The 65,636-nt window shown below is 35.5% G+C and overlaps 1 protein-coding gene across 1 annotated transcript; it reads left to right on the top strand.

Moving 5' to 3' along the window:
* The first annotated feature begins 8,513 nt into the window (after positions 1-8,513).
* On the top strand, positions 8,514-37,822 carry LOC100746105 (lachesin). The gene is made up of 7 exons (XM_024368499.2): positions 8,514-8,694; positions 19,857-19,940; positions 24,092-24,215; positions 27,256-27,393; positions 27,508-27,627; positions 31,277-31,444; positions 33,616-37,822. The coding sequence occupies exons 1-7, from the start codon at positions 8,659-8,661 to the stop codon at positions 33,909-33,911; spliced, it is 966 nt and encodes a 321-aa protein (XP_024224267.2). The 5' UTR covers positions 8,514-8,658; the 3' UTR covers positions 33,912-37,822.
* The last annotated feature ends 27,814 nt before the right edge of the window (positions 37,823-65,636 follow it).

Below are 65,636 nucleotides of genomic sequence, written 5' to 3' on the forward strand. Positions count from 1 at the left end.
AATATTAGTACTAGTATTCCACATATATATGTCGGAGATGAAAGAACATCGGGATTTCCCGTCTGGAATATTGGAAAAACCCCCAATACCCTAGTAGACTTTTACTATAGCTACACTTAAGTAATAAAAATAAGAAATAGTTTAATGTTCCAATCTGGCTTTATAACGATGGGTTCGGGCTCGAAATGACATAGCGGGTCATTGGACGTAGGTCACGGAAGGGACGTGTACCTGACAGAGGTATGGGATGATTATATGGCTCTCCTTAAAAACAAAGATTGACCCGAGAGGTGAGGAGAGGAATATATACGGGCAATTCCACTTCGATTTGTTTGGAGTTCATGCAGATAAGTTTTACTTGTACGTGGAGTTATACGCGTATCACATCGCATTCGTCATCCCGTGGACCGTGGATTCGTTATCGAATCTGAATTCATTGTCATCAACATATCGACCATCCGATCGCCGCTATTACTTATAGTCTCTTGTAGTGCCCACATTTGTATCAATAAATATCAGCTATATCCGCGATGGTAAATTTGAGTGAAGGTTCATCGAACGCCCAAAATCCCAACCTTAATCCGACATATATGTCGGAGATGAAAGGACGTTGGAGCCTTCCCTTTGGAACTTCCGGAAAATCCCTTAACATCGTAATCTAGATTCTACCATAAGCGTAATTAAACAGTTGATTGTATTTGTTCGAAACTCGTGATAATGAGCTTGGGCTCGAGGCGATGACCGGTCGTCGAACGTAGCGCGGTTACGGGATGAACGCTTTGTCTAACAAAGGCATGGCGCAATTCTATAGCCTAACAAAGGTATGGAGTAATTCTATAGCTCTCCTTAAAAGAAATATTTGTAGCGGTACGCGACAATAAACATTCCAACGGTTTCTGTCCCGTGACTCGCCACACGTAGACCCTATTCTTCGAGTATGATGGTTACCAGATGCCGACGCATCTCCACAGTACATGTTTAGCTTGCCGGAGAACCGTTATAAGCACTAAGATCAGCCTGAGGACCCGCTATAAATCTTAGGATTTTGTTAATTAAGATCCTTCAAACGGACAAGCAGTCTTTGTCCCAACTATGGGAAGATAGAAGAAATCTATTTTTCTGACGAACAACGCTTCCCGCTAGCAACTTTCTCTCAAGGGCTTTCCCTTTTCTAACCACTAATGTCAATTTTCCTCACTTTCCGAGCGAAGGCTATCCTCAACGAATCCGATGATCGCGTGTCCTTAGACACACCCCATTATAGTTTTCCTTTGCAGCATCATCGTGACGGGAAGTCATTCTCCCGTGAGGTCGTACTGGCGAATTACTTATCGTCTTTATGCTCGGTGGATATTCCACATTTCAACAAAGAGTTAGTTTAGTAATACTTGCACCGCGGCCAAGTAAGTCGAGCACGACTTGGGCTTTGGAAGAAAGCGCATTCTGTTATCCCGTTGACCCCGGATTCGTTATTGGACCTAGGTTCATTGTCATTAGCTTCTCGAGTATCTAATTACCACGGTTACTTGGCAAATTCTGTAATAATCGTATTTGCATTTGTTGGGATATGTATAATTTTCTGTGTTAAACTGGGTTAAATGCGTAGTAGAGATACTTGTATGTGGATATCAGTGTGTGGAGGTATGTGTGTGCGCGGCGTCTCGAAAAAGATGAATGTAAACTATTCAGTCGGTTAACAGTCGGGTATAGAAGAAAGTGCTGAGGCGCGTGCAAGTGTTTATCGATGAATATCATTGAAATCGTCCATAAAATAAATATATTACTATTCTAATATTAATTCCAAGTATAAATTTAGTGTTCCTATAACATTATTTCGGTTTCAAACATCCACAATTCTCAACAGCACTAGTCAATGTCTTCTCTATTGCATAACAACAATGTATAATTCAAATGAAGATTCGTTTCACGCCCCTAACCCTAATCATAATGCGAACTCGACACCAGAAGTGGGATCAGTGCCCGTTATAACAGTGCAAGAGCTTACGACCATTGTGCGCGAGTTAATTCGGGCAAAAATCGAGTGTGGAACCTAACAATTTTTCGCCACCGCGTTTTAACCCTGAACCCGCGGGCTCCGACTCTGCTGCGTGGTGCGCAGCTGTCAATCTGATTATGGAGGAAAATCCTTTATAAAGCAGTACCCTGAATATAATTTCAATAATGAGCGTCGAATCGACTTCTCGATTTTGGAGCCGAGTGCTCACTAATTAAAGAATCCGTAGTCTTGAGATTTTCTGTCAAAACAACGATTGAGAATAGTAGTAATGCATTGGAGTTTTACATTCGAGATAAATTTTTCATGTCCATGCTGATAGTTATTTAAAATACGATATCGCGATTGATCATTAAATTTTAAGCCAAGGTTTTGACGTAATATTACACAAAATAGCCCCGCTATGTTTAAAACAAAAATAATTAATGCCTGTAATAAAACCGCTGAAAACGAGATCGATGTTAATGAAGTTGACACTGATGTACGTGATAGTGATAAAAGTCGATTAATTTTTCTTTTCGAAAATTCAAAGATTCATTCGTCACGGGATTCCTACGTACTCGCGTAAATACAGGTCAGTTAGAAATACAATTAATTGATCCTAACATCACCGTACAAAGAAGTCCTTATAGACTTAGCGAGGAGGAGCGCAGAATAGTACGTGAGAGAATAAGCGAATTAATTAGAGCAAAAAATCACAAGGCCTAGTAATTCACAGTTCGCGAGCCCTATGTTACTCGTGAAGACGAACGATGATTCAGATAGATGATTTATAGATTTTCGAGAACTAAATAAAAATACGGTTGCGGATCGGTATCCTTTACCTCTTATTGCGGATCAAATCGCGAGATTGCAAAAGCGAGATACTTTATTAGTCTGGACGTGGCCAGCGGGTTTCACCAAATCCCTATTCACCCTAATTCTAGGAAGTATACAGCATTGGTTACCCTCGATGGACAATTTGGTCAATAAGTTGTTGTTTCCTTCAAATTCTTTTGTACCTTTGTTCGGTCCATTCGACGTCTTTTATTTGCATAACATGGTTTGCATGCGCGTCTAATGTTTCTTCCGGAATCATTTTTCTGAGCGGCGATGTTGTGTTGACTCCGTCGAAGACAAGGATTTTTGCATTTTTAGACAATCCTAATAATTTTGCAACTGGTAATTGTTTAAATATTGTAGTATCGTAAATATAATAATATTAATTTAATTAATAAGAAATGGATTAAACAGAAAACAATGGTTATTTAACATGAACTAATCGTGACAATGTATTATAATTAATTTACAACTCTCGTCAACACAGATTCAACTCTCCCTCAACAACGCTAACAACACTATCTCGACAACGCAATCCGCATTCTCTGGCTTCTCAACTCATACTTCTGTTAATTCGTTTATGTCTCTTAGCAACCCTTTGTATTTTGTCTGATATCTTTTGTTTAAGCCCCATCATGCACACGCTTAGTAACCGCTCGTTTACAATTCGCACGACACCCCCTAAGCCCCTCGACTACGATACTACAATATTCTAATATTTATGTTCCTTCCTGCAATTTTGTAAACCATCAAAGCGTTTACAACAGAAATCCCCAGAAGGAGTTGCATGCCGGGTCTTCCGTACCATTTAATCCCTTTTCTAATTGTGGTGCCATAAGAAACCATTTGGTCAGAATAATCTATACCATACTTTCCTTCATTATATTCAACAACAGCTAGTGGTTTTAATGTTGCGAATAAACGAAACGAGAGATCAGAGATTTCTATGAAAACACGCGTACCATTCGTACGTTGTTGTTTATTTGGATGATGTTCTAATTATTGTCGACTCCATAGATCAAGCTGTAGAAAGATTGTACACCGTATTAAATACCCTCGTAAATGCCGGATTTTTTTCTAATTTTTCTAAATGCTCTTTCCTAAAGACATCGGTACTCTATTTGGAATATGTAATTCATAACGGAGAAGTTCGCCATAACTCGAGTAAAATACAAACCTTGAGTTCTTTGCCTGAACCAACGACCGTCACACAGCATAGGCAGGTCATAGGTTTAGTTTCTTACTTTCGAAAATTCGTCCCTAAATCTTCAAGGGTAATGAAACCCTTGTATGCACTTACTTCCGGTAATAAAAACATAACTTGGACGGATAGGCATGAAAAAAAAAAAAAAAAAAGGCAAAAAAAAAAAAAAAGGCAAAAGGTAATTTCCGCCCTGACCGACGCGCCGGTGTTAACGATATTTGACCCTAATTATCCGATAGGATTACATACTGACGCTAGTTTGGATGGATATGGGGTTTCTTTAATGCATAAGGTTGAAGGTAAAAATAAAGTAGTAGAATACTACAGTAAAAGAACTAGCCCTGCGGAATGTAGGTATCATTCATATGAGCTAGAGACGTTAACAGTTGTATACACTGTTAAACATTTTCGCCACTATTTACATGAATGAGAATTTCTTGTTGTTACTGATTGTAATTCCTTGAAGACATCTAGTATTAAGGTGAATTTAAATGATAGAGTTTACAGGTGGTGGGCTTACTTACAAACTTTTAATTTTGACATTGTGTATCGAGAAGGTAAACGAATAGCTCACGTAGATTTGTTTTCGCGAAATCCCATAGACATTGATCATAGTATAATTAACAAAGTCAAAGAAAAGACATTAATCTGGCCGAAATCTCAGAAGATTGGCTGTTAGCAGAATAACGTCGGGATCCTCAAATTTCAGAAATCGTCACTAAATTGTAAAATGATGAGCTCGCGGAGGATGTCGCAAATGCGTATGAATTACGATCTGGTACCTCTTATCGTAAAATACAAAGAAAAGGCAGAACGCTCTTCTTGTCCATTGTCCCAAGAGGTTTTAGGTGGTCAGTTATTAACCATATGCACCAGTCAACTATGCACTTAGGTTGGGATAAAACGCTTGAGAAGCTGTACGAGTATTGCTGGTTCGAAGGAATGGCGAAACATGTTCGTAAATTCGTAGAGAACTATCATGCTTATCAAGTTTCGAAGGCAAATTCAGGTAAAATACAAGCTAAATTACATCCTATACCTAAGACCAACATACCTTGGTATACAGTTCACATGGACATAACGGGCAAACTAAGCGGTAAAAGTGATTCGAAAGAATATGTCATTGTTTTGGTCGACGTCTTCACTAAATTCGTATACCTGCATCATACTCGTAAAATAGATTCCCTTTATACCATTAAAGCGCTTAAGTCTGCTATATTTTTATTCGGCAGCCCCTCACGGATAATAGCAGATCAAGGAAGATGTTTTACGGGCAAAGAATTCCAAGATTTTTGTCGAGGTAAACATATTAAACTCCACTTAATAGCAACCGGTGCTAGTAGGTCCAATGGACAAGTAGAGCGTATTATGGGTACGTTGAAAATTATGTTCACAATCATAGAAACGACCGGGCGATCGTGGCTAGACGCGATTGGCAAAATACAGTTGGCTTTGAATTGCACCCCCAACCTGGATTTTGTATTGCGCAAAAACGAGGAAATAAAATCAAACTAAATTAGATCCAAAATTTAAGGGCCCGTTTGTAATAGCTGAAATTTTGGAAGGAGTTAGGTGTGTTTCGAAAACAGTACACGGCAAACGATCCTATAAATACAGTCACGACAGATTGAGAAAAATGCCAGATAGTTGTATTTCCGTTGAGTTGGATGTCTGTAGCGATGGCGAGAACAGTGACCATGGTGATATGAGTAAAGCGACCTCGGAGGATCATAAGCACAATGACCATAATATCTAGCAGAGTATGTTATGAAGCTCGGTAAGGTCGTGTGATGGCTTCACATGCACCATGAGTGATAATACTATGAAGCTTGTTAAGGTCGTGTGATGGGTTCACATGCACCATGAGTGATAATGCTATGAAGCTTGTTAAGGTCGTGTAATGGATTCACATGCACCATGAGTGATAATGTTATGAAGCTTGATGAGGTCGTGTGATAAGTTCACATGCACCCGGGGCGACAATGTAATCAAACTCTGTGTGGTCGTGCGATCCAGAAAAACGAGATTCATTTGGGTGCGAAATCGAGAATGATCCATCAGACCCACTGATAACCCGCAGGATGCAACCAGCATTTTGAATATGTTGTTACCAATGTTGTTACCAATTTGTTTTCTTTTATTCCTTTTGTTACCAAATCTCCGAACGAAATTTGCTGTTGAACTGGACCATTGGTTTATTTGGACACTTAGCTAACTTGTAAACAACGTTAATTCTATTGAGTCTAATGTGGGAAAACCCAATATTTTAGTTACACCCGAGGACGTGAGATAGTCAGGATGGCCGTGCCGGAGATGAAAGGACAAGGGGCCTTCCCTTTGGAACTTCGGGAAAATCCCTTGACACCGTAATCTAGATTCTAGCATAAGCGTAATTAAACAATTGTCATTCAATCTGATTGTATTTGTTCGAGATTCGTGATAATAACCTTGGGCTCGAGGCGACGACCAGTTGCCGAACGTAGCCGCAGTCACGGGATGAACGCTTTGTCTAACAAAGGTATGGAGTAATTGTATAGCTCTCCTTAAAAAAAATATTGGTAGCAGCACGCGACAGTAAACATTCCAACGGTTTCTGTCCCGTGGCTTGCCACACGCAGACCCTATTCTTCGGGTATGATGGTTACCAGATGCCGACGCACCTCCACAGTACATATTCAGCTAGCCTGAGGACCCGCTATAAATCTTAAGATTTTGTTAATTAAGGTCCTTCAAACGGACAAGCAGTCTTTGTCCCAACTATGGGAAGATAGGAGAAATCTATTTTTCTGACGAACAGCGCTTCCCGCTAGCAACTTTCCCTCAAGGGCGGCTAGCATCCTTCTCTAAACACCAACATGGAAATTGACCAATTAACAGTAACGTCAATTTCCCTCACTTCCCGAATGAAGGCATCTCTCCACGCATCCGATGATTTCGTGCCGTTAGACACACCCCATCATAGTTTTCCTCGACAGCATTACCGTAACGGAGAGTCACTCTCTCTCTCGCGTACGAGCTCTGGACGAGTTAACTAACGTCTTGCTATCTGTGATTACTCCACGCTTGGTATCAATTCCAACTTAGACTTTGATGAAGAAATAAACCTACTAACCCGTTGACCGCGGGTTCGTTATCGAGTCTTAGACCGGCGTCACAAGTGCCTAACCATCGTGATTCTTCGCTATCTTTGTAATATCTTTATTTGTGTCAATAAACGTCACTTCAACTGTGTAAGAAGATGGATAGTTCCAGTGAAGGTTCATTACATACCTCAAACTCTTACTATGATAGCGACCCGGACCCGTATTACGGCCACGATACGACATATATATAAAAAGGGAAAATTAGTAAAAAACTTAAGATTTGTTCACTGAGTAAATTTAGTTTTAGAGTAAATTTTGTAGTTGTGACATAGTAAGGAACTGAGAATTTTACGTATAAAAAGTAATTTTTGAATATCAATAAATTAAATTCTTAGTTCTTTATAATTTGCTTATGAAGTTACAGCTCTTATCTTCCTCTGCCATGCAAATATAATACAGTCTAACGTTTTTGAAAGTGTTAAAAAGTCGGAGCCGCAAAAAACTCCCACTTCTGTAGAATCACTAGTAAACCACAGGCATTGTAGGAATAAATTTTAATTACATCTTTCTAGCAGCGAGAGCTACTCTCCGAAAACAATATCGAACACCATTACGACATCCCTCAAGCACATTCGGTAACCCCTTTTCTGTTAATACAAGCGTTTCTCGAGATCCCCCATAGCATGCCTCTGCGACTTACCGAGATTTGGAATATTCTAAGGAAAATGCAAATATCGCTCCGAAGTTTGGCCAAGGAGATAGAAGACGCGTACGCGCCGCCTATACGTGTCTCTCCGGTCGTGGCGTAGGTATCTGGCTTGTTTGTATTCCGTATTCGACCTATCTATAGGGAAATTGCGGTGTTCTCGACCGTCGAAATCCATGAACACGTCTGTGCCCTCTGATCGTCCTCGTTTGCTCGGTGTGCCACCGTCTCATTAACCCTTTCGATCTGACCGGAGGGAGGACTTACACTTGACTAATAGGTTCAACCTGCGTGGTTCTAGTAAATTTCTCGCCAAACTGAATTGAAGCCAACTTCAAAAAGCCGTCGTTTCATTGCGTCTGAAACGTCGCTTTACGAATATTTTTTCCAATTAGAAGCTATATAACGATATAATAAATTGATTTTGTATGACGCAGCTTTTTCTTTAAGCTGTACGTTTGTTTGTGAACAAAGTTATGGTTAAAGAATAGGACAGTAAATCGAATTTAGAAGAATAATTGATTTTCTTCGTGATTTATACGAAGAATAACGCGAAACGATTTTTCCTAATTTTCATTGAATCCATATTATCGAAAGTTTAAAATACTGCAATACCGCATATTGAGGCTTTCAAATTAATTGGTTGCGCTGAATTTCTCGTAATAAATAAATATTTCCGCAGGTTGGGTGGCTGAAAGTGGATACTAAGGCGATCCAGGCGATCCACGATCACGTAATAACTCATAATAACAGGGTCTCGGTATCTCATAGCGATCATACCACATGGAATCTCCACATAAAGAACGTGCAAAAGGAAGACGAGGGGCTCTACATGTGTCAGATTAACACAGATCCGATGAAAAGTCAGGTAATTTCTTCGAAATTATTCTAATAGTGAAACTGTATAATAGAAATAGAAAACTAATTATACTCATTATACTAATTATACTCGAGTATAAAGTACTCGATTAGAGGATGAACTAAAAACAGATAAAAATGTAAGATTATAAAAATAGTTAATTAAGAACCTCGAATTTCAAAGATTTTCTTTAATATTTAATCTTTCCTCAAGACTGAAAACCGATGCAAGAAACGGGGTATTTATTTAAATGCAGATGACTGTTAAGCGCGTTTAGTTGGTTGCTATTTTGAGCGTTTCTAGTGATCAAACGGTCAGCGTCAGAGCTTTTTGCGCACAGTTTAACCGGTAGGACGTATCGTGGCAGAACGAGAAACTTGGTAAAATAACTAATTGGAAACGGTATCACCTACACTATTTAGATCAGTAAAGATCTAGGATGCACGTCAGTTGTGGGGCACATCAATCCCAATTAGGTGTTCGCCTCTGTACCCTTTCTCGATACGATGTTCTACACAGTTCTTTTCACGTAACTGATGGATTTTGCACATTTTAATTTGTCGATACACGATTCATGTATGAACAAGTTAAATAAATGGTCTTCGCGGAGTGGTTACTCGATCCATTGAACAAAGTAAATTGTTGAAAAAAGCTTATTCATATTTATAAAAATAACAAGGAAAAGACACGGGAAATCTTGTTTTTCGGAGAGAAATCTCTCATTTCCATAAATGTAGTATCGGGAAAAGGGCCTAAGAAACATCGAGTTAACCATGAACAATGTCGCGAGAGCCGAGGCGCCGTCGGGTCCATCAATGTGTCGTCGATCTTTTCAAGTGCATAGTTTTGTAGAAAAGGCCTACGTGACCCTGGCAACGAGCGTCTGCGGAATACGTGTGTGATGGGCCTAGGGAAAGACAAAGGGATGCTAGAACGGCCAGAATGTGAGTTGAGAATGGGCAGTGTGAGTTGAGAAGTCGGGCAATGTGAGTCGAGAAGTCAGAGAGTGTAAGTGGAGGAGCCGGAGAGTATGATAATAAGACGTACGACGATATTGTAATCGGTCCTTTGTATTGAGTATCGCTTATTGAACTAAACTAAACTCTAAATAAAACATCATTACTTGTCCTTACTCTAAGATCCACATAAGTTGCCACATAAATGTATAATATATCTGAGGTGTATATGTTGTCCGTGATACTTGTAGCTGCTGGCTATAGACGTCGCTGCTGGGGTACTGCTGTTTTTCTTCCATTTTTGATGCGTAGAAGAAAAATCGGACTCCGGGTCGCGAACGTTCGTAACCTAAGGCGCGAACCATTGCGCTGTCTTCGTCCGACAGAAGTTAGTGTCGAGTGGCGGTATTTGTTGTCGAGTGCCGCCACATATCGTACTGTTATATTATTTATTAATTGTCATTGCTCTTATTACTATTACTTTAGGAAATCTTTAAATGGCAGAAATGGGATATGATCGAATTTCTTTAACGGAATTCGCATCCGTGTAATTCTAATTACCTAGCATTACTGCATGGTAAAGTAATATTAGTTCAATATTTATCTAATCAGTCGTACAATAATACAAACTATCGAATTAAGCGAACAATGTCATATTTATGGCAGGTCCTAATGATTTTTATGATTGGTGTCGTGATAGACACAAATAGCAGTTGCTATACTACATAACTGAAATATGGAAATTTAGTGCGGATAGCGGGGGCGGCTGTATTAGTTACCTACGATGTTACAATCTCTGCAAGTATCGAAGGTATTTCTCTAGAAGCTGCAGGAGCATGGCATACCAGGAAACTTAACAAGCTGTCTCAGCTAGTTCAGGAATGTCAGCTCTCGCTTATGAACACCTTGGAAATAACACTTAGGCTTCGATCATTTTCTTCGTAACGAAGGATAAACTTTATTAGATACTACTTAATGACATGTATTTCTGTTACTATTAATGAAACATTTGCTATAAATCTCTTATCAGTATTTTTTATTTAGAAAGTAAAACATGTCGATTGATTTTTTCTCATACTTGATGTTGATACATTCTTTTTCTAATAATTTGAACAGGGCATGGGCTATTCTACAATTCGGAAAATCGTAAAACTTGTCTCGTAGTTAAACCTTATCGATGATCTGCGACACATAAGCTTGTGATCTAAATGCGCGCGTAAAATTTGTATTTTTATCTATTCCACAAACTTGGTCCCTTTTAGAAGCGTGCAAGACAAATAACCTTGCATAAAATTGACGAGCAGCGGGACGACCCATTTCCTTTCCGCGCAAAAAATTGCAATACAGCCGCGAACATAGAATTCACGGTGGAATAAAATTTGACTTCTAAAAAAAAGGGGTACAATGCATTCGTGATTCCAAAAAAGCTGTCAAAATAATGCTTTCCATGTAATTGGCAAATGACAGTCGTATTCTATTCAAGCAGTAATGATGTTTTTCGAAAGTATAATTAAAAAAAAATTTCTTCATAACTTTTAACGATCTTTCTTATATTTTCCAAATTCTATCATGCCCTAGATTAAACATTCTAGGAAGTTGACCAAGATTATTATTTATGATTATAATGCCAATGTACTTTGCAATTAACACTTTAAATATAGTATATCGATATTTTATAATGATGAAATTTCTATAAATATTAAGTCAAGTTTACTGTAAAATTAGATGTAACTTCCAATAGAATTGCTTCACTTTTAAATACGGTTGAGAAATATTTATTTCAAGGAACCCACCCTGTGTTTGTAAAGATTATAACGTATTTTTTTAACCAGCACTAGTTTCATGAATACAGATGTTTCCGTGATAAAATTTTCCAGTTTGTTTATAAATACATACTCCAAGTTCTCCAATTCCCCCTTAACCTCTTATCGTTACTACGAAACTTTCTTTTATAAGCTATTTTTCCTGTTGAAGGAGCTTGTAAAAATAAAATCTGCTGGATTATCCTTCTTCGATAGCGATGACCACTTCCGTGTTTACTAGACGTGATAAAACTAACTTTGCCATGAATATAATTAAACCATATATTAATCATGACTACGCATATCATTATTTATTGTTTTATTTCATAAACGTGTATTCATTTATTACGTCACTTTTTTTATATTTTAGTTATATTAGATTCAAGAAAAATGCAGTGCTTTCCAAACCGCAGGCACGAGAAAAGTAGAGTGTTTAAAGAACAAATTTTTCTCCAACGGACAAACGTCACTTTTCGTTCCATCGACTTCTCACTAGACAGCTATACCTTCTAGTATTAAAGCATGGCTGTACTAACATACACACTACTGTGCAAAGTACGACTTTTTTCTATTCCCTACCCTTTCAACCATCTGGCCTGGGCACAGTGTGATATTTCGCGAGATAGGGTCGAGTTTCTCTTTTGAGATCTAATTTTCCGACATTTCAGATTGAATCCAGGCTTCCATGCCTGTCCTTCCTTCCTTCCTTCCTTCCTTCCTTCCTTCCTTCCTTGAGAGAGAGAGAGAGAGAGAGAGAGAGAGAGAGAGAGAGAGAGAGAGAGAGAGAGAGAGAGAGAGAGAGAGAGAGAGAGAGAGAGAGAGAGAGAGAGAGAGAGAGAGAGAGAGAGAGAGAGAGAGAGAGAGAGAGAGAGAGAGAGAGAGAGAGAGAGAGAGAGAGAGAGAGAGAGAGAGAGAGAGAGAGAGAGAGAGAGAGAGAGAGAGAGAGAGAGAGAGAGAGAGAGAGAGAGAGAGAGAGAGAGAGAGAGAGAGAGAGAGAGAGAGAGAGAGAGAGAGAGAGAGAGAGAGAGAGAGAGAGAGAGAGAGAGAGAGAGAGAGAGAGAGAGAGAGAGAGAGAGAGAGAGAGAGAGAGAGAGAGAGAGAGAGAGAGAGAGAGAGAGAGAGAGAGAGAGAGAGAGAGAGAGAGAGAGAGAGAGAGAGAGAGAGAGAGAGAGAGAGAGAGAGAGAGAGAGAGAGAGAGAGAGAGAGAGAGAGAGAGAGAGAGAGAGAGAGAGAGAGAGAGAGAGAGAGAGAGAGAGTTTGAGTGTTACAAGATCTCTAAGTACTAAACGCAAGGAATACTGTCGAAAATGTCCGTTGGTGGGAAACAGCTTGAATACAAATTTCATCCATCCCTTTGGTTGCAATGATTTTAGACCAGTTTCAAATTCCTCTTTCTCTCTCTGTTTCTATTTCTATCTCTATCTTTTCCTCCATCCTTTCCTCCCATTCTATACACTTTGGTCGAGTGGGAAAATTCGATGTCACCTTTCCGTAGGAAATGGGCGAATTTCTATAAGCAGTTTAGTTTCGGCTAACCATATTTTCCTGCTTGTTTTCGTGCGATTTGAACAGTGGTTCCTTTCGGATATGCTTGTCGTGCCGATTGTGCGGCAAACACAATGCACCTCGGAATGAAATATGTTTATGGGAGAGGCGGTGAAAGGGAATTTCATCTGGTTGCTTTGCGTAGTACATTTAATGGAGGACAGTCTCTTTAATTATTAATATTCACGGAGTTGGCTCAAAATGAATGGTTTCAAGCAATTAACTGGCCTTTAACTATAGTACCATTTTACAATAACTGTCCCTAGGTAACAAAAAAAATTGGGGATGGGACCTCCCATCTTTCCCAGGCTTGTCAACACTTTTACTGTTTTTTACCTGTAGTACATCGAGATTTTCTCCAGGGTTTTTACCCGATACTACAATAATGTTAATTCCATCGTGTGTAAAAAATAATTTTTTATATGTTATCAGACCACACATGTGCGACTTTTTTATGATGTTTTTTGAAATAATATTCATTACTTTTTCCCCCGTTTCTTTCCTTTCTTCTTTGTACTACTATCGTCAAGACGAGCTCAACAAACTGAGCAATTTTATTGTTTCTGTGATCGACAAATAGTCGACTACGGAAGTTAGCTGTAGGTATTAGCCACATGTTCTAAAAGAAATTGTCATATTGAAACTTGGGCAATTGCGTTACTACTACTATAATTAGAGTAAAGTTACTACGCAATATTGTTCAAGTGTGCGCTTTATGCTTGCAACAGAATAAAAGGATAATTAAAACTTAAGAATGCGTGGTTATGCGAAGAGATATTTTTATTTTATAATATAACATAATGTTACGACCGTTTCCGGAGAGACGCGGTCGCTAGGAAAACGCGTCAGCGAGAGGCGTAAATTCTCGCTACGATTCTGTTAATCGACGCCGCGAAATAGTCGTTCCCCTGTTTCGGTTAAGATAACAGAGGTGGTTCAATGACTTTAACACTGTATTAACAGGTTAACATATAATAATATATTTGACAATAATATGATGAACACGCCACAAATTGTTTAACAATGAATAAAGTAATATGCTACAGAAAGTTGACTCGACTTTGCAATATCTCTCAATGAATTCGTTAGACCATGCGTCTTTAATTTTGCTCGTCAGCCCTCTCGATGTGTAACGTTTGGCTCGTCAGAAGGGACTGACTGCCCTGCGATCATTTCTTTGTCTTGTTTGGATGACGACCCCCACTATGCTCGGGTTACGTCACCGTTCGCGCCTATGATCACGTATGCCGCCTTCTTGTGTGGAAAACGTAACGGACAAAAATCGACGTTTCTAGAACTCGCTGCTTGGCGACAACTATGCGCTCGTCTATAAATTGTATATGATCCGTCGGGCAGACAAGACGATCTGCCTGCGACACTGTAGGACCGCGAGTGACGGTTAGAAAATACAGCCTGTGGTAAGCCTCGTGGCGTAACACATAATATTATATTATAAGAAAACGTGAATCTTTTCACAGTCGGAGCGGACGCCTGGATTTCATTACCCTCGATTCTAGGAAGAGATAGCGAAGACTTGAGGGTGCTGTAAATTACGTCCTTTGGCTTACTGCGTCATGGACTAGCGGGTCCCAATGGTTTTGCAATTATGGTGCCTATAGTCCGCCTAAGGAGACGAAAGAATAGAGAAAAACTAAATGCGATTGCTGCCGCTATCAGTAGTTAACATCGCTATCGATGACTGCAACTATTGACTGTCGACTAGTGGCATTCAATTGACAAAACTAGAAGAATATTTAAATGAATGGGAAGGGGTAATACAGAATATATCTCAGGGTATACAGTCAAGTTTCATGAAAAAACTAGTTAAATAGAACATCCACTCGTTAGGTTCAGCTAAACAAAACAAAAAGGAAAAAGTCTACTTATTCACATCATATATACATTCATAGAAATGAGGAATTATGCGATTTAGAATTCAATAAGATTGTACAAATGTTCGATAGACTGGAGTATGACCTATTTGCGACAATCATAAACGCAAAATGCAAGAAAATTTTATCTTTGTTACTAGAACCAGGCGCTAGTGCAGTTGACGTTTTCATAATAAAATGGACTGAGTTAAACTTCTGTGCATTTCCGTTATTCGCATTGATTCTGGAGATTCTAATAAAAATTAAGAACAACAAGGCTGAGGCTATCTTAGTTGTACTGGATTAGACTGGTTAACTATGATATCCCGTATTCAAACGACTACATGCGAGCGAACGTTGGATCCGAGCCCGAACCTTCTGTTGTCTCCACGTAGAGGACAAAGCAGCACCCGAGAAGGGATCACCTGCAGGTGATTGTAGGAAGAGTATCAGGAAGGCATTCCTACTGAAAGGGCTACCGCAGAAAACGCTAGCTATCTTATTAGAATCCCTGGCATCATCGACGATGAGAGAATATCATAAATAACTATAAGTCAATATAATATGGCGGACTTCTGCGAAAAGAATAACGTAAACACCATAAGCTCGATTCGAGAAACTGCTCAAATTTCTGATGGTACTCTTCGAAATTGACGTATCCTACGGAACCTTAAACGTATACAGATCGATGGTACCACTCACTCCTAGCGGCAAAGTAGAAGAAAATCGCATGGTGCTGATTCTTAAGAAGCGCCTACAGTCCATCAATTCTGAATATGCCCTGACATGGGGCGCAGCTCAGATATTAGAATATTTAAAGACGTTATATCCATTTGAAAAATCAATCAATAAAGGACTTCATGGGGAAATATGCTGCGATGCTGTTAACGCTGGCTACGGCATATATAGCGCATATACATTAATTAATATAAAAATCGAGAATATAAAGAAAACAGCGAAAAAAGTGTAAAAAGAGGTCCCTGATATAATAAACTCCTCGGATCCAAATCGGTATCAATCCTTATTGATACTCTCGAGGTTCGTACAGTCTATAGAATTATGCGTGTAACATCGGCAATCCTTGAATATCTAGAGAGAACAAGAAAAGTTAGAGGCGAGATCATAAATCTGTTTATTTCGATAAAAGAGATCTATTAAAAAAATAACAACCTTCAGTCGTAGACCAAAGAAACACTATACAGAAGCGGGATAAAAATATCAATATTTTCGAACAATTCCACAAGACACATGGTAACTTCAAAAGCGTTTGCCGAAGCTGCATGTGTTACAGGAATAAAAAAGTATATAATTTCTGTTCGAGATGTAAGTTCATTGTTAAATCTTCTTTTATTTTTGTCGTTTGTGGAGAATGAGCCAAACTGAACGATATATCAAATATTTTTGACAATAACATTTAAAATATAAAATCCAGATACTATGAAGTAAAAAACTGCCGTTTCTGAACAACTAAATGTGTAATTTCAAGAACGATGCGCGATACATAACTAAACGATCAAACGGACTTATCCGAAGTGAAGTTCGATTGTAATTATATAAAGAGCCTTGTTCGAAGAGATTAAATCCTATCCTAAAAAATTCTTTACTAAGAATTTTCTCTCTTCCTTTCAACCCCAAAAATAGCAATTTTAGGCTTATTCTGAAAGAATGACGAATGTGAGTGGGAGACGCGTGTAGGATAGCGATTTTTTCACTCTAAACGTTGCGATACGTTTATTATAATCGACAAGAAGATTACATATGTAATCTCTTCAAACGAAACTTCGACCGAACTTTACTTCAGATAAGTTCGTTTGATCGTTTAATTACAGTATCTCCCAGTTCGTTTATAATATTTAAGATGAATCCATAACGCGAATTACCTAGTACCTACTTTTCGATAGTATTCGAGAATAATGATTTATCAACGAATTAGCTTATGTAACTTTGTATCATAAATATCAACTGCTATCTATAGGCTATATCGTATTATGCGAAAGGGAGATTGATAATTAGAACCTGAAAGAAAAACAAGGCGAGTCGAATTGAATGAATAGCTGAAACAGAGTCCGAATTGAGATAAAATTATAACATCGAAAATAATTTTAATAGAACGGATGAGTTGCTCGAATGTATTCGAATAATTGAAATACAAATTGAACTTTGAATTCTCCAAATAGCTCAATTCTAAATTATACTTGTCAAATTTAATTGCTCTGATTAAATTTGCATATACTTGATGGGATCGAATTCTTAATTAATTGAATTCTTTAATGCGCACTTGGTAAAACCAATCTTATTGTTGAGATATAATCTCTGACGTATTTGATCGATATTCACAAGAGAAAGACACAAAATAACAACAACGAAGCATTTTCCAAGGGAATCGGTAATTCCTGATAGGAATTAATAGCCTCGTTGAACTGCAGATTATCATAAAGATGAACGGTCCTTTAAAGCCGATTATAAGGCTCGCTCGAATTTGAAGCCGCTAAACGAATTGATCGATTAGGCGTTATTTCGATTAACACGTATATCTATCAACATCCTTGATAGAGTCCTATCCGACTAGACGATAATTAATTCGTGGAATGAAGCCAAGTTTCATAATTCACTCGTGACACCGGCAAGTTTACGCGCTTGGGCACGCGTGTCTGCCTGTCACTGAACTGTCACGTGGCAGGGATAAAGGATAAGGGTACCACGGAGAAACAGAGAGGACGAGAAGGGCACACACCTCTGCCCGCCAGTCTCGCCTTAATGACGTATTCGTTGAGACTGTTTTAAGCAGTTCAGTGACTTGCGAGACAACTCGGTTATAACGATTGAAGTTTCATCGTAGCGTAGATTACATCCTCGTAATTCCGCACACACCTCGCGGTAGGACGTAAGAGCAGGTGCCTCCATCTTCTGTCGACTGTTGGATAGCTTCCTTAAATCGTGAGTGGAGTGGAAAGATATTAGAGTGAAACCAAGTCCTTCGACTATACCGACGGCGGGACGCGACACGACGCGACGCGACGACCTGTCGTTTGATGCACCATCATTTCGTAAAATCCAGACGCAGATTGAACTTGCACGTTCTATATCCCTTTCTCTACGAATCCCTGAAAGGAATTATAACAGTACGATAAATAATGTAGTAGCTTGCTCGTTGATAGATACTCGGCTAGTACGACTTCGCGCTTACCGCGATTTTCCGTGTATGGTGCTACTTCAATAATGTCGATTATTTGAAACGATGACTTGCGTCAATAACTAGCATCGTTCCGGACTAGAACCTGCACTGCTTGTAAAGGTACTTATATAGGTACTTATATAGGTACATATATAGGACGGTGTCCTACTTACCGAATGTTGTCAGTTTTTATATAGGATCGAAGAGAGTTTACCTTCAATTAAATAGCGTTGAAGGTTTTTAAATACTGAAGATTTCAAGAAAATGAGCATTCCAAAATCTATTTCAATAATCGGCATTTATCGTGAAGAAGTCCAGAGCCTACCTTCTTCCCACAGACCAGCTTAGGAATCATTCGCAAAAATTTTAGTAAAACATTCTCGAACGAATCTTTCCGCAATCAATCAGCGAGCGTCAGGTGTAATAAATCTTCTAATGCAAGAAAGTGACGAATACATAGTTGGAAGAAACCAGTAAAAGACGCTCGCCCCACGTAAAACACCTGCAAGAGAGAGCGGACAAATAAAAGTTGCTGAGTTTTCGAACCTGGCGTAGTCAGAAGCGAAATCATGCGGAAAATGAGTAACGAACGAGCAGTAGTTTCGCTGTGCAAATAGAAAAACTAGGTGAATCTATCCGGAACTTTGTATTCTCTTTTCGTCGCCGTCTCTTTGTCGCACCCATTTGCGTACGTACAGTTCACGTTTAACCAGCACGCGATCGGTGCGAGATATGTGAAAATTCAAGCGAGGATTGTTAACCAGCGCAACAATGTTGGGTAGCATCCGCGTCGACTTACGTATTATATCGGCCGGTGGTGTATCGTTAATTAACGAAAAATCATGACACTCATTGACAACATTGTCGTCGGCACTGGTGGGGTTCGTACGCCCCTTCTAGCTCCGCTTTACAACTCCATGATATGTTGCTCAAGCTTCTACTACAGCAGAGGTTAAGGGAAGCGAAATACAGCCAGGATTTAGGAGCTACGTTATTCAGTTCCGCTCGCGAATACAGTAATGCCCATAGATATAATTTAGAGATTCAGTAAGAAAGGACTTGATGCATCGTGCAACCGTTAAGCGTATCATTAACACTAAATTTCGGCTGGTTCCGGTGCGTGTCGGAAAATATATGTAGCGCGGAGCAAGTTTTGGCATGCTCGTTGAAATACCGTTACTCGGAGGAGTCAGAGGTAAGGCGCAGCAGCCCCCCGACAAAATTGTACGCTCGGTTTCCACCCTAATTCTATGTACTCACATCAGGAAATTTATCTGAGTGCGTTCAAATTCTTTTCTTCTAGAAGTTTACTATCTTGGGAGCTTGATCGGGATAACAGAGAAATTGCCAAATTCCTATAATTCCAACGAAAATTCTGTTCTAAATAAAGAATGTTTCGTTAGGAAGAAATTTTCGTTTGCGATTTTCCATTTTTTTTCAACGCGCATAAAATTTTTCTCCATCCACTCGTGGATTAATTAATCGACATATAAAATATGCGGCAATTATATTGACTAGACATGGTATTTATAACGAAAATTCATCGTTATATTTTCAGCTTTAGCGCTTTTACTCCGAGTAGCGTATTATTATCAATGAAACGTGTTTTCATTAGTTATAGCACGATGCTTGTTTATGGATTACTAACACGGCCGATATTGAATGAAATGAAATATTTCGAATGAAATTTTCACAATAAGTCAAAATTAATAATCGTTGTCTTTTTTAGAGAGAACGTTTCTTCGGGCTATTAATCCCCCTATTAGTAATATAAATAAACGAATGAAGTTAATTGATAAAAGATAATGTTATATTTTTTCAGACAGGCATGTTGTCGGTCGTCGTGCCACCGGACTTTATTCCGGAAGAGACATCGAGCGATGTCATGATACGCGAAGGAGGACAGGTAAATTGACACTTAATCAATCCTCTCATCATACTATTTATTGTTAGTCAAGAAATACGATGTGCCTACGTTTAACTCGCACTTTATCGTAACAGTTCGTAAAGATACCAATCTATTACAATTGAAGGGTATATGTATTCGGTTTAAAATTCGGTTAGGGTTAAGTTTCATCGACTTTTCATCATGGAAGTTACTTCTCGGTTACACCGTAGTATACTTGGATATTATCGTTTCTATAGATTAAGAAAGATTCACAATGATTTATCGCATTATGAAAGAAGGAAAGAGAAATCCTATTACTAGGAGATCTTATACTAACCTGTTGCGTGTTTACGTATCATAGGAGTGCGTAGTTTCGAAACATACATTTAGTAAACATAACGTGTACGGGTTTCTCTTTTTCCAGTTTTCTTATCAAAACTGATACTGTGATGCAGGAAATATGTATTACTTCTCTCTGAATATCATTGATAAAATGCTTTCCACAAGTTCCGTTCATTGTATTTCTTATATCGGTACATACATAGTGTTTCAACGTATACGTAAATTACAAAATTAAAATTCTGTACGCATAGTCCTAACGTATCATGTATATATCGCGTTAGTATCTAATTTCTGTGAAATTCGGCACTTAAAGTTCGCCTACTACATTTCACGAGAGCACAATTAAAAAATCACGATGAAATGACGTAATATATATCCTCTTTTACGAGAATTCATGTAACGAGAGCAAAGGAGAATTTGTATTTAGCTCTTACCTGTTTTGCGATAAAATCACTCGCCTAATTAGCGCAGAACGGATCGCTAAGATTTATCAAACTTTCCATATATTGTAACTTGTAACTTTGATAACCATCGTATACGCTAATGCATAGTGCATGAAATAGTTGAATTGAGATAACTGCTTTTTCCTTGTGGAAACGATGATTATTATTAGCGGATGTTCATGCAAACTTGTGTTTTTATAAATATGCCTAATCAAAGAAATGAAATCTGCATGAATTTTTGAATAATCATTGTTTAATATGTTACGAATAAGTTTCAGTGTTCGTTTAAAAAATAAATTAAAATTTACAAACCAAAGTCCATAAAAAAAATCACAAGTTGGGAAAATAACTTTGAATCTCGGGATAGAGATCGTGGTAAGAAAAAACGATAAGTGCATGAAAATAGACATCGACCTTGTATTTTGCTGTCGTAGGAAATATGTACATAGTTTCACGGCGAATTTAGGGTCAAGCTTATACAAAATGAAAACTTCAATTGGAATCCGTGGCAATATTTGTCGTTGAGAGTATGGGATCGAACATTGAACCGAATAGAAGATACTTTTTCATCCAAATGATAAGTATTGTTATTAATGGCACGTACCTAGCGCGGTTTCCACGGTTGTGATGGTCCTCGTGTTTATGAAATTCTCGTTGCGTGTCGAGATTCTCTGTTCCGCGACACGATACGTTTCCTACTTTATCTGAATTTCAATGCGACCTGGGGCTAAAACTTTGAAACTGGCTTCCTGTATCATCCCACATTTAGCATATCACAACGTACCTGTGTCCTTAATTTAAAACTGATAAAGACATTTGCGAAGACGATCCTACAAACACGATATCGAGGAAACGATCCGAGTCTGTTCGCAATACTTTCTCTACTGAAAAGGAAAAATTCCTCCCTAGCCTCGAACAACTCCAAATAACTACCGAAACGAGTTGTTGAACGAATGTATTTTAACGTTAACAGGGCAAGCTCATCCTGGAAATGAACAAAATACTAAGCTGATTCCATTTTCAGATACGCAACGTTCTTGAGATCAATTGAATTTCATTGATTTTCTAGCCGTGCACATGTTACATGATTTCGGTTTTGTTTTTCACTTTGAAACCTTGACTAAATCGAACGTTTGCTATTATTTAATGCTAAATTGATTACAATTTGATCAGCGGGACTCGATATTCTTTAAACCAATAGAGGAAACTTTACCTCGTTTCATTCGACGACAAAATTCTATTCGAAGAGAATCTCGATTATTCCAACTGTACCTCGTTTATTCGTTCACCGTAAAATCTCTTTCATCCTTGTTATTCCTCTATTTCTCCATTTAGTAATAAAAATAAATTAACGCTATTACATAATAACGATCTTATCTAATTAATTCAAATTCTCATCAAATTAATTCCTAAATATTTATGCGTGTCGCACGTTGAAATAACATGAAATGTCATTTTTCACAATGCGCAATCACTTACCGTAATGAGAAATGTTAATGAAAGATTGAAAAGAGACAATTTTCAACATCGAATTAAGCATCTGTTAAATTCTAATACTAAAGAAGAAATCTGATAAATTAAATCACCCAATCATATAAATATTTCTATATTAACAACTTGATTTATTCATGTTCTTCAACAATTGGCGTCCTGCTGTATTTTCAAGCGTCTTCCATCGCCTTACACGATTTGAAAACACGTGCAGGACGAATATATTCATACATAGAGCGTAAAATAGTACATTTGTTACTCTTCATACACTACGGCGGACAGTCCGAGTGCTCAGGTGGCATGTTCGCGCGTCTCTCGAGTCCTTTCTTCAACTGTGTTTTCTCACTGCATAACACGCACACAAATACACACACACGCACATACGCGCACGGTTCAATGCTACGAATTTGCTTCATCCAAGCACCTAGCGCTACCAATTGTCTTCGACTCCATACGTTCTTTAGCATAGATTTTTGCTGTGGGCCTTAAACATATAATAATATAAACTAACTCTTTGAATTCGAAAGTGATATTCGCAAATATGAAACAGCGGTTGTGAAATTGGTGCAAAAAGTTGAAAGTAGCGCGTGGATATCGATCAACTTTCATCGAATAAATGTTCATCGAGTACATGTATACCAAATTAAATTCCGATACTTATGTTACGAATGTAATATTTCAATTTAATATATCGAAGCTCAAAACATTGCCGACATTTCATTGGTAATTATTGGTAACAACACATAATATAATTTATGTTACGTGATTTAATTATCAGACAATTGTAAGATTGAGAAAATCACACAATTTTAAAAATTGGAGCACTTTTTTATGTTTAACAATTTTTAATTTATGTATAATGTCATAAAGAGATTTCTGTAACGATCGTACGTAATGGTTTTATATTTATTTTCAGCCATATAGATAATATATATGTATTTCCTCATTTGTGTTATATGTTTCACCATTGAAATATTTATTGACTTAGTGATTATTGAAAATGATAGATTGCGAGAAGTGGTATGTATATTCTTGTTAGTATTGTTCGCTACGTACAATAGGAAATATTGGTTCATAAGATGGTTGGACAATTTAATTTGCCCGCATGACATATTTTCACTACAAAATCTCATGACAGCGAACTGGCGAAACAATGTACATTATTAATTCAAGCCACTTATGGTTTTCTTTGACACTGCTTATCTCAAACAATTTAAAAATCTTTACGTCGATCCAATCGAATAAACAATCATTAAATTGTGAAATGTAACGATAAAATTTATCATTCGATAATGAACAATATTCGAGAATAAAGTATGAATTTCTATTAACTGTTGTCTCGAACTTAGAATGAATTTGTAAAAAAGCGAGAAGAAATCTCAACGGTCATTAACATTTATGCCATACAGTTTTACATAATATCGGATCATGAAAATTTCGAAGTCAACGGCCTCCGTTGTCACTGAAAATTTATTTTTTACAACTAGATTACCACCTCCTTTTTATTATAAATTTTACAATTTTCACTTTACAAATTACAAGATACGCTATGTATTTATCTATGTGAATTTTTGTACAGTAAAATTTTGAATGAAAATGAGAATCGAAGGAATCCGTGTAGGAAAAAAACTAATCTTCCGCGAATTTTATGAGAATAGTGATTGTAAAGCATATCGCAATTTTAACCATTTCTGATTATTGGATTCTTAGCTAATTTATCGAATGATTGATTTACTTTGCGCGAGCAATTTTTCGACAAGTGGTATAATTTTAAGCAAATAAAATGGTTCTTGCTCAGATAGCTAATTTTTCCAAACATATTTATACGTGACTCCGCAGCTGGCAATAACGAACTCGATTCTCTTTATAATTTTGGTTTCATAACACGTACAGGTGAAGTTAACGTGCCGTGCAAGAGGCGTGCCTACACCCAGCATATCGTGGCGTAGAGAAGACGGGAAGAACATTATAATTCGGAAGCCATTTGCAGGAAGCGCCTTGAACCAAAAGTCTCATGGTAAGATTTAATATAGATGACGCTCCAACCATTTTGCCGATATAACGCGGAATATACAATTATGTTTTCCTCGAACCCAGTCACTGGATTCACTTGGTATTTTAATTTCCTTATTTCACCGCGAACCGTTACGCCACGACGGATTCGCCCCAAACTGTCTGCAGGAGACGTAACTTTCTAGAAATTGTTAAGTAACAGTTTGTGCAACACCCTAAGGAATCAATAGAAGACTTGGTTTTAATGGGTCACGTTAACGGTTCACCTGCGGAATTGATTTATCTTGAAACATAAACACGTTCGCGAATAATTTTGAGATATGCGTATCGTCAATTTACTACAAGCGTGATACTGATAGAATAAGTTAATTTTTTAGGAAATCATAACACTCTCATGATAGTGTCACTGTATAGATTGAAACACATTAATTAACAACTAAATATCTATTTTTCTGAAATGTTCTTGACTTTGCTTCTTTTTTTCTACTTTATATTCCTATGTATAATCCATGACGCATTCAACTGCCGTAGTTACTAATTGTAAGGGCAATCAGGGTCATGACTACATTAATATTCGGATACCAGGGTATTTCGGATATCATTGTTGTGTATGTAACTATGAAATATCTGCGTCAAAACTAAATATCAAACGAGGAAGAAAGAAAAATGATTTCTTTCTAATACTTAGTTCGTTTTTTAACAATATCATCGGCTATTCGTACAACTGTATAATGCTCTTGAAATATTGCGTAATGATACGATTGGATCGTCGTGGCGATCGATAAAATGGAACCGTTGGACACCCCGTGGCGTTACTTCACGTCGCGTCACGTCGACGAAAAGGATCGGCCGATAACGTTCATAAAATCGCAGGATACTTGATGGTGTATAGAGATGTCGCATCGCATCGCATCGCATCGCATCGCATCGGTCGGAGTTACTCCTCCTTATCTCTCTACGCTCTGCGTTGATGCTTCGACCTAAACGACGTATTTAGTATTCACTTCAGCATGGTGTTACTAATAGCAGGCGAATTACAGCGCCCTGTCGAGGATGCCATGGCAATGTATGCGAATGAAACCCTTGCGACGCGACATGTGCTAAGTGCAGTAGCCCTAGCTGCGCGCAAACGGGAAAGCTTATTGTTGGCCTACAATGCCGATAATTATTGGATATCGTGGGGGAAACGTTGTCAATCTAACTACGAGGTCTGTAACTTCATCCATTGTAAGACGTTACTTCGATTTCGTGTATATGTCTATCAATAAACAGTAAAATAACGAGATATGATTCCAAACAAATTGATTACTAAACTGTGGATGTTAATACATTTATAGGAAATTTAAACGTCCAAAAGTCAACGGTTTGCATATAATATGAAAACATTTCGTTTCTTGATTTTAATTTGAATATGGAATTTCATTTTATCGTGACTGTGGGATATGCACTTTTGTGTAAAGATGTGTAAAGATGAACTTTAACATTTTAGCAATCTTTCGCGATCTATAACACATTTTATAACCTTCGCCATATTGTAGGTACAATTCTGTACTAGAAGTTGGCAGCTGTTGACGAGAAATATACAACGATTCTGAGAAACGTAAAATCTCGGTTATTTGAACATTGAAATGTGATATATGCTATGAAATCTGAATTATAAAACATCGTGCAACATTTATGCATAAAATAAGATTTATCAAAATATCTAATACTGTCGTCCTTAAAGTTGCAGTAATAGCAATATCTTTCAGTGTATCTTAGCTTTACCTTTTTACCTTATTATCTAAGAGAATTAATTATTTGTTATGACGATCCTCCTTGCATTTCTGATTTTTGGGTTATAATATACATTAAAGGTTATCTATATTTTCTATGACAGTAATTATTATTAAAAACTCCAAGTTTCTTAAGTTGTCTACCTTGTATTTCCATCTTTAACTAATCATTCAATTTTAGTTTTTAATTTGATCAACAAACGGTGTTTTCCTGATAAATCGCGGATCTTATATTTTTGTAATTACTGATGTTATACCACGTAACATAACCTCGCTGGGAGTTTAAGCGAAACTCGATGATTTATGATTTACTAACTCATTAATTAGCAATTTCCGTTGGGACGGCTAGCAAGCAGTTCGACGGTTTTACGGAAGATACCCTTTCAGTTACAGTTTTCTCTGTGAGAATTATATGTAACTTATTTAGCGAGTTGCTTATCCACATCTTTGTTAAAGAAGATAAAAAGATAGTATTTGGTTTGGATGTAAATTTGTATGTGAAATACGTATGTATTAATCATCTTAATGTGCCATAGAATTATAATTATGTGATGTTATTTAGGACTTGTAGAGAAATTTCCTATTTGTTACAAGTTATAAAAGAACATGTAAAATGGTGAATTCGAATTCTCGCTACAAAAAACACTTTTATTGACGCGAAAAAATTTAATTGTCATGGCTAAATAGGGGCACCATCTTAATCGATAAGGTGTAACATAATTTCCTTAATTAATCCTTACGGACAACAACTTGAACAAAGAGCAAAAACGACAGCCTCGAGCACATTCGTAGATTTTAGTAATGAAAATTTCCGTTTAACGACTGTAGATCTTAATAACATTGTTAACAGAGATTTTTATTCATCTCTAGATAGAATCTTATGATCATTAATGAAACTACAGAAACGCACGATGTATGTTTGTTCGTAGCAAACGACTCTATTATTTTCTGCTCCTATACATTATAGTTAAATGAGATGATTTTTGTGAAGTAACACACTCTTACATCTCAAAATTATAAGAAAGTCGATATTTCCACGTGTTTAAGACACGGCAATACATATTAAGAATAGCATATAAGGATAGTGCGTTTCAGGGCAATATTCTCACCGCCACAGAAAAAGAACAGGTGTAACCTTTTTATTACTGCAATACAATGTACAAGTACATGTATATTTAATTGTGTTATTTAATTGTATCGAAAATTTAATTCTAGAAAATTTCGCAATATTGGATTAACAAAATGTTTATCGCTTTTTATTTGGTTTAGTGACTTCAGTAAACGAGTACCACGGCGAAGAGCTAAAACTGACAAAGATCTCGAGAAACGAAATGGGAGTTTATCTTTGTATCGCCATCAACGGTGTGCCACCGGCGGTCAGCAAACGTATTTCTATCAACGTTCATTGTGAGTAATAGTGATTATCCTGGCCGATAATTTACCAATTTCTTTTGAAACGGTCGAAGAGAAATACACTAGCGTTCTACGTCTATAAATCCTATTTGAGATTCTGTTTCACAGTTTCGCCGGTAATTCATGTACCTAATCAACTGGTAGGTGCACCTCTGGGTACGGATGTTGTCCTGGAATGTTTTGTCGAGGCTTCCCCCAAGTCGATTAATTATTGGGTCAAGGATAACGGTAATATTTCTCTGTTGGCTATTTAGCTTTGTAATTTGATGTGACTTTGCAAAAGCCTCGCCACGCAGGATAGTTTCATTTTCCGAGTTGCGTATAGATTTCGTCGTCTTTTTTCTTCGCCTTTTCTATCGCTTTCATCGCTTTTCGAAGGTATCCTTCTCGCTTATGTTCTGCAACAATACTAACGCATACGCTGTTACGGACGAACAATTATAAGCGAAATTCACTGTAGTGGCACCAGTAGTTCTTTGCGAATATTTGGGAAACTAGGGTCCAGCGGCGCAGCGGTGACATGCAAGGTGAAACTTGATTTCTACAATATATCAAAAAATTATCCATATCAGTGCGGTTATGACCTTTGATATAAATAATCACCTACAATAATTTTAAGCAAGGAAATATAACTTGGAACTTTGATTTGTTCCGACTATATTTCATTACATACAAGCTAATGAATCGTCACAAAAAGGGTGTCTCTCATTGGAATATCAATAGAGAAGTATCATATTAGTAATTTTGTGCTTTAAAGGTCACCATTTCGGTGAACTTTTCGAAAAGCTAATTGTTTCGATTGCGATGATTCTAAAGTACGTTGCAAAGTTCAACATTGTGAACAACCTTTTTATGCGGAAAAATATTCCACTGCTTGGCATTAGTTTTCAAGCTGTATTGATTTGGCAATCCGGATGCCGTGCCGTAAGGTGGCTGGCCAGCATTGTTTATATCAATATCAATAAGGAGATTCGCAGAGTCAACCAGTCGCTTCACAGCACGGTCGTCCGGATTAATATTAATATCAATACTAACCCAACCCATTTTGAAAACTAAGGCCGAGCAGCGGGATATTTTTCCGTGTATCTCGGAAACTAAGGCCGATCGCTGGTTTTATGTACAGGGAAATATTGTCCAGAATGTTAAGCTTTACAACTTATTTTAATGTCATCGAAATCAGACTTTTCGATAAGTTCACAAAACTAGAAATTTGTTTAAATTTTCTACGGTCTCTACACAACATCACTACTGTTATTTCTTTAGTAATACTCTAACAAATGAGGATCTTTTAATGAGAGTCCATCACCGTGCATATAATGAAATGTAGTAAATAAAACAATATAGGAATGCGTGACGGCGAGTGATAAAGAGCAGTACTGTGTCGCGGTGCGAGACTTCTTTCTAGTAATGATAATAGGTACATATTCTTTTTCTGTATATTTATTATTTTTAAAATCCAATCGATTTATTCACCTTGTATTTTGGTATTTGCATCAAATTTAATTATAATCATTTAGCATAATACCAAAATATTTTATCGCGCAATGGTAATATCTATGCAATAAATCCTAATATTCTTTATACTTGTTGAATTTTGTAAAATTATCTATCTGCCACCGTAAAGTAATTACTGTGAAACGATGAAACTGTAGAAAAGAAGATATGTTATAGAAATCAATTATACGTCCGTAACAGCGTCGTATTAATATTACTTGCCGCAAGCCTTGCGGCGAACGGGTATATGGTAAGTATCCAATTGAAATCTAGCACTTATCTTTTATTGTAACATATATGCAGTACATAAACATGAGAGTTGAGTAAGCTTGGGAAAGCTTCGTGCACATTTGCATGTGCGAGATCAAGAAATGTCTGTTTCGATCAAAAATAGATATCATCAATGTATCGGGTTTAGGTTTGCATATATAGACAAATAAGTATAAGTGTTACGTTTCGACTAGATCATTCTATTCGGCCGCTAATAACTAATATACAGACATATACACTGTCACGGACGCACAATAATAGGCAGAATTCACTGTACTGGTATTGATAATTTTTTGCGATTATCCCGGAAACTATAAACGACTGACAGTTACATAAACAGGAAAAAGTTGTTCAAAATGTTGAGTTGTACAACATATTCAAAAATCGTCCGAATTAGGCGAAGCTCTTCTACAGTTTCATTTCGTGGAGCAAAACAGAATTAATATTTAACAAAGCCTCGTAATGTGCAGTTGGATTCATTATTTGTTGATGAATGTAAACGCTACATAGTTTTCATCTATGTATTTTACATCGATATATTTTATATAACATAGAACTCGGTATTCCATACCGATTGGTTTACATACCCTGGCGACGCATTTCTAATAGATACGCGACTTCTAAGAAAGTAAAAGGTACTTTATGTTAAAAACGAGAGACGGAATTAGAAATATGTTCGCAGTTGAAAATTACTTTTCTACAGGAGAGTATCTTCCTTAGTTAAAATTAAGAGTATTAACTCGCACGATTCAAATAAAGCGGTCAGTAACATTTTATGATCTTCTTCTAGAACGTAGAAAGAAACTCCCACGTAGGAAGAAACAGAGAACGAAGCGTTTTCTCTTTCCTTAAAAGTTCTAATATTTTCATGCAGAGTTGACAAAAAGTTACAGACAAACGTGAGAGTGAATTACACTCGATCGTTCGCAAATATATTCTCCAAGCATTTGTAGCTCTGGCAGCAAATATGCTTTCGGTTCAGCGCAACTCCTACGGAGCAGTTCGTTCTAATTCGTATTCGTATGTAATTTTTACCCAACACAGAAAATCCAACGTACCGTTTTTCCCTATCCTATTTATGCATATATATATACACATAGATTTGATCACAGAAGTGATTTTCGCATATTTTTATACGTCGTTACGTATTCTTTCCGCTTGTTTGTAATATTCTCAGGCTGCACTATATACTACGCCATATGTATCTAAACAGATATACATACTACCTAAGTACGCATCTTATAGCCATGGATAGAATACGTGGTACTTACTTAATTTATTAGTACTAATAGTACCAACGATTTCTTTCCATTTCTCGGATTCGTATTAATCCAGTAATTATTATTGTTTTTCAATTCCAAATTTGTAGAGTTCTGTTCGCACGTTCGCAGTGATTTTTCAAGTGAAAATATTTCTTATAGTACCTTTGTTATCATTTCTTATATGGAGTCCAATTGTGATGTCATTGTAAAAGTAGAAAAAGTGGTTTTAGTAAGTTCGGTATAGCTTTTATCATGAATTAGAACAGACCGTTAAAAATTCATATGGATTATCACTGGTATTCTTGCAGTCTTTTCTGATAATGATCTATATAGCAAACCAAATTAATCGTCAGAATCGATTTCGGTGTAGATGACGTAGAACGATAAAGAACCAACAATAATTCGGGGAATGCATAAGTAGACAAACTATAGTGCATGATATCGCTTTGGTTGTGTGTGACAACAATCTCTGTTACGAAGGATTGCAAGAATTATCCTATTCTTATTGTCGTATTTATATTTTATTGTTAAATATAATAATATAATATAATTAATTACCTTATTGTATATAAGCATATATATATATATATATAATGGTGGTTGATAACTGATGGTACAAGCGGAAAGGGGGTGATTCTACGCGAAAAAAGAAGTCGAAAATATAGAATAAAAATTTTTCGTTTGAGGCTTTGTTTTTCAGAAAATATATTCACTCATTATATATATATATATATAACGAGTGAAAATCTGCAGATTTCTGTCAATATTCATACAATATGATCACGATACGTTTGTTATGAGTAAATATATGTATATTCTGAATAAAAATAATATAAAATTTGTTTGCATAGCGATGATAATATCGAGTCAACAACATGACGTGCAGATGATCGAAAAATCAAAATTTGAGGTCCGGATGGTGTTAACAATTCGCAATTTACAAAAAGACAACGTGGGTACTTACAAGTGTGTAGCCAAAAATTCTCTTGGTGACGTCGAGAGCAGTATTCGATTGTATGGTAAGTATAACCTGGAATTACATATCTACTTCCTATCAATTTTATAAATAGCTATAGTCACATTAAAATTGTTTATTCCTGGTTTTCTTAAGATTAACATTCTGTTTTCATCAGAAAAAAGATTTTTAACAAAATATTCATATTCTATTTATATGTATCGTGTTATTCTCTTATCGTTTTCTTTTTAGTCGTTGTTTCTTTGCTTCTTTTACATTTGCTTTTATTTACTTGTATTTCTTTGAACTATTGGTCCCAAATTTTTAACCTAACAAAATAAATTAATAAAAATGCGCTAATGTGCAGAAATGCCTTTTTTTAAATTATAGCACTTGTCGTGACTCGATCCTTTTTTGCATGATTTTCGTATTCTCTTTGGTGATAGTTCTATCTCTGATAGATCATGAAATGTAGCTACTGTATTACACACATATATAAAAGTAAATGTATTTTCATTATTGTCATTAGGCTTCACTTTACACTGCAAGAAAAATTTAAAAGATACGCCGAATCGAAAATTAACGACACGACGACGGTAATTGTGGTCGTCGGACTGATACTAAGTAACGAGAAAAGATGAATGATTAGCTGCATTCAAATAGCGTCGCACTTAACAAAACCAGCTGAAAGAATCGTTAAGTATCAAGCAAAGTAGGGTTTAACTGGTTGATAGTTGTTGCGCTGAATATCGGAAATTTGTCTCCGTTCTGATGTTATTTCACGGCTGATAACAGCAGCCTAAGCGAGGGGTTAACGAATCTTTGCGGAATATCCGAGTGGAAATTATTCTTGCTGGGTTGCATATTAGATAAAAGACTGATCGCGGTGTGATGGAAATAAGAAAGTGTTTCGCACGTTTCAAACACGCTCGCGTTTACAGGCATCCTCACTTTGTCACGGAATCCTCCAGAGGATTTACCCCCTGGCAGCATTCGGCTTCTTTCGGTCAATCCTTATCTTCTCGCATACGATCCTGAGGATTTCCCAATCGGGTCAGAGTCAGACTCAGGGGAATCACGAGCAGCCCGTGCACTTTGATTCACTTCGGTCACACGCTCGTGTCCTCCGTAAATCGTCACGAGAGCCTCTCGCGTTTTAGAAATCAATGTTGTTCCCTGACGCAGGGATTTACCTACTACTTTACTTATCACACAGCGTACTGCAGTGTGCACATTCTTCTTTCTCGTGAGAGCATCGTCGATTATTCACTGCCACCATTCTTAATGCGTCGAAAATATTTTCTCTCCTCTCTCTTCCTATTCTAAGGGAAAGTATCACTTTTGACAACTGTCAAAATCGTTACCAACTTTTTGTACATAAGAAGATAATTTTGGGAGAAATCTTTCATGTAAACTAATTCCTTACCTTGTGAAAGATGCTAGCGATTTTACCATACAGGCTGCAAAAGGGAAGGTAAACGAGAAAACTATGATGTATGTCACGAAAAGTATGACTAGAACTTTGATTAGTCAAAGTTTGTTAAGAATTTCATCTAGTCGAAATGTTTTCTTCTTCTTGCCAGCCCTTCCCAAAATTTTGGTTTTCTCTGTAATTAATCAACTACAAAAATATTTTGTTTATCCACGATCACACTTTACATCGACCTTGTTCTTAATTTCCCCATGAAAATTATTGATTTCTTATTAAAGTTATTTTTGTCGATGAAATAGGTATCTCTAAATAACGACAATTCGATGTATTTTTATCATCACGTACAAAATCTCCGATGGAAAGATAAGAACCAAGTTCAATACCTAATTCTTCAGTTATTGATCACGTCAAAGGAAAAATTTGCTGTAATCTTTCTACGTACATCAAGTATTAGAAATATTAATAATAAAAATATCAAAGCCCTGTTATTGACTGTCGTAAATAACAATAATATTTGAATGATTTTTTTGTATGAGTTTAAATGTGGAAGAAAAGGCATGGTAAAAGTTGAAAGCATAAATTTATCATTCGAGGAAAGTTAAATCTTATTCCATTTATTCCTTCTAGACAATTTTTCAGTGTATACATTATTTTTAAAAATGTACCAGAATTTTTCATTCTAAGAATTGTAAGCTCTTACAATTTGATAAAATTTAAAGGAGATTAGAACAATTTTTTCCTTTCAATATTATCTTCTAAAAAATGTAACTAAAATTAAATGCCTTTTCTGGTATTTATTTCAGAAATTTCAGGGCCTACAAAAACTCAAACAGTTGCTCGGCCATCTTTTTACGATGAAGAGGATGAGACTGTCTATGGTTCGGCAGAAATCGAGAAAATGGAGAACAAACCTCTATCCGTAGACAATACGATCAGTGGACACGTAGGATATCCATCGGTTGCAACTCCAGTGCCGACCGTAAGAATCGGTAAGAAGAGGCCAACAATCAGCGCCAATTCTAACGCAAATCATCGTCGACGAGCCTCTGATCTCCTCATCATTCTAATGCTGATCATTGCTTGTGAGAGATGTCAGTGAATAGACAGGCAGATAAAGGTTTGGAAAATCTGCTGTTATTAGATATAGATATATTGATATATTAATAATGTAAGAAAGGATTGATGTACGATGCGCTTTATTTTACATTAATTTTGTGCAGACCAAGCACGTATTCACTTTCCTCAGTGACTTATTCTTACATTGTAATTTTAATGATAAAAGAGCAAAAATGAATTGATTTTGGCGAATCGGTGAAGCGAGGGAAGGATTTGGATTAAAATGAGATTGTACGCATTGCAACGTATAGGAACAGGATTTTGAAATTGGGAGATTTGAATGAAAAACCTTTCAAGACATTAAACGAATTTATATTAAGTATCTTCGAAAGAAATGTCCTATAAAGAAAAGGAGATATCAGTAGTAGCGTAAGTTTTATTCATCGAACAATTAATAATTTTGAATTTAATGCTCAAATTATAAAAAAAATGTGGGTGAACTTGTAGAATCGTTTTGTCCTCTCCGATTTTATCGATTTTTTAATATGTTGTAAAGTTCAATATTTTGAAAATTTTTCCCTATAATGTAACCATCGGTCTCGTTTAGTTTCTGAGATATTTATATTTATAGTTTCCTAGCAAAAATCTGTAGATACTACTACGATGTATTTCTGCCTATAGTTATGCATCCGTGGCAGCATTGGTTGCCGGTCGTGTATCTTCTGTTTATATACGGAAGTCGGGCGAGCTTAAAGGCCTTGTGCACAACTGCATATGTGAGGCTGCAAGAAGTGTCTATAATATTTCACTTAAAAATGAATATTATCAATTTATTGGATTTAGGTTTTGATCTGGTTTAGTTTTTTTTAATCTGGTCATTGGGAGATGGCCGGACAACGCTTGCGTGAAATAATAACAAATTAATTATAATAGTAATAGGCAAGTGAATAATTGATACTATTTTATGAAATAAAACAATCGTTACTAATTCACGCGAACCTATACGTAATACATTGACGATATTCACTTTTAATTGAGTTATAAGTTATAACAAAACATTTCTTGCAGCGTTGCATATGCATGTTGTACACAAGGCCTTTAACCTTGCTATTCCTCGTTCATAAACAGAAGATAAGCGGACGGTGGCCGGCAACTTATGCATCGTTGCGATAGACACACTATTATAGGTAGAAATTGTAGTGGTACCTGCAGTTGTTTGCGAATGTCTCGTAAACTATGTCAGATCGACGGTTATATGTATAGGAAAAAAATGTTTAAAATGTTGATTCCTCTAAAATATTAAAAAATCATAAAAATCGGGTGTGACGGAACACCTATAAATTCATCAAAATGTGCATATACATATATAATGTGCTTTATGTCCCATGACATTTCTGTCATGAGATTCATACTGTATAGTATCTCCTTTTACAATAGACGTGTTTTGTGGGAGTAGCAGATAATTCTAGTAGCCACCTATTTGTTTGAAAACATCTTTTGTAATTAATTATAAGAGCAATTTAATAGTTTTATGATGGTATTAGAAAATCCTAAAGACTTTGGGATATGAAACCACCATTAAACGTTTTATTTTAATTGATAACTGATAAATTATTTCTTAAATATGTCCATAATTGGACTATGCTCTAATATTTCTGTAATCAATAGTCACTTCTATGTAAGTAAACTTTAATATGAAATGATATGTTTCGTATCCTAAGATTGAAAGGGGTAGTTTCCTTTAGTTTATTCTTTTTTTGCAATTAAATATTTTATTCATACAAATTCAAATAAATAAGTCTAAGTATCCCAAAGTGCTGCGAAATGAAGACTGTTATTCAAAAAATGACGCTTTAATACGTGCAGATGAAATCCGTGAAATCCGTGATTTACATTTTAGAGAAAAACCTAAAATTTTCTTGTTTTTGGTACTTGAAAATTTCTGAAGATATATCTCCTATAAAGAAAGATTCGTGAAATTGAGAAAAGATATTTCCTATTATAAAATATCGCTTAACTTTTACGTGACTAGAAGTCTACGAACGGACCACGGAACTTGTATTTTTACGTGAGTGGTATAATGTGTTCTGTACTATAAACATGGCTTGCATTCTGCTTTTTAAGATCGTCGTCGTTCTTAAAGAATGAAATTAAAGTAGCTACACCCTAAATTGTAGACAGTCCGAGATAAATGCAAATGTGGACAATCTAACTTGAGCATATAAGTATGTTTCACATATGTATGTATGTATTACATAGGTAAGTAACAGAGAAAAGGAGACACGTGATTTGGAAGCGTATAATGAAACGAGATGTTATAGCTTTACTTTGAGTGAAAACAAACTGGATAAAATATTTATATTAACAAGATCATACATACAGATATATGCGAATATGTTGTTTGCATCGATTTGATTATTCGTATCGATATGTATTCTGTTTCGTTTACTCGTTGAGAAAAAAGTAAGACTTTAAGTCTTTTATAAGGTCTGCCATAGGGAATGCTACACATAAATACACGATACGATTGCATCGCGAATGTTCAATAAAACTATTGGATATATAAAAGTTCTATCCTCGTTTCATACCTACACGAAAAATTTCATAAAAATTTATTTTTCTGGAATATTTTTAGTTCGTAGAATTTGATATTTTTAATAGGTAAAAATTTCTTTCCTACAAATCCCTGTTCCCTTATCAAATTAATACACAAAAGTCGTGTAAAAGTTTAGTTTTCTAACTAATTAGTTTTCTAGAAATTCATCTGATTTAAATTCGATACACTTTGTGAAAATCTTGATACTTTAACAACTTTAATCGTGAGTAATTTAAAGATTCATCGTGACCACCATTATCAATCCTTGTCATTCTACGCTCTGATTAAATTTATACGATAATAATGACTGATCTAAAAGCTATGAAAAGACATGATTCTGTTAATTTTGAAGATGATAATAAGCTAGCAAAGTAGAAAAGGTTTGAAACGACGATGTAAGAATAAGAAATTTAAGAGGAAACAAAGCAAGGAAGGGTAGAAGAAGATAAAATCTACAATCCTGGCAACATATAGACACGCATACACATATGATACACATACGTTATATTCGCAAAACAAACTGCCAGGTGTGTGCTTCTTATGTCAGTTTCAACGGCAATAAATTTGCGTTATATGCATGTATATATGCTTGTACACGTATCTATGTATCATACACACGCAAGCTTGCACGTGTACATGTGTGTGCATATTGACACGTCAGGGTAACTAAGTTATCTGTATATGTAAGTAGACCTCGTAAGCAGCAAGTATTAATAGGGTATATCCCGTTTTTAATCACTGTCGGCGGTAGCTTCTTATGCGTTGAGTATCAAACATCTTGGCCAAGCCGGATGCTTTAATTAACGGACGGATTCCTTCGGTCGGACCAAGTGATTTTAGGCATCGCGTATATACGTGTATCTATATGTACACACACTCGCTCACGAACGACAGGTCGAACCTTGATTAGATACGTGCAATCTGTTGATTTACCTACGTCAATTTAACGTTATTATATCTTCGTTTAGAAATAAACGTATACGTCTTTTCGGAATATGATACACTGGATAATGACATTATTTTAGGTAGTGCAGTATTTATGTGAATAGTTACGATTAGGTAGTGTTGTTGTACATTTGTCTTCCCACGTAATCGTCTTTGGTAAAAACCAAAACATTTACTTTTTCGTAACTAATTGATTTTTCCATCAATACTTACAATAATCTTTTATTTTCTTTTTTTTTTATCTTTCGAATTAAAGTCGAGCTCTTCCATCTGCCATAAACTTTGTAAATAGATTAATCACGAGTCAATAGAACCGGTTCGGAACCAATTCACTGTTTAATCGTATCGCAAACTTTCATATCAAAAAGATGAATGGAAAGGTATGAGTATGTGCAAGTTAAAATGAAAATTTTCATTTGGAAAGGTTTTCTGAACTTTGTTATCGTATATAACGTAGATCCATTTACAAAATAATCCTTTGGAACAATAATTTCTCTCCTTCTAACAATGCATATATGCTTTCGCATATTTCTAATAAAAAAGTTTACAGACGACAACAATCCTTTTCTATATTCATACAGATCGCACGATCCCTCATCGAGGATCCCGTTTGTTTGTTCATTCCTTCTAAACTCTAGATGAAGAGACATAGCGAGTGTGTTGTGTTTTCTGTAAATGTGCGAATCCTGCTTTTTCTGAAGGATTTTGGTTGAATGGAAACAGGCGGCAACGGTAAATGAGCGTGAAAAAGAATGATATTCGTGATATTTTTGTATATATTTTCGACCGTTGATAGCGTTTTCTTTTGTGTTTCCTCTCGTTAATTGTTATTTATCGACGGGGAAAGTTCGGTTTAATCCCTTCGTATCAGCAGGAAGAAGAATGAGAGTAGGAAGGAAGAGAACTTGTACAGCTAGCTGAAAATCGTGTAATCGGGGATTAAAGCGTGACGAGTTTAACGTCTGATTATGACTTCGCGTCATCGGACGCTTCTGACACGACAGTTACTAAATAGATGAATGTCCTCCAGATTTTTTGGTTGTCGAACCTCGAGAACTATTAAATTAGCGACTGCTGCTAGCATTTCTTCGTTGAGAGGTTGCGTAGGTATTTCTCTACTGTGCTATTTCTATCGCTAGAGTGATTTATTTTTTTAGAACGTTTAAGCGTTTTTTTCTTTTAAAGGCAACGTCTTGAAGATTTAAAGAAGTTCCCAAGCCCTCAAATCAAATGGTTCATGGCTAACATCGAAACGTTACCAGGGGTTACAAGTAGGCTAAGAACACTTTTACACAACAATTTGAGCATGATTGAAAAGATGCAATGATACACGCTTTGCTTCCTAATACTATAATATGCATATGTACTTGCATGATATCGCGCTAAAAAAATTTTCCTTTTTTACCATTTAACAGCTAGGATGATAACTATAGGGTGAGACTGAGAAATTTAGAAATTATTGGTACGTTAATTGACTTTTGTTCCATGTTACAAGTATTATATGTCATACATTGTTTGATTTTTTTGTGTTATTTTATAAAAAGTGATAATTTATCGTTTGTTTATTTGTTGTTGTTGTTGTAGTTATAAATGTCATTTCTAAGAAGAATGTTATATTAAATTATAAATAAATATATTACTAAACTGTTACTTCTTGAAGTTGAAGATAGATAAAATGAATTGCCGTGTAAAGGAGAAAATGATAGTACTCAAAAAGGATTTCACAATCAGTATCATAATATCGTTAGAGACGACTTTCAACTTACTGAGCTACCAAATGAGACTAAAAATTTACATGATAATCCCTTTTGATTCTTTAAACGCTATTTTTTCGTAATTTACTTATTATTCTGTTTTGTTGACTTCTTTTGTTTATAAATCATTTAATAATTGATTTGTTTTATAATTTATATCATTGCAATATCGCGTTTTGGAAAAGTAATGACACGATTCGTAAAAGTGGATTGTTCTCGTTAACACGCACCATATTTATTGGATTTATGACTGATACAACTCGAAAGTAGGCTAAATATTTTAACAATTGCTTTGTTTTCAATGTTAATCAAACATATTTTTTATTACTCATTGTTCATTGTTCTTCCGTAATAATGGTATAATATCACGCATGTAAATTTTACAATTGAATGATTCAAAACAAAATGATTCAAAATTGTTAACCGGTACTGTATTTCCGAAAAATCCACCTAGGTATATCTTCTAAATATTATCATTTCTAAACTATTCTATGTTAACGTAACATCAATGGGAAGTTCCTTATCCTATGTTCTTCTGCACGATACATTTCCCTGCAGGCTGCCCAAGAATTCCCCAAGTTTATGAGTTCAGCCATCAAGAAAGCTAACGTGGCGCGGCGTGTCGACTAAAAGGAAGAGAAAGAATTCGGTCATCGCAGGGAATTATATAGGCGGAATCCGGCTTTAAGGACTACGCGAGGAAGATCTTAGTTCCTTCATAAATAAACACAACTGTCCGAACAGCTGGTGCGGACGTAATTCATCGCGAATTAATTTAAGGGCCGGCCCCTTCTTCTTTACCCCGGTTTTCGCGCCGCTATTCCTTATGCCTTCTCCTCCGCCACTGGTACTTTCATTAAAGGTCTGCCGGCACCATTTGGTGGCTCACTTTATGCTGATTTTATTTCCTTTCTTTCGAGAACTCGAGATCCACGGTAATTGTGCGGTATTATTACCCCGAGCCGGCATAATGGCCTTGTGAAATATGGCCCATCGAACGAGCCTGTACACCATTGCACGTCGTCAACAGGATATCACAGCCCGCTGAAAATCATCGACGTTGATCCCAGTAGTCCTAGAGGATTCTCGATTACTTTCGTTCGATTAACAATTTATTTTCTTTCGCCTGTGTCCAAGGATGTTCATGGTTATCCTAGTGCAAACCTTTTCTTTCCAAAGGGGGTTTCGTAGATTTTCAGACAGGTTGGTCGATGATCTTTAAAGTTCTATAAAATTCGCCTCAAGTCGTTGTCTACTCACTTAGCAAATACTGAAGACGGTGCCCTGCTTTGTCATTTAGAAATTTGTTTTGGACTTTAACTTGTGTTAAGTATATGAAATAGTTGAGGTTTGTTTTTGCGAATTTCCGGTTACTTTCGTTAAAAAATAATAGTCAATCGAGTGAAATGAAGTTTGGTTTCTATTCGATAGATTTACTGTATCGAATGTAATAGCGTAAAAAAGAAATTCATGAAATTCATGAAACAATTGGGAATAATAATTTCTTAGTAAATGTATTTCGTGAAAAAAATTTCTTTTCATTCGAAACTCGAAATTAACATGAAGCTCGTAATATTTTAAAGCTGGACGTTATGTTCACGTATTTTTAGACGATTTTTTGTTATCGAGGACAATATTTCTAGGTAGAGCTCCTAAATACAGTCTCTGTGCTCGCCCAGAGTGAATGATTTGTTTGCCACTCGATTTAAGAAAACTTACATTTTGCACGTTCCTTTCAAATATTGTCTATCTTCGTTTTTATTACAATTAGTAAAAGTCGAATAAATTGAAACGTGGAATTATGTACAAAATAAGGTACAAACCTTTTATACCTAATAGATGTTATAATTAAAAAGTACGCCAAAGAGCAACAGTTTAATCATTTCTTGAGATTTCTGCACAGAGTTTCAATGATTTATTTACTTAAACCAATTTCTCAACATTTACTTAATAGTGTGTTTTTAAGAGTGTGTTTCTCAATGTTGTCAAATTCAATCTCTACCTCTCCAATATTTCCTAATTGTAAATAACTTCAAAATAGTTTACGGAAGTTCAATACGATGTTAACCAAGATAAATGCCTATTATCGATCAGGGAGACAATTACAATACATTCTTCACCCTTACCGTCCTAGGACAATAATCTTGAATGGAATTTTCGTAGCTTGCCACTTTGGTTGGCATGTCGCTGGCGCCTGTCAACCAATGATTTGAATAAGGCAAAAAAATCAAATCAACACTACTGCTATTTAGGTATTGAAATTAGGACTGTCACTTTCAACGTTCATCTATACTTTCCTATGTTTATATACACACACATAGTTAAAGTGAAAGATGCATAGTGGACGTATGCACTAATCAAATCATCAACGAATATACACAATATATTACATTTTCTGACAACATGTTACAATTAATTAAAATAAAATGATACTTGGATCATATTACCAAGAAAATTATTGAAAAGTTATTTAATCTTAAAACCTGTATTTATCGTATGTATCTGTAAAAAATATTCGCTTTTATCATGGTGTTGCATTTTTTATCATGACACAGTGCGCTAAAAGCGAGTATAACCATCCTATCTATATGTAAAACATGTGTTTTCTCATGTGTTTCTCCGCTACATGCAAATAATAAATGCATACGTTTACCAATGAGCGTACACTTTAACTACACTCACGCTTAAACTCCAACATATCTTCCTAAACATATCTTTCCTTCGACAATTACAAACGTAGAAGACTTATTTTTCTGTAATTATAAGCGTCTACAAAGAAAGATCGAACGTATGTAAGTATTTATTTTTAAGAATGTCTCGTAGCATATCGAAGCAACACTTGTATGTATCTCTAGGTGATTATCGAGTGATTCTCATGTCTGACCATTCACGCTCTGTCTCTACTTTTGGATTCTCTTGTAAAAGAAGACAATATACACGCGTAAGTGAATTTTGCATGATTAAACTAAAAGTAAAACGATAACAAGGAATTTTGTAAAGAAACAGAAGAGGGCAAAGAATAAGTTTATGTTGCACATGTGAGGAATAATTTGCATTAAATAAAATTCTATTTAGATGAATGTACATATAATTTATAGAAGTCGTTGTAGTTCTGCAGTTTGCATGCGAACAAACAAACGAGCAACAGAATGTATGTTATAGGAAAAAATAATACGAACAATCAGAGGATCCAGTATCCGAATTTCTTCATCGATAAAGACTAACCGACATCGATTACCCAGTAGCCTCTGTTCAATCGAGTTTTATTCCTTAATCGAATTTCACTTTTATTCAAACTATTAGTTTTACTGTTTGTAAGTCTAAAAAGTCTAAGAAGTTTGAGAGTCTAAGGGTCTAAAAAGAGTTCAAGAAGTTTAAGTGATTCAAGTATTCATCAAGAAACACAAAAAATGTTTAATCAACATGGGTTCTAGAATCGATACTTTTAATACAAAATATAATTTGTATGTACCTTCGCGCGAAGGTTCTTAATCAGCTTTGATTTATTTATATATGCAAAATAACGTAAATTACAACAATAAAAAAAAATAATAATAATAATTTGAATTCATAATACATACATCGAATCAATGAAATTTTTTACTATTAGCGCCTTCAAAGACTTACGAACCTAAAAGAATGTAAGGAAATTTGTTTTCCAAAGACATCGACAAGTATTATAAGTTAAACAAACGTTGATAACCATGGTGATAAATCTTGCGAAATTTGGCATAAAGTGGGCTTATCTGACTCTCCGACTACATATCGGGAGAAAGCCTTTTTGTATGATACATACTGGAATAATCTTTGCCTGTAACATATACATATGCACAAGTACACGAGCCGGATCTTTGAATCGTCCTTGGCATCTGTAATGTCTAACCCGTGTCAAGGGGGATTATTTATACATCATAGTCAACTCTGGATGATCTCTGAAAGCTGACGCTTTAAAACGTTTTCTCCGATTATAACACTAGACAAGAATCTGTCGTATGTACATTATCGCAGTCAATTGATTATTTTTTATATTGATTATTATTTTCTCCATTCCTTCGAAATATTTAATTGGTCAGTTGTTGGATTATCTATAGGCACGACAGCGAATTCGTACTTACGCATATTAGAGAGGACTATAAATTTAATTGCAATAGGCCCCGTTGCCTGCCGCGGGATTTGTCCTTAGTTTTCCCACAAAAGGAAAAATCTTTACGAAGAAGAAAGAAAGAAAGAGAGAGAGAAAGAGAGAAGTTATTTTATGACTACGAAGTCTGAAGCGAATTTTTGCGCGACTAGAATTGTACAAGTATCTCGTTGGTTAATACCAACCTTACCAGGCCCAGTCAAATGACCAACTTCAAAATTTAATTAAAAATTGCACATTCATGGTTACTTCTTTTGTTCGTCTAACTTCATGTAAATTCCTATATTAGCTGATTAATCAATTTTTCAATTTTTGTTGATATAAGTATTTACATAAGAAAGAAATAACAATGAATGTGCAATTTTAATTTAAATTTTGAAACTGGTCATTTGACCGGCCCTGGTAAGGTTAGTGTTAACACATAGGTTTCTGTCTCTTCTCTCTGTTTAATTTTTCTTATTTTTCTTTAGTTGTTGTTTCGAAACTTATTGCTAAAAGAAAAGAGAATACTTGATGCGACGCGACGAACGTTGCAAATCCATGGCTTCCATGTATTAACATTTTTCTATATAACGAATATGACGATAAATGCAGCGAACGAATGTATTTAAGGAAGAAAATAAAGTTAATGTAAATCATCGATGGCAAAAACATTTTCAGTGTTCAAACATTCGTGATATTGAAGAGTTTTCTTCCCGACGAATATAGTTATGTACACTTCCCAGTGAAAGAGGTATTTAAATATTGTCCGAGTTCTTTCCCCCAGTTTGTTCCAGTTTCTTTTCCAACAAAATGCATAATTTTATATACGTATGTAAGTACACGCGAAGCAAATGAGGGTATGTATTTACTTTTCTTTGTTTCGTGTTTCGCTTGTGAAATGGGATGCAATGAAATTACGTATGTAATGATTAAGTTGCACGGATGGCGAACGTTGCAGAGATCGTAAACAAAATTTTTATTGGTAAAGAAAAAGAAATTGATAGGATTTTGATAATCCGGGCAGTAGAGTAATTAAATTACTGTATGAGATGAAGCAATTGATAATTTGTTGGGACCGTTGAAATTACAGGTATTTTGCTATCCGTTGACTGAGAATGAACGTAATATTCGGATATGTATCTATCTGTACTCGATATCTGTTTATCGAACGTAACAATTAAGTCAATCGCAATTTTCATAGGGTATGATAATGAAGATTCGATTACTTTATACCGTAACATTTATTCCGTGAATAATGCCCGATTAATGACATTTGTTAGGTATAATGGCCGTATAATTATAACTGATCCTTTAATTTGTCAGCGAAAAAAGGAAACAAGAGATACATAATTGATTGTATAAATGAAACAAGCAAGCGTACGGTTTCTTATTAGTTTGATAGTGCAATGTATGTATATTAGGTGTGTGCGATAATTTTATATATCCACTCGTGTCGTAATGGCCGATTTCTCTCCAGGAAATTGGCAAAAATTATCGACGAATGCAGAACTCTGTATAAAAGATGTAGAATGATGCAAGGGAATCCTGTAAATATTTGTGAATACATATATTGTAGTCAGTATCAGGAAGAAATAAAGATAGAGACATACTTCGTATGTCCCATATGAAGCTGTACGATATAGATTATTTCGTTACCTCTTTCCTTTTGTCTTCTTGCTGTATTCACCTAATTAGGTTACAATTACGTTACGACTGCTAGTCGAATGTAAGGGAAAGAAGGATAATAGAAGGTGATCAATTTTTGTGCAGCTCAGGCACCAAAAATATTTATAGGACATCATTCTAGGATTCCAAGGAATTATAAAAACACAATTTTTTTACCTGCAATATGATGGGAAAATTGTAAAAAAGCAGTTGAAGTATGAAGGTAACGGAGCGAAAAATTGGTAATTGTTAATTTCGATTATAATTTTGTAACAAATGGATGAAATTAAAAAAATTTAATGCTATTTTGTAAATAAAAAGTTGATCTTTATATCATACGTTGAAAATAACTGGCAATAATATCTTTCAACATTAAATTTATTTGGAGGAATATGTTCGTAATTGTACTATGATTTACCTAGTAAAGGAAACTGTATTGTATTAACTCCTTCCGGTCGTAATTGCGTAAGATATAGGCCTCTCGTAACACTAAACAATATTTTGTCAAAATAGATAATATAGAATATTAGTAATAGAAGAGAATAGTAGCAAAATAGTAAGTAGGATAGTTATAAAACTAAGAATGACAGAAATTCACTAAACAAAACTGAAACATGGAGAAAAACCAATTTTTCCACTTCGAGATACTATCTCTTCCTGCTAATGGTTTGTTTCTTGTCTAATTCACAAGATAAATATGTGTGCCTTTTGCATTGTGACAATATTTAATGTCAATTAAATTGTTTATTTTGTTTATCTATTTATTTTATGTTACACATCTGATTAGGGTATCTGTAATTATAAAAAATTGCGTAATTGTAGAAAAGTTACTTCCTTCCCGATTTAGACTTTTCAATATGTTGTAAACTTAACATTTTGAACAATTTTTTCATTTTGGTACATGTAACTGATATGAATCGGTCGGCCATAGCATTCGAGATATTTGCAACAAACTATGGATACCACTACAGTGAATTCTGTCTATAATTATGCACCCGTGGCAGCGTTTGTAACAGCTTCTGTTTACTTATACAAACGAAGGTAGGGTGAGGTTGGATAAAGCTCCGTATGCAACTACAAATGCGAGATTGTAATAAATACTTGTTATAATTCAATTAAAAATGAATATCATCAATGACAGTATTGGGAATTAGGTCTTTTCAATCCAGCGGAGGCGACCAACAATGCTTGTATGAAACAATAACAATTCTTCTATTTCATGAAATAGCATTAATTATTCAGCTGCCTGGCATTTTTCTAATTAATTTGTCAATATCTTACGAGAGCGCTGACAGCCGTCCCGCGGATTAAAAAATCCAATTGAAACCCAAACCCAATACATTGATGATATTCATTTTTAATTGAGTTATAATGGACATTCTTATAGCCTCGCATATGCAGTTGTGTACGGAGCTTTAAGTACGCACAACCTTCATTGTTGTCGTACATATCATAAACAAAAAATAGGTAATCGGTAACCAATACTAACGTGTGTGCTGTCAAAAACACACAACTACAGGTAAAATTCACTGTAGTGAATTGTAGAAACGACCGACCAAGTGTTACATGTATAGGAAACAGTTGTTCAAAATGTTGATTTCCACAAAATATCCAAAAATCATTGAAACCAGAGAAGAAGTAACTTCTCAATAGTTTCATCTAAAAAACTGATGTGTAATTTAAATCTATTCCTTAGAAACAGAAAGGAATTTTTGTGCTATATTTTATCAATCTATTGATACCAGTATTAAAATAATGAGATATAACCGAACACCGAGAGAATGCCCGATGCCTGATGGTGAGTAACGAACAACTGAGAATGTATTTGGAACTTTCAGATGCGTAATAGTAATTTTATTCTTTTAGCTTTCGCTTACATATATATATGTAATATCGTGGTATAATATGTTTACAAAGGAATGGATGATACAGATGTTAATTGGACAGAAAAGACGATTGTTGTTCAACCTGAACTATTCACGCCAAACGTACAGAAAGCAGCACCACTAAATGATTAGAATACGACTCGACTTTCACAAACATTCAATCAACACTCTCTCGGTAACGCCACTCGCAAGCTCTGCTTCTCTCCTCGCACGCTGCTTCTCCACTCGCACGCTGCTTCTCGACTCCCGCGCTGCTTCTCCGCTCACTCTCTGTTGCAGCATTCTTTTGTCTTCTGCTAGGCCCACTGCACACGTGTTCTGCAGACGCTCGTGGCCAGGGTCACGTAGGTCTTTTCTACGAAACTATGCACTTGAAAAGGCCGATGACACATTGATGGGCCCGACGGCGCCTCGGCTCTCGCGACATTGTTCATGGTTCGCCCGATATCTCTTAGGCTTTTCGTCCACGATACTACATATATGTAAACATTAAGCGTATATCAATGCGGTGTGAGATTGGTGAACAGCAGAGAATAAAACAAGTGAAAATAAAACGGAAAAATAAAATCGTAGTAGCTAATCAGGTTTATTCATATGTATCAGAAATGAAGCGAAACGAAATCAAATGGAAGAAAATATGCGTAAGGTACGTATCAATTTTATATTCCATATTACATTTATTCCACAGAGATATTTATCGAGAAAAGGAACGTACTTCTTGAAGTAACAGAGAAAAATGATAGATATCGTTTTCATTTGAATTTAATGAAATATTTTTATACGCGCTTTCTGGGTTTTACATTCTGTTTGGTATGCGTCTGTCGATAGATCGATACAGTCCAGCAATTTGATATCGGATACACATGTGAAATACGTGCTCGTAAAGCAAAGCAAGACAAGCAACACGAATCTTTGGAGGTGAAGAAAATTCCGTGGACGTTCACAGAAAGCGGAAACTAAACTTTGCGGATACAAATACTACTACGGAAGTGACACTTTTAAATAAAACGAAACGAAATTAATTCTCTGCCAATGTTATTCTCCTTTATAACACGAAGCGATTTAAATTGAAGCAATCTATTGATCGAGAAGAAATTTCAACATGAAACATCTTGCATATTTCCACGAATGTTTTACATTGATATAATACATTGTATTCGAAACCAAAATGAAATTTTTAATGTGAAAGAGTTATTTGTTTCTTAGACTAATGGAAAATTTCTTAAGTGTTTTTCTTTTTTTTTTGTTAATCTACTAATAAATTAAACCACTGAATAAATTAAATATGGCAAAACTGCAGAAAAGTTAGCTCCACTCCGACTTCAATAATTTTCAAATACGTTGTAAAGCTTAATATTTTGATCGACTTTTTCCTATGCATATAACTGGCGATCGGACTTAGTTTCCGAGATATTTGCAAAAAAATTGTCAGTGCCACTATAATGAATTCTGCTTACAACTGTGCGTCCGTGGCAGCGTATGCGTCAGTTTGGTAGCCGGCGGTATTACAGTGGCAACATACGCTACCACGGACGTACAATTATGGGCAGAATTCACTATAGTAATACCGACAGTATTTTGTGACTATCTCGGAAACTAAAACCGATCGTCGGTCACATGTCTAAGGAGAAGAAGTTGTTGAATAATGTTGATTTTTATAACGTAATTCAAAATCGGCGAAATTTGAGAAAAGGTAGCTTTTCTGCAATTTCATCTTAAACATTTTACTTATTTACTTCTTATAAACTTGGAAATTATTGGGTCTACGCATTTCCTCCGTGTTCTTCGTACAAATAAAACAGTTCTTTACCAAGAAATTTTCCTAGAAATCAAGAGAGCTACACATCCCAGAAAGCCCTGTCAGCAATTCCATTGGCTTTTAAAGATGTTTGTAGGGATAGATGTTTGTAGATTAATTTCAAGAAATAAAGGAACCACAGGTTTAAACTAGAAATTAATTAATATAAAATTATAAACAGAAATGCACTGTATTTGACATCCACACTTTTACAATCATACGACCTATTATCACGTGGCTAGAGGAGTGACACAGCTATTTATATGAGAAAAGTAAATTTTTTAGAAAATCGGTTTGAGGTAGAATGTTTCGGGTACTAGAAGAAAGGAAAAGCAAATAGAAGGAAAATCAAAGTTCGGATGTAAAATCAAAATACAACAGTGAAGCCAGGAAACTGTGATTGTGCAGTTGAAACGATATGTTCCGATGTGCATGAAATTGATTCCAGAGAAGAGGTTCAAACAAAAATATCTGCGGTTCGATACGCATAGATACTGTAAGATTCGGAAATTGAATGTTATTTAATAGGCCTGAGAAATTTTATCTGGAGAAGGGGAAGAACATCCGGTTACGCATTATGCATGAAATGGAAAGGCGTAAGGAGGTTCCACGAGGTGGAAGGAAAAATTCGTTCAATATTATTTTAAACTTCTCTGAAACACGGTCGAAGGATATGCTGGGTCTTTCACGCACGTGCAACGTGGCGTAACAGTCAAACACTTGGCACCAGCCGGCACCGGATATGTGACATGAATATTTGTTTCTAATAAAATATGCCGAGTCGGCGGGCGCGTCCATTTGACGTACTTTTCGTCGTGCTTACATTAAAATTATTAGGCAAGTAAAGAAGGGGGAGAAGGAGAAGAGAGAGAACATGGAAAAAAAAGAAATTTTATCTCACTATGGATTTTTTTCGTCACTTATTTTACAATTTATATGGTGAAATTTGAAAATTCTGTTGCTTCCTATTAGCGTGTTCATGGAGTAGGATGTGTGTGATACTGATTCATATATTTTCTTGAAAAGTAAAATTCTGTTCATCGGCAGTGTTGGATACTTTTGGAAGTAACGAACTTCGAAATCTGTTCATTCAGAAGGAGGAAAAACATGAACATGTGAATCTTTATTAATAAAGCTTATAACAGAAATGACGAGGAAAGGAATTTTTCAGTTAGAATATTTAAATTCAAAGGGGAATAAACAGCATAGGTAGTTTTTCAAATTTTTAGTTTGTTTCATATTCACAATTGATGAAAACGTGATATGTGTGTGGCGGATCGGTACCAACAGGACGCCGACAGGTCAAGGCATCAACGCGGTCGTAACACCTCCCGGGCGATCCGCGGGTACCAACCGCCAACACCAGAGGGTTACTACGACGACAACGAGTCTGTCCGTCTCGCTAGCAGTCGAATATACGGTGTCAGGATACAAATACCGCACCTAGCGAGACTCCCTCTACGTCTAAGGCAGGGACTACTGGGCATAGCCTTACTGACGAGTCCACCGGTAGTCCCGGGACGAAACGCACGTTCTCTTTTCACCTGGCAGCAACAACACTTCCTACACAAATTTGGTATTTCCAAAAAGTAATTTAATAAGATGTCATGTAACGGTACTGGCGGGAAAACCCGCTTTCTTTTCTGAAAAATACACAACGCTTCGCGTCAGTTTAGATATGTGGCGACTATCAACACGTGCAATAATGTGCAATAACGTGCATATTATTACACATGCAAATACCAGGGAGCTAGTCAAAAAACACTAATTGGCTATTACTCTGTTACCTACGTTCAAAGCACTTCAGGCGAATTCTGGAGACACAAGTTGGAATTTAATTAGTGATCGAATTAAATTATATTAGTTAACGGAACGGTTTAACATTATTCATAGACTAATTGTTCTAGGCGAAATAGTTTACTTTGTCTTAATAGAGATTTAATCTCCATAAGAATTTATGAACTCCAATTTTTTCATTTTTCACTATTTAAATACATGCATCTAAAAATATGGAAATAGGAAATAATAATTTTATCTGAGCAAATGAGACCAAGAGCTATTGAAAATTGTTACTATCGTGCTTATTTGAATAATCAGCGTCCAATTATACATTTACGAGAAATCAATATTTGATAATCAGAGCATAATTATTAGTTTATAGTCGTTATTTTATCTCTGATCCTTCCATAATATTTGTAACGTCAAGAGTCAAACGAGTTGTTCATCAGAGAAATGAAATTCTTCGGCAAACAGCTATTTTTCTAAAAATTACATTAATTGTATTATTGAAACTAATACCGACATTATAACCTATTAAAAGAATTTGCTAGCATTGGGATTGATTTATTAATAATACGAAAGAGCATTCAAAATAAAAGTTCGTTATTTTGGTATTTATCGCTATTACAATTTTACTATTATATATTTCTTTAACTGTTTCATGTCAATCTTTTAAACATTCTACTTACCTGCAATGAAATTTCAAAATTTAAATTATTACTTGAAAAAAAATTGTTTAAATACATTTTGTTACATATTATGTATTAGTTAATCCATTTCATAAGCAATACAAATTCATCGTGAATGAAACGTGTAGATTTTTGGTAGACGTAGAAAATTATCATTTTCGACGTATAATTTGGGATAAATACCAGAAGAATTCCCATTTGGAAATTCAATCTCATTTACTCTGAATTCCATCTCCGATGTAAAATCAGTTTGTTCGTGTGTTGGTCGAACAGTAGATACGCAAATGCCTTGCTCTTGTTCCAACTTTGATTAATCTGTCAAAAAGTCACATCTATTTCAAAGATATTCCGACGATAATTTGAAAGGGGATTGACTGTGCAGGCTCATTAGTAATTCACATCCTTCAGGCAAATTTGATAAGAAGAAGAGTGTTTTATTAAAGGAGTACTGATAATCTTATCCTCCCACTAACTATTATTACAGCAGTTTCAAGTACAATTATCTTGATTATTTTTATTCGCAATTAAATTGCTACTTTAAGATTTCTCTTTCATAACTAAATATATACAACTATTATAATTGTTAAAACTAATTAAATAATTACACAATTTCTACCTAAAATTTGATGGACTCATTATCTAGTTTATGAATATTTGTATGTATTTACACATTATAATACCCATAAACATTATAATAGTACGAATTTGTCATATTTTATGTTATATTTAATATGTTAGTTTAGCTAGCAAGTAATATACAAATCAGAACATTTAACAAAAGTGAACTTGTCACTTTTTCTTGCGATAATCATATATCTGGCTTATATCATCTATGTTATATAATAAATCGGAAAACGAGTTGATCGTTTTACAATGATTCGTTGCTGCTTGTACAAATGAAATAGTAAAAGATCGGAAATAGTCTAAGAAAAAATGTAGTATATAGACGACCGACATATATTACGACATTTAAAACTGCACCAAATTAATCAGTAATATACATAGAGTACGTAGGATAAGGATACGTATTATCCTCTTGTTTAACGATGAACGTAATAGTAGGATTGACGGATGGTAAATGACAGTAAAGGATTGTTGTTTATTTTGTATTATTCACTCCTTGTTTGACACTTAGGAAAGTCCTTTTCCATTTCTGAATTTGAATAACTCCAGCGATACGGGAAGCAAGGACAGCAGGACGCAACTATAATTATCAAGCGAATATTTCATGTAAAAAGGAACTTATCCGACGTTCGGTTATGTAATGCAAGTGAACGTGGCTTTTCACGATAAAAGATAAAATCAGCGTTTCACCGATAAGCGATGAATTTATAGATGTTTGAATGAATTTATAATTTATAGACGTTTGAAATATCAAGAAATAATTCTAGTGATAATTTTGTTTTATTTTAATTGCAGATTAAATTAAAATAAAATAGAATTAAAATTAATTATACAAATCGTTGTATAAATATGTGTCGATAGTACTAGGTTAGATATATAGAATTTAATGTATATACGAGAAAAGGCAAGATTTCATACGAATATTTCATACATAGCATATATGGAATTTATTCTTTTACATATATTCTTATTTATATTCTTAATTAAGTATCTTTTGGTATACAAGAAATATCTCATAAATATTATCCTCATATTTAAACAAACATTATGTTGTGAAAGTATTATTAGGACATAAACATATATACGTGTACAATTTGATGGAAATAGTACTTTATAAGCATAACTCTATAAATTGGAAGAACTTGAGTAAAGTTATACGCTTATATATAGAAACATTCAGTAATCCTTGAAAGTGAAACATATTATGTTTGCCTAAATTAGGAACCGGAAATTAAAATCTGGAACAATAGATAATTCATAGAAATTCAATCTACTATTTGGTGGACTTATGTTACGTCCTCGCCGGTTTGGATGATTTTTAGATATGCATAGAAATCGATATTTTGAGCAACTTTTCCCTATATATATAACCGGCGGTCTCATTTAGTTCTCGAGATATTTGCAGGAAACTGTGACAGAATATGCATCGGTATTGTTTGTTGGCCATCGCACGGCGGCTACGATATATGTTTATAGTTTATATAAAGATTAGAATTTGATTTAGATTAAGTTTAGGCGTCCTTTAGGCTCGGTACAGACGAGCGATATTTTATCGTATCGCATCGTTGCCATGCCGCTGTAAGAACAGAGAAACAATGTTCCATTGTCTCACAAAAGAAAAATAAATGTGTATGTATTTCCTTGTTCGACCAACCCGCTGCGGCGATTTGCCCCAAATCGCTCGTCTGCATCGGATCTTAATGTCGTTCGACTGCACCGAGTCTTAATTCGATCGTCGTAAGCGTGAGCACCTCGGAAACCAAGTGAGACCGTTGGTCATATGTATACGAAAAAGTTGTTCAAAATGTTAATTTCTACAACATATCCAAAATTTATCTACCTCGTTGAGGGCGTAACATATTCTCAATATTTTATGTCGGAATTGAAATTTTCATGTTTGTTAAAGAATAGAAATTATTAATGAAAAATGAGATAAATCGTTCCTGCATGGTTGATTAATAAATACATGTTTTGTATTTCGTTTCTCAACACGACGAAAAATTATGCACGAAAACTGCGTTATGCTCGATGTAAATAAAAACTCGTTCGCGAAAACGCAGATTGAGAACCAAACAAATACGTGAACGTTTTATTTTCAATCTTCAAACGTTTTTTGCAGCGACGTGATTTATACGAAAAAAGTCTGCTGCAGTGATAAAGCGCCGTAAATTTGACTGGCTGGCTGAATTTAACGTCTTCCCCAGCGAGTAAAAGCCAGCACAGGCTCGGTGATAAGACGATTCCTCGTCTGGTTTGTGCGTTGAGGAAAGTAATCCTGAGTTATGCGATATTTCTGCACCTCGAAACATGTCTCAGCATGGCCCGGGCCTGGCCTACATTTTCAATGCAACCATTCTGCGAGGATAACGCTTGCGAATGAATAATTTGATACTCATAATTCCATCTGAATAGAATGGGAATAGAAGAAGCATGATGCGATTATTAAACAAAATAGTACCGAAATAAATATACCGTTATCACATTACTTTGATCGTTATTTATATTCTGTAGTTAAATTTTACTTTTTTTCTGTTGTTACATTTAGGTATAACTTCAATTAAAGATTTCCATACTTTGCTTGACAAAAGGTTCTTACATATGTACATAATATTACATGTTGAAATGTCGTATATTTTAACTGCCGATAGAAAATTTGTTTAAAATATTTATTCAAAATATTATGGAATTTGTTGACAGGTAGGAAATTTAATATCGGCGATCGGGCAGTTACATATGGAGACACTGGAAAAATATCTAAATAATAAAAATGGAAAGTTCAGAAGGAATAACGGTTAACAACAAGCAGGTGGAAAGCACACGTAACAATAGATATTATGTACAATATATCGATAAAAAAGTGAGTTAAAACAATTAACTAATTTCTTGTGAAGAAGAAAGAAAAAGAGGAACAAAATATTGACGATCATACAAATACTTCTTGTTATTTGGAAGAATGAAATATTCTGGAGGTATTTTAGTGAGAAAACAATGGAAAATATATAATAAATCCGTTTTATACTGCGATGGAAATTTTCTCAGATATATTAACGGGGCGGTAGGACGCGTATAAATGAGTGATGTTAGTTGAATTTATTACGTAAATGCAAAAAGCAGTGTAAAATAAAATTTTGTTGCGCGAGATCGAAGCTCGATCTACATTTATGGAAAAATGCATTTTCTATAGTCCATACTATGATGGCAGAATATTTAATACACATTCCTATTCAACGTTTTCGCAACTCGCAACAAAATGTTGGACCACGTATACAGTAACATAAATTCAAATAAAAATTACCAAATATTTCACCAAGATACCACACCGAGTCGTAAAAGTTCTGAATTGTATTGTGACATCCAATGTTACAAAGATGTTGAAGATAAAAAATATACAACATAACTATACAACATAAATATACAACATAATACATAATAAAAAATATAAACATTATCTAAAATCGAACTTGTTCGTTTCACATAACAAATACATATATATACATAAGGGGTGCGGAAGAAATATTTTATTTGGAAAAAATATGGGGTAATTATATATAAATGAAATATTTATGTTGATGATGACGACGTTGAAATATGTTATCGGGTGCGGAATTCTGAACAGCTTTTCCCTATATATATATATGATACCGTCGCTCGGCCTTAATTTTCGAGATATTCACAAAAATATTATATTTATATTCGAAATTATATATACATCATATCTTTAACGTTTGGGACATTTGTATCAACTTGTGTCAACTTTGCGTTAGGTATACGGGAATAGAGATTAGTTATGAAATTAAGTCAGATTTGAGTTACAGAAGAAATTTTACTTATCAATTATCATTAAATCCGAAAAATGAACTGTTACATTGAGAAATGCGCGTATTCAAGTATCATAATATTATAGGATTTACAGGAGTACAGAATATGCTAATAGCGGTTTCTTGACAAGTGGATACGTAAAAGAGATACGAGGATCACTTTTGTTTTTTTTAATGGAATCATGCGTTCTTTAAAATACATTAGTCGATCCATTTCTGTATTCTCTACAAGAAAGTATTAACCTATGTATGCCGAAAAACTACTAGTTTAGCAGATATTTTGACTTTAATTTGTCATTTTTAATATGTGTTTTTCCCTGTCTTTCATATTTCTTCAATTCTTCGATTCTGATCGATTAGAGAAAAATAAAGTGCCACAAATTCTCAACATCAATCTTCCTCTTCGAAACTATTCCGAAATAGAGCCAAAATTCATTTTCCGAACACAGTCAAAAGCAGACGTTTTCTACGAAGGGAAATAAAAGATCTAAGATTGTCCATGAAATGGAAACGAATCCCGTAATACTCGGAGGACCAAAGGAGCGACGACACGGTCGAACAATTGGTGGACTCGGAACTACTAAGGGAAGTGGACGAGAAACGCAAGGAATCAGCGCAGCAGCGAGCGGGCTGCGTTTAATGAAAGAAGCGCGTTAATTAACAGTCGCTCCCGATCACGATATAGAGGCCGTACTATAAAGATAACAGTATATGCCAGTGCAAGGAGGTGCTTCTCTCTCTCTCTTTCTCTTTCTCTATGCTGGGTAAATGGGAAGCAACTATGCAAGCTTGTCGTTGAAGTAGTCACGGCACCATATCCAACGACAAAGTCCTGCGACACCATCGGGTCTGGGATGTCGGTTGTTGTTGTTATCTCGAGCTGTTTCCTGGTAATTGTCTTCCCTCTTAGTGGTACGAACCGCGGTGGCTTGTTATCTAGTGAATAATTCAATAAACTGCCGCATGGAGTTTGTAAAGCGAAAATTTCATGGTTTAAGGGTGAAAAACAATGAGACCATCCTTTCAAAGACGTGGACGTCATTAAATCCTGGATCAAACCCTGAGCCACAAACTTAAACACGTTTTACGACTAACTTTCTGTTATCCGTTTATTCCAATTTTCTTTCAACATTCACCTACTCGTCGTATTTCTTCTTTGCTCTATGGTTTGTTTTCGATTACTGCGTTTAGACTTCGAGCGCGATCCAGGCTTAGCTTCTCACACGATCAAGTCTCAGATATTTTTATGTTCCGAAACTGTGTGAATCCCATACAGTGTGATTTTTTGTAGATCGAGATTGTACTTTCAGGAAAATTATATACACATATATATGTATATTGTAAAGTTTAATGAATAAAAGCATTAACACAGACTAAGACTTGACCTTTTTTCTGCAAAATTCTCTATCAACTCCTAGTAATCGCAATTCTGTTTTTGTTTAGCGTAAATTTCGAGTATAATCGACATCTGCTGCAATACATTGTAAGCTGGGATTGAAAAGAGATGTATATCTAAAAAACTAAAGCGTTTATTTTCAATAGGTAAATGATGGGAAGATATACTTTTATAGAGAAGTAATACACGAAAAGAAAAAAAAGATCAAGTCCGTAATCGCGACAAGTTTATTCGACGAGGGATGTGAATACACTATATAATCGTTCGTCACTTTGTTGTTTCTTTGTTATTCATACATGCATTTCCCAAGAGTAGAAAGAGGTTTATAATATTAGGTTGCGTTTCTTTCGTTTCTCAAACGTTTCTTTCGTTTTATAAGGAAACAATAGATGCACAACATTCTTTGTTTTATATTGTTTTATTAAATTTGGTATGCTCCATTTTATTCTATCGAAATACATGTACTGGATCATACAAAATTCAGTAAAATAATATAAAACAAAAGTGTGCATTCATTATTTCTTATAAAACGTGAGAAACTTTTGTGAAAACCTAGTACATAGTATTACATACCATGTCGCTAGTTGGAGCTAACTAGATATGTATATAGTATGTAGTAATATATAATATATATACACAAAGTTTAGCATGTAACTGAAACCTCTTCGGTTACTGCGCAAGTAATGATTTTAATGAAACATGCGTCAAATAAAAATTGGCTGGTTTCGAGAGAAACATAATTTGACGTTTTTAAAAGAGGATGAGCAGAGGATATATAGAGATCAAGTTTATCTTTTTAAAAAAAACTACAATATATATCCTTTTGCACATATCAACTTTTCGGAACATTCTATGTCGATAAGTAATAAGGTACAATATCAAAAAGATCAATAACTCTCGAGATATTTTAAATTGAAAAGTAAGATACTTCATATAAAAATTTGAAATATCTTATGAATTATTGATTTTGTTGACGTTGCATCTTTATGCTTTGTAAGACAGAATGTTTCGAGGAACAGATCTGTCATAGAAAATAACAAAAGATTTGTATGAAAAAAGTTAATTTGTACAATTTTTTATAAAAAGGATGAAGTTTCTGCTTTTTTAAGAGATCGGTATATTTATTATTATGCAACAACCCTTTTGAATATTTTGCATAATTTACTGTTTCGGTACAATGTCAATAAAATTCATAATTCCTGAGATATTTCAGATTTTTATATACAATATTTCACTTTTTAGTTTAAAATATCTTACGAGTTGTTGATTTCTTTAATATTATACCTGAATACCTTTTGACGTAAAATGTTCGGAAGAATATATGTCGGAGATGAAAGGAAAACCGGAGCCTTCTCTTTGCAATTTTGAGAAAGTCTTCTAATGCTTTAGCCTAGATTTTATCATAGCTGTAATTAAGCAATTGTTGTCATTTGTAATTGTTTGATATTTGTGATAGCGAAAGTGGGTTCGAACAACTGGTCGCCGAACGTAGCCACGGTCACGGAATAAACGTTTTGCCCGACGAAGGTGTGGATCGGTTGTATTGTTCTCCCTAGAAATCGCATAGAATTGTACTTTGGAGATGTCGATATAATGGGACACACGTTGTATTAGGAATCAAACTCCAGACAGAAACCGCCTAGCAATGGCGTTTGGATCTTTCTCGATGCTTCCAAAGAGTATACAACAAACTTTTGGCAGAAACTGCCTAGCAACGGCGATTGGAACCTTCTCGATGCCTCTAGCGAGCATATAACAAACAAATGCAGTCGTATAGCGAAAAAAGATTTTCATCAGATATTCATTCGTGTGATCGCCTTGGAAAGTGATACATCGAGCAGTTTACCGAGTGTCTCAGCAATCGTATTTTTGTGTTTAAAATTATTCTACGCATAGAAAAGAGTTATCCCGTTGACCGCGGATTCCCAGACAGAAACCGCCTAGCAATGGCGTTTGGATCTTTCTCGATGCTTCCAAAGAGTATACAACAAACTTTTGGCAGAAACTGCCTAGCAACGGCGATTGGAACCTTCTCGATGCCTCTAGCGAGCATATAACAAACAAATGCAGTCGTATAGCGAAAAAAGATTTTCATCAGATATTCATTCGTGTGATCGCCTTGGAAAGTGATACATCGAGCAGTTTACCGAGTGTCTCAGCAATCGTATTTTTGTGTTTAAAATTATTCTACGCATAGAAAAGAGTTATCCCGTTGACCGTGGATTCGTTTGAACCCAGGAACATTGTTAATAGTGTTAATTAAATTCATTATTCGTAAAACATATTAATCGTTAATCTCATTATTCGTTAAATTTATTATTCGTAAGACATATTATTCGTTATTCTTATTGTTCGTTAAACTTATTATTCTTTAATCTAATCATTAGTTAAACTTATCGTTTGTTAATCTTATCATTCATTAAACTCAATATTCATAATATTTTGTAAAATCTTGTATATTCGCGTAAATATAATCTCTGTCTCCTAAAACGATGGCTAACTCAAACGAAGAATCGTTACGTGCCTTAAATTCTAATGTTAACCTGACATATATAAAAAAGAGATTGTAGTTCCATTTAAAAAAGCAAATGCAATCTACAAAAGAATCTATAAATCCTGTAAAAGAAGATAATTGTGTCTCCTTAGAAACCATTCAACTTCTATCTGAAACATATTTCAGTAATATCATTACTTATGCAATAATTAAAGTGGTTCCAGTTACATACTTTGCTCTGTACAAGGCTTAAAAAAATTATTTGTCGTGGCTTTGGTAGACGATTCTACAGCTTCGGATCGGTGGAGATCTGTTTAAAAAAGTGGAACGCAAAATTGACCTTGAGCCCTATACGGCCAAATTTTGGCAATTGAGATGATTACTGCTACAAGAACAGCTCTTATCCTAAAAGGTGGTTTGCCTTCTAACTTTCCTAACATCCAGCGACAAAATTTTTCTCGAACAACATAATATATCTTATGAAGTTCTTGCATGAACAACATAATATATCTTATGAAGTTCTTGCATGCACTTCACGTATTATTCTTTTCACAATCCCTACTAATCTCGGATAATCTATTTTTTGTAAACATACCAATAGGCACATACGTGACACGAACAATAACTTGCTCTTTTTTTCGCCAAAGGATACGAGGGCCGTCAAGTGAGAAATTGGTGTAACAATAGTGGATCGTCGAACTTTTTGGAAATCATAACTATGTAAAACTACTCTTCGGCGCTGCGATCTTCCATTAATTCTTGCCAATTGTATATACATGTCGGAGATGAAAGAACATCGGGATTTCCCGTCCGAAATGTTGGGAAAACCCCCAATACCCTAGTCCAAACTTTTACTATAGCTACACTTAAGTAATGAAACTGAGAAATAGTTCTAATGTTCCAATCTGGCTTTATGACGATGGGTTCATGTTCAAGGTGACATAGCGGGTCACTAGACGTAGCCACGGTCACGGGAGGGACGTGTACTTGACAGAGGTATGGAATGATTATATGGCTCTTCTTAAAAACAAAGATTGACTCGAGAAGTGGAGACAGAAATATATAAGGGCAGTTTCATTTGGATTACGGGTTAGTTAGATAGTCCTTGGACGAATTGCTGATTGAGTTATCGAGAAAGTTACCCAAATCGTGTATTACGTTTGCACTCGTTATCCCGTGGACCGTGGATTCGTTATCGAACCTGAATTCGTTGTCACCATCATCTCGACTATTCTATTGCCGCTATTACTCATAGCCTCTTGTAGTGTCCACATGTAGCGATAAACATTAGCTACATTCGCGACGGTAAAGTAAGTAAAGGTTCATCGAACGCCCTAAATTCCAACCTGACTCCGACATATACATATTACATATATACCACAGACTGAAGAATAATTCACATTAGATTCACATAGAGAATAATTCATATTACTGCATCCATTATATTATGTTATGTTATTTAATTAATTAATTTATTTAGTTCCAGTTTACTTTTCAATTTATTTACTTTGATGCTTATATTATCTATTCGGGATTTGAAGTGGCCGTCGGTTTATGACTCGGACAGCACCTCTCCCTTTTTTGATAAAGCCTAAATTGCCTCCCTCCCCAAGCTGTAAACCTTATGTTGCGGACATCATTAAGAGGATAAAAAATACCTTAAGTACCGACGGGTCAGGGTGTAGGTAAAATGCTGGCAATACCAGAGGATATGCGCCCACGAAAGGACAATAAACCATGGAAAACCTGAGGACGTAAAGTTAGTATATAAGGTCAAGATGATGCTTCCGGGGGCAGTATCCACAACATATTACGACAATCTTCATCAGAACGTCTTACCGGTCGTGAAAAACTACATTTTATTTAGTCTCAATAAGGTCGTACAATCGTCATGATCAGAACATCAAACTCTGCTTGTATACTAAAAGTGCAAATAAAGTGCCAAACTATATTAACACCTGATATATTAAATATACCCCCGCCTTGAGCGTTAATTCGTTCAAGGTTCGCGATATCAACCGATCGGTTGATTTGACCGGTCGCTGGTTAGCTGAGTATTCGCAACATTATCTTTTATTGTTAATATATTATCAGAATATAATAAATACAATCAATTTCAGGACTAATGACAATTTAACCATTTTTTCCCAAGAAATTGGATCTCTTTCGTCCCATTGTATCTGTGAGAATTTTGTTCCTCATAATGAGTATTATACGATGCAGGAGACAAAAATTTGACCGTGAAAATCATGCTTAGTAAATTTTGTGGTCCATCTCTTAAACAGATCTCCACCGATTCGAAAGTGTAGAATCATCTCCCAAACCCATGACAAATAATTTTTTGACACTCTGTACATATACACATGTATGTGCTATTAATTGGTGTGCCAAATATAAACAGACTGCGTGTAACACGGATTTTAAACATATTAGAATCGTACTTATTGTATGTCTGAAAATTATTGGAAATTATTGAAACCTTTAAAAATTATAATCTTATTGAATTTTTTCGAAGTTAGAATGGAAAGTCACGAATGGTATTTATTCTACTTATGTTCTGTTCCTACATTCAAACAACAATCAGCTTTATCTTCCAACTATATATTTTCCAATAATTTTATCGAGATTTTCACTACCAAAATCCCCCTTTAAGACACAGAACAATCTATTATGAATATTGGCTGTCAGAGGGTCATGGGTTCTTTCTAAGATCCCGACATAAGGAGACACAGATTGGAGATTAGCAAAACAAAATTAATAGGACTCGGTCTGACAGGAGAATACCAGGATCCACCTGGGGCCGCTACATCTTCTATGATGTGTCCTACGAACGGGAAAGTGGTTTTTAAATAATTTGTAAATATGAATTATTAAGAGATGGGCTCATGTGGCATCACTGGCAAAAGTATCGACCCGCCTCCGTGGACTACTCATATATATTTCCTATATACCTATATTATATATAGTCAGGTGTATCACGAAAATAATTAATGGCCAAACTTTCATAATTGTGCAGCCACGAAAGATAAAAATAGAGAACTGATAGAGGGGAGGCCGAAGGAGTAAGTTTCGATTTTTTCGAACGGTGTCATTAATCTTTCTGGATTCCCATTGATTTTTCGTTGGTCCTCCATGAATTAGTGGATTAATGTGTATACTTGAAATAGGTTCGTGGAAACGAATTCAATGGTTCAAAATTGTTTTTTGATATACTTGATACATAGTTAATGTTAAATGACAAAAGATATGTGAACACTGATTTTAGAAAGTTTGATCGTTCTACTTCTTGTATTAGATTTAAGATTTTATCCCGATAATAATCCAAAACAATTAAAAGTTTTATAACTAGATAAAATATTATTACTTTTCTACACCTTATATATTTTTCTGTACTTAATTAGAATAATCTGGAATTGTAGGAACGTAAATAGTATAAAGTGTAACACATTAGTCTAAAAGACTTGACCAACAATATAGGGAAGAATTTGTCTTCTGAAACGCAACTAAAGGAGCAGTACCGTACTTATGAATGTTTATCTTTGGACAATGATGACAAAGGTACGGCCGATTTCGTAAAAAATTATAACATTTGTCCTTATCCGCGAAGCACCGTTCGCTTCTCATTCCTTACTACCCTGTTCCACACATTTATGGAAGTAATGTTTCATTCATTGGCTATGCATTTTATTTCCGTTTAAAAGGGAGTGGGGTCGTATTTTTTATTATCCTAGAAACTCGACGCCATGTGTAACTAGACCGTTATCGCAAACTGACATCTCCTGCTGCAACTACTATACGTAGAATATGTCCGCATTTAAACGGCCCCTATGTACAAGGAGCAGCACAACCACCATAATGCTATGTAGTATGCCAGCGCGGGAGATAACGCGGTATAACCTGAGTGACACATATCGGAGGTTTGAGCTGCGATGTACGTAGAGAACATCCTCACGTTCAGGAGGGATCAGGATGTTATGCTGATTAACGAGGAATCTCGAAGGAGTCAGCCCTTTGTTGCCCACTACATATTGTGCCACCACCCTCATATTATATTAGCAATGTTAATTTAACATGAAATCTTTTGTTTCTTCCTGCAAATAAAAGGAAATTTTCCTAGTCGATTATCCAACATAGCTGTATTTAAAATAATTATCTTTTCGCCTTTTAGAGAATATTTCAAATAGGATATACATCATCGTTCTACGGAGGCAATAGAAAGCAGATGACGAGGCAATAAAAAGCACTGAACATTTAGAGATTATGCAATTTGCAAAATTTGCAAATGGCGAGAGAAGTGCCTATTCTAAATATTTTAAAATTAATCGCGTTCAGATCGATTGTTCTTGAACATGCTCGGCCATGTTTTCTGCTTAAAAGATTTTACAGTTTAATCGTTCCATTGAACTGATAATGAACGGATAACGTGCATAAATGAATGTGCTGATTCGGCACCATTCATTATTCGTATAATATTAAATCAACGTAATATACAAAGAAGTACCTTGAAAATAATTTTTAAGTTTTAAAATAGGGTATGGGTATCGAATATTTCGACTTTTTTGTATAATCGAATTAGGCATCAGAGAAATTTTACAATCAATTTATAATTTCTGTTAGGTGACAAGAATAAGGTAGATAATAATGCAAATGAAAATAATTAATTATTATCCGAGCGAATTTTGTAAATCTCATCCTAGTTGATTATCCTATATTGTTTGTACAGCAAAAATATTTAATTTAGCAATTAACCTTTGTCAATTAATTAATATCGTTAGAAGACATATTATTATACACGTTGAGAATTTTGAATTTTAATAGCCGAAATAATGGTAAAGGAACGCTAAATTTACACTTGTAATTAATATTAGAATAATTATATATTTATTTGATGGACGATTTCAATGATATTCATCGATAAACACTTGCACGCGCCTCAGCACTTTCTTCTATACCCGACTGTTAACCGACTGGACAGTTTACATTCATCTTTTTTCGAGACGTCGCGCACACATACCTCCACACACTGATATTCACATACAAGTATTTCCACTACGCATCTAACCTAGTCCAGCACATAAAATTATACATAGTTCAATAGTACAATAAGAACCTGACCATGTGAAACTGGACATTTACATATATTATGTGGGATAATTAGTGATGTTTGTTTATTATTAATAATGCAATGTGTATTATAAGAATGTATTGGAAAGCTGTTAATGTACTATCTGCTGAATTTTGTACCGCATCTGAAAATCAAATTTGTTTCTTACTTTAATTTTCACATAAATGTAGGTCCCAACTTAATTAACCTCTTCGTTACATTACTTCTAAAAGTAGAGGATAAAATTAAAATAAAAAAAAAGCATGTATATCTCAAGACAAAATTCACGCAATGTAGCAGGAAATCTTAATCGCTTCGACTGGAACTTCGTTTGGCGCGAACACCATTCTTCAACGCGATATTTTACGCGTGTAAAAGTACGAGGTGTCATGAAAGCAATGTCGGTCAAACATTTTCGGCTTGAAATGGAGTAGAGGAGTTGTGTGTGCTTGTTTCGCAAAAATGCAATAAAATGTCTCTTGACATATGGCGTCGCGTCATCGAACGGGATATTCGAAACAAAAAATCCTCGCAGCTTTTGTTATCTGGCCGATACATTCCGTGCGCGAAATAAAACAAAGGCAACGGTCTGGCGCGCGTCCGCGCTTTCGGCGGCTATGTATAAAAGGGGGAATCTGTCGAGAGTTAATAAAAAACTTGATAATAAAGTAACTGATCTTGTTGAGAATTGTGGATCTTGATAGCTGAAATAATGTAATGAACATTAAATTTACACTTAGGATTAATATTAGAATGGTTATATATTTATTTTATGGACGATTTCTAATATATTCATCGATACACACTTGCAGGCGTCTCAGTACTTTCTTCTGTACCCGACTGTTAACCAACTGAATAGTTTACATTTATCTGTTTTCTAGATGCCACGCACACACATACCTCCACACACATACAAGTATCTCTTTTTTTCTTTATATTTACGTGGAGGAAATACGCACTGACGCTAGGCCGCCTCTGGGGAAAGCGGCGTGGTAGTGTCGGACTCCAACCGTCTAAAACCCCCACGATGACCGTCCCGGTTGCGATCGAGAGAGGTCCGGGAACCGGTGCGAGCGACACCCCCCTCCCCCCCGCTC

Source organism: Bombus impatiens, unplaced genomic scaffold, assembly GCF_000188095.3.
Source record: "Bombus impatiens unplaced genomic scaffold, BIMP_2.2 scf_0460, whole genome shotgun sequence".
Lineage (NCBI taxonomy): Eukaryota > Metazoa > Arthropoda > Insecta > Hymenoptera > Apidae > Bombus > Bombus impatiens.

Coding starts and splice junctions, on each gene's coding strand:
- LOC100746105 (XM_024368499.2), top strand. CDS start 8,659: ATGTGTCAGATTAACACAGATCCGATGAAAAGTCAG. Junction 8,695..19,856: donor CAGATCCGATGAAAAGTCAG/GTAATTTCTTCG, acceptor ATATTTTTTCAG/ACAGGCATGTTGTCGGTCGT. Junction 27,394..27,507: donor TATTTCTATCAACGTTCATT/GTGAGTAATAGT, acceptor TCTGTTTCACAG/TTTCGCCGGTAATTCATGTA.